The sequence below is a fragment of the Gobio gobio genome (assembly GCF_949357685.1).
Source record: "Gobio gobio genome assembly, chromosome: 13".
In the NCBI taxonomy this organism is placed as follows: Eukaryota; Metazoa; Chordata; class Actinopteri; order Cypriniformes; family Gobionidae; genus Gobio; species Gobio gobio.
This window is the reverse complement of record NC_137106.1, coordinates 47015969-47079341: the sequence shown is the minus strand read 5'-3', so window position 1 is coordinate 47079341 and position 63373 is coordinate 47015969. Positions and strand designations below refer to the sequence as shown.

Sequence of the window (63373 nt, the reverse complement as noted above, 5' to 3'; positions counted from 1 at the left end):
TTACAAGTTCATCCTGTAATATGAATGTGCAAATCGTCATTCACGTGTGAATTGCCTTGGATTTGTGTGTGTTTTTGAGACTTTCCTGGCAGCGCTCTCCTCCCACCCGGATCAGTCGTACGCTTTAGCCAATCAGATTTAATCTTATCAATCGGCCAATCATAACCGAGTGAGGGCGGTCCCACCTGGGTGTTACGTCATCAGCATTCGACCACAGTTAGAGATCATGGCTAAGCAGCAGAGCTATATGCAGGTTGATTGGTTAATTTCTGTGTTTACTGAAACTAAGATGTTAGAGATCAGTTGAAGTGATAGTTTATTAAATATTAATAGATGTAAGCAACTGCTGTGGTAATCAGATGTCCGATATGAAGAGGAAATGATGCTTGTTTTGTTGTATTTTAGCTGCAGAAGCCCCTCAGACAGCTCTCTCTGTTACAATCACGCAAATGACTGCAAGCAATCATCTTGGTGGCCAATAGCTCACACTTAGCACTGGCCTTATCGAGATTGCTTTTTACATAGTGAAAAAATATTTTTATGAGCACTCATTGTTTAGTGATGAAGATATTTAGCCATTTGTGCTACAGAATACAGTGTTACATTATTATTACACACTTATTGTTCCCTTGTATTTTTCAGGATTACACACATCTGGATAGCAGTCACAAACATCTAAATTCATGTTTCTTTATTCTCTTTTATACTTTGTATAGGTCTTAATCTATTCACTACACATGTACTTTCATGTTCTGTGCTGTATTATCATCTCAAGGTTTTTAATGACACGGGACAATGTTGTGAAGCATTCATTTTACTTTGCCTGGCAAAGAAAAGCTGTTTTTATGCCGATCAGACAAAGATATACTGATCATAGAGATGCAATTAACATCATGCAACTAAGATTACTCAGTAAATTATTTTCAATTATTTTACCATCATTTCATCTCCTGCTTCCTGCTCTTCCTCTGTCTGTACCTCTTGTACTACGTGAGGACTGCTTTAAATATCAAACCAAAATCTGATGGGTTCTGACAGAAAGGTCTAGTGATGATGACTAGATTGAACACATTTCATTTGTTACCTTTCATCTGATGTATTGCACTTAAATGTATCATTTGGCCATAAACATCTATCTAATTTAGAAGAAAAGAAAACACTGACTGGAACACTACCAACATCCCTGACCTGCCATGCAATGACATTGTGCTTCCAGTGCCCCGTGACTGAAGAAGTTGTATCCCAGCTTCAAACTGTTAGTCAGCCAATCTCACAACTACAGAAGATGCACCACTGTCCAGTGCTACCAGCCCCAGAAGAAATGAACATAGTCTGAATGGGACTCGCTTTCTGAAAAAGAGATAAACAGCCACGAAGCGACCTGATGCGTTTCTTCAACAGAATCGCGTGATACAGATATGAGATCAGTGTGAAACCTTGGTAGATTATCTCTTGTGTGGGCACCAAGCATCTTATTTTGAAGCCTAGGTTCTCTAAATGAGACGTTATATTCATATCTATCTCTGCCTGCTTCTGTAACTGAGTACAGTGGAGCAGATCGTCCAGATAAGCTGACACTCTGAGACACAGTGATGACCCAGAATGACTATTGTGCATCTAACATCATACAAAATATGATACATGTGGTATTCTAATTATAAATAAAACTATTTTGTGCAATTTTCTAGAAATTACCACCACAAAAGCAGTTTGATCGCAAAAGAATCACCAAAAATTTGCAAAAAACCCTGTGGGACTGGTATATGTACCGGTGTCTCAACAACAGTTGCTAGCTCCAGGCCATGCACAGGTCTTACTAGTTTGCCTCTGTTACACACACCCATACACACACACCAATAATCAGCATACTAAACTCTTTAGGGATAACATGGGAGCTTGCAGTTGGTTGAAGGTTCCTTAAAGGGTTAGTTCACCCAAAAATGAAAATTCTGTCATTAATTACTTACCCTCATGTCGTTCGACACCCGTAAGACCTCCGTTCATCTTCAGAACACAAATGAAGATATTTTAGTTGAAATCTGATGGCTCTGAAAGGCCTCCATTGGCTCAATGGCACGTTACACTCTCAAGTCAAGTCAACTTTATTTATATAGCGCTTTTAACAATGTAGATTGTTTCAAAGCAGCTTTACAGTGTTAAACAGGAAAATAATGCAGCATAATTTCATTGAGCTGTATAGCCATTCTGGAAAAAACGCTGATGTCATCAGTTCATTTCAATTATCATACAGTGACAGTGTGGGCTTTAGATCAATAATTCGATCAGTAATTTAGTTTAAATGGTTAATTTAGTTTATTAATTAGATTTATTTCGATGTTCAGTTGAAAAATTTAGTGTCTCAAGACCCTTAAAATGTACTAAAGACGTCGTTACAAAGTCCATCTCACTACAGTGGTTCTAAAATAACTTTATGAATCGGCGACAATAGACAATAGTGCGCAAAAAAACCCTAAATAACGACTTACATAGTGATGACGATTTCAAAACACGGCCTCATGAAGCTTCGAAGCGTTATGAATCAGCGAGTCGATTCAGCGGTTTGAATCGCCAAATTTCAGCAGTTTGGCGGTTTGACACGCGATCCGAATCATGATTCGACTCATTGATCGTCATCACTATGTAAGTCGTTATTTAGGGTTTTTTTGCGCACAAAAACTATTGTCGCCGATTCATAAAGTTATTTTAGAACCACTGTAGTGAGATGGACTTTGTAACGACGTCTTTAGTACCTTTTAAGGGTCTTGAGAGTGTAACGTGCCATTGAGCCAATGGAGGCCTTTCAGAGCCATCAGATTTCAACTAAAATATCTTCATTTCTGTTCCGAAGAAGAACGGAGGTCTGACGGGTGTCGAACGACATGAGGGTGAGTAATTAATGACAGAATTTTCATTTTTGGGTGAACTAACCCTTTAAATTAATTTCACATAGTCCTAACATAAAAAGTACACACTCAGTAACCATGTATTTAATCTGTTTGTAAAGGTTTATTTGAATATGCAAGATGCAAAACAGAAACATGAGTGCCAGATAACTTCAAAAATCCCTGAGTTCATTCCATGATTTAGCACTAACTCGGATCCACCAAATGAATTTTGATAGGATAACAAATGTAGGTGTAATATTCCTGCTGTCCGGCGCTTCCGTCTGGGATTTCAAGCCCCACCTAAGAAGAGTGACAGCAAAACCATCACAACAAGAGCTGAACATGATTCATCTTTAAAGTCCTTGTTTGATTACACACTAGCTATGTTTCCATCCGAAGTTGTGAATGAAACCGCAATAACACATTTGCGATTAAAAGCAGTTTCCATCTCATGAGTTCTAGAGAAGAAAATCTTCACTTCCTGGGTAACTAACTGGCACGTTATCTTGCATTTGGACGCCTGATGTTTGGGAACACAATTACGTGAGAGTTCTGGGAGGTAATTAGTTCTGGGAGGTAATTATAGCAAAGAATTTAAAAGGATAGTTCACCCAAAAATGAAAATTAGGGTTACTTCAGCGATTAGCATTAAGCTTTATATCAGTAGAAACCCGGTAGGCTAATATATTCGAATGATCATGCTTTGAGTGCCTAGAAAAGCGCTATATAAATGTAACAAATTATTAATTATTAATATAATTATTATTACCACCATGATTGTCTTCAGCTGGTTCTCATTACCTTGTCAGTCCCTTCATATGTAAGCCTGGTTTATTCTGTCATTCTTTGAGAAGTCTTGTATGTGTCTGTACTGTACTTCTGAGCCTTGTATCCTTGTTGCTTGTGTCTTGGTTTTGATCTTTTGCCTGTTGCCCTGGATTTCTCAGTTTGCCTGCATCTTAGACTCTGTCATTGTTTGGACTTGTCTACGAGTTGGGATTATCCTTTCAATTAACTACTGCGTTTGGATCCTCAACCTGTTTTTCTCAGAATGGTACTTGACACTTGGCTGGAAACATAGTTAACAGTTCAATAAATGTTTCACACCAAAACAACTTAAATTTCAGTCTGTTCTTCACACAAATATAATGCATGGATTTAGAAGGCTTGGAATAAATCTCCATGTGTAGTTATGTTATTGAGTAGGGTGTCATTTTTGAAGCATTCATTGTAAAAGAGCAAGAAGAAGGTCTAAATTTCTCTTTTAGTGTTCCACAAAAGAAATAAAGTCACATGGGTAACTACGCCATATGGCTATAAAGATCATCTTTTTCCTTTGATGGTCGTTCAAAAGTATGTGTGTATTATTTTTCCCAAGTAACAATCACAATTATTGCAAATATTGCCTTATATTAATTTTTGGGTGAACTAGCTAATCTTTTAATTGTGCGTGGCTGTGGAAATGGGAATTCGTGTACAGAACGAGAGAGAAAAATAACCCTTACATCTGGTTTACCGGTCAGAGCCGCTGGGTCGAGGTGTTTGAATAAAGAGTTGAGTTGCTGCCTAAGCTGCTTCATACTCTTCTTACTGGGCTGTAGCAAAACAGCCTGGAAACTGACCGGCAGACCGTACCTGACCAACAGCAGAGCAACTGTAATGTGTCTGTTGATCTGTTTATATTTTTGATTTATTGCTTATTCAAGAGGTCCTTTTACCTGAGAACTGACTCAACAAATGTCCGAAGGACCTTGACATGAATCCAGGCCACAAAGATCTCACTGAAGTTCACCTTCAGCCAACACAAAAATGTTCTCTGTTGGGACAAATAAGCACCGTGTTATTGTTGCATTGATTCTTCAGACATGGGATACAACTTTCTACCTGCTATTAGTTAAAAAAAAAAATTTCATTAGATTTTTTGCTTCTTTATGTGTTTTGTCAAATGAAATCTCTCACTTTCCCAAAACCACCCATCCTCATATCAATATCTCATGTAGATTAAAAATATATATATTAAATTTCAGATAAGAAAAAAAAAAAAAAAAAAAAAAAAAAAAAAAAAAAAAAATATATATATATATATATATATATATATATATATATATATATATATATATATATATATATATATATATATATATATATATATATATATATATATATATATATATATATATATATATATATATATATATATATATATATATATATATTGTACTGCTATTTTACTATGTCCCTGCTTTTTGCCAGCACTGTCAGATATGGAAATACTTTAAAACAATAAAAATCAAGAAATATCAAATTCAGTCTTCACCCTGAAGGTCCTTTTTCTATATTTCACCTGCTATTAGTTCAACTGTAAAGCCTATTAATAACGCCAGAAAAAACTGCTTAAAAATTGCTTGCATAAAATGTGTAAAATGGAAAATATGGTAATTTTGTCAACAATGTAAGATTTTGTGTAGTGTCACTAGTGCTGTGCAAAATACTTATAGCATATAATTATTCTATATGGCAGTACATATGTTTCTTATATGGTGACACACATTATTTATTTAATTCATGTGCAGCGTAATCTTGAATCAAAATAACTTGTTTACTGGTGTTTACAGGCAACCTGTCACTCTCGTGGGATCAGCCAATAGCAAACCCCTGTCATCCAACCATCCGATCAATTCCCATGGACAAAATCAAGCCCTTCCCTACATTTGTTCTTGTTCCAGAAGCCGTTTCACTCAGAAATAAAGGTCACAATAGGGAAGAAAAGACTATCGCAACTTCCGAATCATTCCGACTTTAATAAAGAACTATTAAATACAGATTGTTTTGTGTTTATACTATGAAAATGAGTAGGCTCTCAGTTATTAAGATTTACTTACATACAGTTCCTTCTTATCCACAGCGAGACGGCCCATCTCCAGCTTTTGCTTCTCGGCCTCATCCGGGTTGTATTCCCGCACTGTAAACCTGTTGGCCAACACGGGAACAATAAGGGCCAGATTTACTAAACACGGCAAATTAGAGTAAATGCGCTATTCCAAAAAAGTGCAGATGGGAGTGAAAAGTTCTGTGTGGTCTATGTAACAACATCTACTGACAGGGGTGCAAATTACGGCGTTTTCACACCTACCTTGTTTGGTCCGGATTTTCTGACTTTTCAGTTTGGTCCGAATCAAAATTACAGGTGTGAAACCTCCCCCGTACCACGGTCCGAACCAAACAGACAAAATTTGGTCCGACGAAAAGAGGTAGTCTCGGTCCGGATCAAACTGAACAAAGGTTCGGGTCGTTTCTAGTGTGAGAGCATTTTCTGGATGGTTCAGACTTTAGACCATTTACAGGAAGTTCCTGTTTATGTTTAAATATTATAATGTTATTTTTAAATTCAATCTAGACTACATTGATTATGAAAAGTGAAAAGATGCGCAATATAACAGAAGACAGAAGGACAGAAATGATTTTGAAAGAAATTTTGTATGATTTTGCTTAGAAAGCCTTTCTTTAATGTGAATTTCGATTTGTATAAATTGTATCTTAATTTTAATCAACGTTTAATCAGATAATTGCTTGGATTTAATAAATAAGAAGCAAATAGTCTATAGCAGACAATAATCGCGGGAGCGATCACATGCTTTGCACATGAACATGAACGCGTCTCAAATAAACCAGGCTACTTGTCTCACAAAAATGAGAAATATGTGTATAAAGCTTGAAACGTCCACTTTTAAACGTAACGAAAAGAAAATAGTCAAGCAATGCGCACTGTTCAATAGTGGCAACGATATGCGTCCGTTCATTCATTCTTGTCAAAGACGCTGATGTCAGACGCACGTCCGTTTACAAACCAATCAATGTCCAGATGCAGCCCACATAGATGATGACGAGTGGACACAAGTGTGTCATGTAAAGTTCTTTAGTGCGCTTGCATAATTGCAATGTGAAACCAAACCAAAACTAACTAAAATGTATTAAAACATGAACTTCGGTTCAGACCTTGGTGCAGACTTTCAGGTGTGAAAACGCCCTTAAAGAACACAGCCGGATCATTTCCATAATGACCAACACAATCGACCAATAGCAGCACAAATTAGCATCTGGTTTAAGACATGCTTTTGGGGCGGTAAATAATGGGTCAAATAGCAGGAAATTTGACGAGCGTAAACCTTCTGAAAGGGAAAATCCAACAAATGCATATGCAAAAAGGTCAGCCGCAAAAATAACCCTGTCCACGCCTTTTCAGAGCTAATTTTCACTTTGTGTCTTTAGTAAATCTTGACATTAATCTGTTAGTAAATCTGGCCCTAAGGACACTGAAAAATAAAGTGTTACCTTTAAACTATAATACATTTTCATTAAATTAAGTGCCCAAAAATATTGCATTCAATTAGCTTTTTTTTGGGCTTTTTTTGTGCTTTTTTTAAGGTATGTTATTTCTGTAATAAGCACTCTTTTTTAAATTATGCTATCTTGTGCTTCTTTTTCACAGGGGAGTTTAGTAATGCTTTGTCAGTATGCTTACTTGTGATTTTTGGCATTGGCTTTGAATTCACTGATGACACACTTAAACAGTGTTACTGTGAAAATCCCTGCATCTGCATCCTCAACCAACTTCCTGTCAAAACAACAGGGTTACCCGTTTTGAACAATGAATTTCCATGACATTTCAACAACCTTTTCTATCATTCATGATCGCTAGATAAAGACTTCTAAAAAAAATCTTATAGAGATTACTGGGGCAGATCTCAATATGTCATCAACCAATCATTGAAATTAATATATTTAAACAATTAAAAAATTTCCATGACCCTGAAATACAAAATTCTTTAAAACATGCATGGGGACCAACCGGCTGGAACGAGGAACCACAAACTTTGACATCGACTCATATGTCTTCTCCCAAAGTGCATATGCCATCCTATAGAGATAGATATACAAATACATTCAGAAAAACTCTTGATGTGTAGTATGTGAGCTATTTTTTTTCTCAGAGTTCACACTGACCTGGGCACCACAACTAGCAGTGTTGTGAGGTACTCTGAATTCAAAACCAAGTCCTCCTTCTTCACAATATTGATCAATGCACGGGTCTGCAAGCTTCCCCTGATTAGGTACAGCAGTAGTGATGGTTATAAAACTTCCGTTGAATATCACACAAACATGTCTAGGTCACATTTAAAAAATAAAAAACGTATTTTATATTTAGGGGGGAATTGTACAGAACCCCAAAAAGGACATAGCAGAGGAAATAAATAGGAGAATAGGAAAAATGATAAGTCAATGTCCTTGCATTATGTGTTTTGCAGAGAAACGTTAAGTTTTGTGAGTGAGTGCGGCATCTGTGGCTCAACCATTTGGGAAGCTGGGAGCTGGCAGCTTCCACTAGCTGTGCTCAACCAGGGCCCAGCTCCAGGAGGGAGTTTGGCTTCTCGAGCTCCCCCTCGCAAAGAAAGGGGGGTCCGCTCAATTTCTGCTGCCCAAAGGGGAGATCAGATCTGAGAGACGCGATGCCTCAGTTTGTCCTATAATTTCTACGCTGATGACTTTTCATTTCAACCAGATGACCCAACAGTAGCAGCACGGATCTCAGACTGCCTGGAGGACATCATGGCATGGATGAAAGAACATCACCTAAAGGTCAACCTAGCAAAGACAGAGTTTCTCATCTTGCCTGCCGCTCCAACTGTACTGCACAATTTACCATCCAGCTAAGTTCATCAACAATAATGAGGTAATCTTTAATGACAAGCTGACCTTTAAAACCACATTGCAAGGACAACATCATGTGCCAGATTTTCTTCAGGCTTTCAAGGGGCGCCTCTAAATTTCATGCCACCTTTGGTGATTCAGGAGATGGAGGCATCTGATGGGCCATTTGTCCAATCTTCTTCAAGAGCGAATTCTCCATTTGGTTAATTCAGGCAGTCACTGCCAGTTCGCTGCTTCAGGGCCCAACGTCTATCAGTGGGTCCTGAACACTGTAAGAAAATGTTACAGGATTCATTTTGCTTAACGTCTACCCCATTTCTGGGGAGTGATATCTAAGGAGACTGAACCATACTCTTCAGAACATACAGGTTCAAGATGCTTACCCTCAAACTCATATTGTCACAGATCCAATTCGATGATTGGTTTGTGACGATAGATATAAAGGGATGCTTACTTCCACATTAAGATTCTGTCAGAATACAGGACGTTTTTCAGATTTGCTTTCAGGGGTGAAGCATACCAATATAGAGTTCTTCCTTTTGACCTATCCTTGTCCCCACACCAAGTGCATGGATGCTGCTCTGGCTCCTCTGTGAATCATCTACAGTATATAGATGATTGGCTGATACTAGCTCAATCTGAGGAGTCTGCGACACTCCGAATAAACCCCAAGAAGAGTGTACTTTCAAACAGAGAACTACCTTTCTGGGAGGTAGTGTGGGACTCAATAACAATGCAGGCACATCTGTCTCCTGCATGTGTGGTTTCAAATCTAAACACTGTAAGAGACATCAAGCTGGGTCAGGAGCTTTGAGAGACTGTTAGGTCTCAGGATGGCAGCAGGAAACATTATTCCTTTAGCTCTGCTTCACATGGGACCTTTCCAGTTCTGGGTCAAGAGCAGAGGTTTTCATCCTCTGAATTATCCTTCCATAGTCTTAAGAGTCATGTGCCATGGGCTATGTCCTCTTCAACTTTGGAAGAAGCCAGGGTGCCTCAACAGGGGCATGACACTAGAAGCATGTTGCCAATGGGGGCTGGGGTGCGGTTCTCAATGGTCAATGGTCTGTGGTCCCCTGGTCAATGAGGGAACCCTCATCTCTCCTGGCACATAAACAGCCTCGAGATGAGAGTAGTGTTCCTAGCTCTAAAACGCTTCCTTCTACAGCTGAGGGGTTACCATATTTTGGTCCATACAGACAACACTACATCAATCATTAAGGCGGGCTGCGTTCGCCTCTGCGTTTCTCAGAGAAAGTTCCTTTCTCTGAGAGTAGTTTACATTCAGGGGCATATAATGGGTAGGGTTCACCTCCTGCTAGTGGCTCTGTTCTGGCCGGTTTGTGGAACTAGTGTCTCTCTTGGACATCATCCCCTGGGAGAACCCGATCCAAAGAGATCGTTTCTCTCTCAAGTGCAAGGGGACAATATTCCATCCCCGGCCGGAGATCTGGAAGCTTTGACTCTGGTCCCTGAGGGGTACCAGCTAATAGGTTATGGTCTTTCGGCTAAGGTCACTGAGACAATCCTCAAATCTAGAGCTCCTTTAACTAGGAAGATGTATGCCCTGAAATGGCAACTATTTGTAACATTGTGTGAACAACATGAAGTTAATCTAGTTAACTGCTTGGTTGGTTCAGTGCTGGAGTTTCATGAATGTCTCTCAGCAGGGTTTCTCCGACTACCTTAAATTTTTATGTGGCCACTATTTCTGCTAGCCACAGGACTTTGGTTGGGAGGGACCCTTTGGTGTCTCTGTTCTTGCGCATTGCCAGACAGTTGAGGCCTATCACCCTATCGCAATTTCCCTCCTGGGACCTAGCATTGGTCGTAGGAGCCTTGACAGAAGCCCCATTTGGACCCTTGGAGTCCATCACTCAAGAGAGTAGGAGACCTTCAGGCCCTGTCAGTAGTCTCCTCCTGCTTATACTTTGCACCTGAAAGCCAAATGGAACCTATGTCCACTACTCAGGCCAGTGGCATAGATCCTCTATGCTTCTGGTATGCTTTGGTGGTTGCAATAGATGTAATGCGATCATTGACAACGTATCTCGCATTGGATTACAGATGCTGTCACCCTCTCCTATGAGGCATGCGGAACAGCTTAGCCTCTTGGGGTTAGGGCCCACTCCATTAGGAGTGTAGTTCCTGGGGTGCACCTTTACAGGATGTTTGTGCTACGGCAGGCTGGTCCTCTCCGCACACATTCATCAGGTTCTACAGTTTGCATGCAGATTCAACCCAGGATCATTAGTCCTTAAGGGTTGACCCAAGTCCAGTCTGTGCTTAACAGTCTGTGCTTAAAGGGCTGTCTCTGTTGGGCATGGCAACGTTGGTATTGAAGTTCCCATAGCGTCAACGCCATGACGCAGTGTTGAAGTTCCACTTCGAAGGGGAATGTCTCAGGTTACGTATGTAACTGGGTTCCCCGAGAAGGGAACGAGATGCTGCATTGCGTTGCCATGCCTCAGTTAGACAATTAGTATTAGTAGACGACACACATTTTGCCATCTATTTATGTACTTATTGACTCTCTATGCTGTCATGACCATTGTTGGGAAAGTTACTTTTAAAAGTAATGCATTACAATATTGCGTTACTCCCTAAAAACAAACTAATTGAATTACTTGGTTACTTTTTATGGATTTTTTTTAATGTTACATTGCTTTTGCATTGCTTTTCCTCATCTGGGCTGGGCTTGCTTTGTTTGTTTTTAATTAAAAAATTATAATAATAAAATTTGGCAAATGTAAAGGTCCTTTCAAGACCAAAAGTGAAATGAATGAACCTTTCGGCTCACACATAAGCAGTCATAGTGTCAACATCATTTGGCAAATGTAAAGGCCCTTTCATATAAAAAAAAAGTGAAATTAATAAGTAGGGATGCACCAAATCCAGGGTTCGGGTTCGGATTCGGCCGAATATTGGGCTTTTTGACTGGGTTCGGTTTCTGCCGAACCTCAGAATTTATTTCCACCGAACCCGAACCCTAGGCTTGCACTATGCGTGCCCCGCTGGTCGAACTTAATGACGCCGCTGTTGAAAGTGAAAATGGAACTCATGAACAGAAAACGTGGCAGTATAGCCTACTTTAAGTCAAAAGAAGGCGAATCAAGTTGAGCTACGCGTTCAATTTGCAATGCCGATTTGTCTCGTGATGACAAGGACCCTAAACAAGAGCCGCTGTTAAAACATTTGCATATGAAACATCCGAGAGAATACGATTTGTGCATGAAGGAATCTACAGACAGCAGCCAAAAAGTATTTTATTTTACCGTGCAAACAGCCTATAGATCTATAGATCAGATAAAATATAAATAAAATTAATAAAATATATATACTTAAATAATTACCAAATTAAGATGACAAAACGAAAATACACTGAATCCGTTAGCTTTGAAGAACCGGAATTAGGTAGGCTAAATAGGTAGATAATATACTATATATCTTTACATATATAGCATAGGCCTACTATTCTCTTAAAACCATAATTTCGTTATTTTTATTAACCCAAATAATGATTCATCCGCTAGGTTGCACGTGAGGGGGGAAAAATAGGTTCCTTCCACTTAAGAGTTGAGCTCTTTTTATTTTAATAGGCTATATCTCTTTACATAAATACTATTTTCTACTTTAAAAAAAAAAATAACTTAGTTATTTTACTAACCCAGTGTTTTGTATTTCACGTGAATATAACCACAGGAGTGAAGCACAAAGCTTTGTTTAGCCTAGAAAGGAAATAATGGTCAGAGAGCACTTTTTCATTCTGTTTTGCTATCTGGATATGGTCACTCTATTTTCCGTGAATTTTAACAATAGGCCTAGTCCATTTTATCCCAATGGACATGGACATCTCGTTTCTTTTCCCAAATCTTCACTCACGTCGCGCCCATGTTCGCAGGGGATTATAAACGTTTCTTCCTTTCGTTTGCTTATAATTAAGTCTATTAACTATTCACATCCTTTACTGTGGGAAAGTATAAAAAACACTGTAGGACGAATACCTTTTTACTTCAAATTTTATTTAACACCGTTTGTTCTTGTTATTAAACTTGTTAAGGCGCGTCAAGTTTGGTTCATTTGAATAGCGCATTTCACACACACGCCGGTGATTTTAGTTTCGTTTTCTCTGTCAGTGAATAATCACATTGCCTAAATGTCTTGACCCTGTGGAAGATAAAATCCGCTCTTCAGACCTTTTACAGCAAGTGTTGCTTTGCAACATCAGTAGAACATATGAAGACGAAGATATTCGAGAAGGTGTAGGCTATATTCAGTGTCCCATTCCTCTCAAAGCGCAGAGCGGTAGGCTATATGACGCATCTTTGCGGGGAAATAGTATGAATCAAATATTTTTCTAACTAATATTTAATTTTCATATATTCTTGAGGTTACCATTATTTACTGAAAATCGTTTTTGTTTTATAGGCTGTGTTGTTTCACTGACGGAAGTGCTAAAATAAACACGAATGCTTATGGATGTTTCAGCCTCAAATGCATGGGCGTCGGAAGCAAAAAAAATTTGGGTGGGTCCTCAGAATTTTTTTACTGGAGTAGATGCCAATTACATTAAGTACAAATATACCGCTTTACTTGGTAAACGTATAGGTCGGAAAGAAAAAAATACGTAAATCAATCGCCATTTCATTGAGAGCGTCAGTAGTGTAGGGGTAAGGCGCACGGCATCAAGTTTTGACACAAATCGACCCGCGGTTCGAGTCCGGCTTTCGCCGAAATCAATCTTCTCCGTTTTCCCATCACATATCAAATCGGAAAGGCATTTATTTTCAATACAAATTAAGAAAATATTAGAAAAGTGGAAATAAAGCGTCTAATATGTGTTTAATAATAAGTGTTTATCGATTAGGGTTAGGTAAACAGACATGTGCTGAATGTTAAGAGACGATAAAAGTGAGTGGGTCCAATATCATTGATCGTAAAAAGTGGGTGGGTCTTGTCCCACCTACATACAATGGTTCCGACGCCCATGCTCAAATGATTTCAAAATGTAGGCTATATAGGCTATCTGGCATAGACTACAGTATTTAAAATCGCATATGCATTAGTTACATTCTCAATTTAATTTACAGAGCAATCCCTGCTAAGTTTTTAGTTTAACTAATACTATAGAAGTGGATTAGTGTGTGTCGCAGACTCGCAACGGGGGCGTGGCATCACGATGGTGGCGCTCCATCTTGATGTCGGCACAACCCTAGCGCGCGCCTCCTGCGCTCTCCGTTGGGTTGTTCTTTGAAACGACAGAGGACGACTCGGGGTAATTTTTCTATAAACCATCATGAAATAGCGGCGAGAAGAACATACACGACAATGTTTCCTTTAGTAAACTTGACCAAAACTGGTCAATAGCATCCCTACACTGCTGTGGACGTTGTTAACTTCATTAATGTGTTTACTGTGATAATGGACTGAGGATGGCAGTAGGATTCGGTATTCGGTTTCGGATTCGGCCGAATCTTAACCAGTGGATTCGGTATTCGGCCGAACCCCAAAAATCTGGATTCGGTGCATCCCTATTAATAAGCGTGTGAAGTGTTACCACTATGTCAACGCAACATATGTAATCTGAGATATTTTCCTCCAATCTCAGTTTGTAATTTTTCACCACCCCCTATCACCATGTCCTTTTAGGAGCTTAGTTCAAATTAACTTAATGAAGACTTTATAATGGAAGTTATGAATATAAAATGCCATATTTCTAGATATGAAAACTCACTCAGTTTTCCGCTCAAAGCTTTGAATACTGGCTTTCAGGTGACTGTAAGCAGCCCTGCGGGATTTCAACTCAGTGTCCACCTGAGAAACTTGCTAACACACACACACACACACACACACACACACACACACACACACACACACACACACACACACACACCCACACAGACAAACATTTATATGATAGGACATAAATATAGAAACAGTTGTTGTTGTTTAAAAATGCTTTATATAAGGTGTATACTTTGGAGATGATTTCAGTGAGGGTCTTTAGAGGCTGTGCAGTGGAGTATTTGGCTCTGTCCCACTGAAATCTGGTCACATATGTTGCCAAGTCCACTGAAACACCAGGAAACACTGAATCAGAGAGCAGTAAACCACAAAACATATTAAAGGAATATTCTTGGTTAAATGCATCTGAAACAAATGCCTGTTTCACACTACACTCTCAAGCAAATCAGCAGCATAATTACAACAGCAGGCAGACAAAGTTATTTTTGACTTACTATACCGATTATGTCCTTTATTAATTTTTGTGGAAAAACATTTACACACAACTGGTCATTAATCTACCCAGTGTAGCTATAATTCACGAATCCTGTTTAAATCATCAGGATTCAGTCAGATTTACTGAACAGAAACTACCCGTTAATAATAAATATGCACTGCTTTCGCATGTGAAAAATAAGTGCAATTGTAGTGTACCTCTCAAATCTTAAAAGTATGTTTTGCTGCAGACAATATAATATTAATTAAGTGGACTTAAAGAGAACGCACTTTCATGTTTCTAAACACACTTAATTACAGTTTTAATAGTGCATTATGTAATAATGACAAATTAAAAGTTTACATCAAAGTAGATTTTAAATCATATTGTTTTAATAATACTTTGTCATACTTTAAAGAAGTTCACTTATTTTGATGTGTTGACTAACATACTAAAACAAATTAAAAATTTAAAGCTGCAATATGTAACATTTTTGCAGTAAAATATCCCAAAACCACTAGGCCAGTGTTAAATATTTTGTTCAGTTGAGTATTTATAATATCCCAAATGTTTCCAACAATTTGTAAATCGTGAGAAATTGCTATTTTAACCAAGGAACCGGGACGTGTTAGGGAGTCGCCTGTCGATTGCTTCATATCTGCGTTACCCTCGGTTTTATTTTGCAGAAACACTTTACTCTCACTGCAGTGTGAACAAGTGTCATAGCAGCTGCCGAGCGAACGCATAGAGTAACGTCATAACATCATTTTCAACACACTCAGATTTATCTAATATGATAAACAGAGCTGTTTTACCTCGTACTCATGACGGAAAAGCGGAAATGGCGCCGGCGGCTGTGTCATAATAAAAATCACGCCATTTTGAATAGGCGACTTCTAGCTGACAGAAAAGTTACATAGTGCACCTTTAACTGTAATGTTATTAGATATTTAATTTCAATGGTGACTGTCGACTGTCTTGTGCTCTGGTGAGAATATTAACAAACACTGTAAAAATATATATTTTTTATTTTAGTTTAATCAATTGATTTATCCAATGTTTTTCAATTGACAAAATAGATAAAAAATATCTCAACTTTTGGAAAGTAAGTAAAACTCCAAAATAAAAAAAAAAATAAAAAAATATAATTGTAGTAAGAGTACTTATTCTGTAAATAATTAGTAAAACTTTTCATTTGACATTATTACAGAGGGCACTTTTTAAAAGTGTACATAAGTGTGTTAAGAAACAGTCATGAAAGCATACTCTCTTTAAGTACACTTAAGTAATATTATATTATCTGCAAGGACTACAAGTGCACATTTAATATAATTAAGCAAACTTATTTTTCACAAGGGTTTAAAGATATGCTTATAACTTAACACAGACAAGGTTAGTATTTACTATATTAAGTATATAATATTAGCTCAAGGTTAACTCGCAAATGTTAGTATACCTTGTACGGTCTGGAAGTACGATTTCAATGGTGGCTGTCGACCTTTCTGGTTAGTCTTGTGCTCTGGTGAGAATATAAAAAAAAACACTGTAAAAATTTGTATTTTAGTAAACTAACCTTAGTTTAGTTTGTGTATCTGATTGATTTGTCCAAAGTTTTTCAATTGACAAAATAAATAAAAATTATCTCAATTTAAAAAAGTAAACAAAATATAATAATTTTTTTTTTTTTTTTTTACAGTGAAGTGTTACAGATAAATTGATTAACAGTCAATTATAACATTGCAAGGCAGATAGAAACACTTCCACCAGGCCATGTTTATGTAATATGTAACTTGAGCTACAGGTGACCATGGCCTGACTCAGAGGGGGTGGCCTTGTGCTAATGAGCTCTTCTCTGCTTTCCTATGGAACAGGTTTAGCCATTACAGAGCCTGTGTTCACCACATTCACTCACCTCCATTGGTCAGCATGCTCTCCAGGAGTTTTCCACTGAACTCTTCCATCACCTCACCCAAACACTGAGACGTCTGACGCATCACACTGTGTATCACAAGAGACATTAAGAGTGAATTGTTGGTTACACTTAGGGGTCTATTAGTTTAGGCACAAGGTATCATGAATTAACAAGTTTTACAGCATTTATCAATTTTTTAATTTATAAACCGTTGTGAAAAATAAGTGTGCTTAATTGTATTGAAAGTGCACATAGTGTACTTCAGATCTTAAAAGTATATTTTTCAACAAAACTTTCTGAAAATATAAATAAAATAAAAGGCCCCTTAAGTGTCTGTTCTTAACTGAGTTTGCTTTTGTCATGTTTATTTTTTGTATTTCTGTTGGATGTCAGTATGTTCGTGGTTGTGTTTCCTCTGTGTTATTCCCCAGTGTATGGTTTTGATTCTTGGATTAAAGACCTATTTCAGTATCTTCATCATCGTGCGCTTTCATTACGGCCACCGACCATGACAGAATTCAAGACCCAAATAAGACGATTTCAGCAGGAGTTTTTCTTGGACCTGAAGATATCCTGTGCATCAGAATGGCTGCAGTATTGAGATGTATGTGGAGGAATTTATACAATACTACCATTTAGTAACCTGGGATGACCATTCTCTGATGGATTTGTTTTGGAGTGGTCTGGACAGATACTTCGCCTCCTGGTTACCAGTATAGGCAGTCAGAACATTTCCCTGCAGCAATATTTGGATATGGTACTTTGGATGTGTGACTCCCCCTACATGGTTGGTGACATCTCATCTGCTCTAGAGTCCGCTCCAGCCCCTGTGTCCACTCCAGAGTCCGCTCCAGCCCCTGTGTCCACTCCAGAGTCCGCTCCAGCCCCTGTGTCCACTCCAGAGTCCGCTCCAGCCCCTGTGTCCACTCCAGAGTCCGCTCCAGCCCCTGTGTCCACTCCAGAGTCCGCTCCTAAGTCCGTTCCAGAGTGTGAAATCACAGAGTCTATTCAAAAGATTAAAAATTCTCAAGTCCTTTCCAAAGACTGAAATTCCGAGTCGTTCCAGTGACTGAAATCTTCGAGTCTGTTCCAGTGAGTGTAATCCCAGAGTTTGTTCCAGTGAATGTAATCCCCAAGTCTGCTCCAGTGAGTGAAATGCCCAAGTCTGCTCCAGTGAGTGAAATCTCCAGTAACTGAAATCTTCAAGTCCGTTTCAGTGAGTGTAATCCCCAAATCCGCTCCAGTGAGTGAAATCCCTGAGTGCGTTCCAGTGACTGAAATCTTCGAGTCCATTCCAGTGAGTGTAATCCCCAAATCTGCTCCAGTGAGTGAAATCCCTGAGTCCGTTCCAGTAAGTGAAATCCTGAGTCCGTTCCAGTGAGTGTAATCACCAAGACGGCTCCAGTGACTAAAATCTTCGAGTCCATTCCAGTGAGTGTAATCCCCAAATCTGCTCCAGTAAGTGAAATCCTGAGTCCAATCCAGTGAGTGTAATCCCCAAGACGGCTCCAGTGACTGAAATCTTCGAGTCCATTCCAGTAAGTGTAATCCCCAAATCTGCTCCAGTAAGTGAAATCCTGAGTCCGTTCCAGTGAGTGTAATCCCCAAGACGGCTCCAGTGACTGAAATCTTCGAGTCCATTCCAGTGAGTGTAATCCCCAAATCTGCTCCAGTAAGTGAAATCCTGAGTCGGTTTCAGTGAGTGTAATCCCCAAGACGGCTCCAGTGACTGAAATCTTCGAGTCCATTCCAGTAAGTGTAATCCCCAAATCTGCTCCAGTGAGTGAAATCCCTGAGTTCGTTCCAGTAAGTGAAATCCTGAGTCCGTTCCAGTGAGTGTAATCCCCAAGTCTGCTCCAGTGAGTGAAATGCCCAAGTCTGCTCCAGTGAGTGAAATCTCCAGTAACTGAAATCTTCAAGTCCGTTTCAGTGAGTGTAATCCCCAAATCCGCTCCAGTGAGTGAAATCCCTGAGTCCGTTCCAGTGACTGAAATCTTCGAGTCCATTCCAGTGAATGTAATCCCCAAATCTGCTCCAGTGAGTGAAATCCCTGAGTCCGTTCCAGTAAGTGAAATCCTGAGTCCGTTCCAGTGAGTGTAATCACCAAGACGGCTCCAGTGACTGAAATCTTCGAGTCCATTCCAGTGAGTGTAATCCCCAAATCTGCTCCAGTAAGTGAAATCCTGAGTCCGTTCCAGTGAGTGTAATCCCCAAGACGGCTCCAGTGACTGAAATCTTCGAGTCCATTCCAGTGAGTGTAATCCCCAAATCTGCTCCAGTAAGTGAAATCCTGAGTCCGTTCCAGTGAGTGTAATCCCCAAGACGGCTCCAGTGACTGAAATCTTCGAGTCCATTCCAGTAAGTGTAATCCCCAAATCTGCTCCAGTGAGTGAAATCCCTGAGTTCGTTCCAGTAAGTGAAATCCTGAGTCCGTTCCAGTGAGTGTAATCCCCAAGTCCACTCCAGTGAGTGAATTTCCCCAAATCCATTCCAGTGACTGAAATCTTCGAGTCCTTTCCAGTAAGTGAAATCCTGAGTCCATTCCAGTGAGTGTAATCCCCAAATCTGCTCCAGTGAGTGAAATCCCTGAGTTCGTTCCAGTAAGTGAAATCCTGAGTCCACTCCAGTGAGTGAAATCCCTGAGTCCATTCCATTGAGTGAATTTCCCCAAATCCATTCCAGTGACTGAAATCTTTGAGTCCTTTCCAGTAAGTGAAATCCTGAGTCCATTCCGGTGAGTGTAATCCCCAAGTCTGTTCCAGTGAGTGTAATCCCCAAAACAGCCACCGACCGTGACATTAACGCACGAATGCACAAATCAAAATGTCAAAATAAAGATTTTACTTTAAAGTACATTTTAAATCGTTGTTTTAGTAATCTTTTGTCATGCTTTAAAGGGGACATATCATGAAAATCTGGCCTTTTCTGTTTTTAAGTGCTATAATTGGGTCCCCAGTGCATCTACCAACCATGAAAAAGTAACTTTGTTCCCCTAGTGACGTAGGAAGGTTATCTATTATAATATTAATGGCCCTTAATCTGCACGTTTCCACCCACGGCACCAGCATTTTGTGTCCGCAAGTGACAACAGTGTACCAGTTCTAACGCCATGGCAAAATTAGACTAGAGCAGCTAGTCATAAAATGTCTCATCTCTTTAAACATAACTGTTCTGTTTTTGGCTGTAATAATAAACTCCCGGCCTCTGAGCCACTGAGGATGCAGTGGACTCATCTCATTTGTGAAGAGAATGTGCCCAAGAAATGAGCTAACTTCATATATGTTTGTGTGAATCATTGTACACTGGACTGCTTTGCAGACAAGGTCAGTAAATGCAGGATTTGCACAAAAGTTGCTTCTCAAAGATGGATGAAATCCAACTCTTTGTGATCCAACTTCATATCCAGAACACGTAAGTACTGCACTTTATAATGTGTGTGTTTGCAAATCGCCTTTCTGAAAGCGCTAATGTGGCTAAAGCTACCATTGTCTTTTATTCACAGAGACAAGAAATTATTATTTTTTACCCGAAAATGCTCGCCACCATAATTAAGAAGCGCACTATTATTACTTCTTAAAAATAAAACGAATGACATAGTTCTCATCCCTGCGAATACAGAGACAATGGTAACTTTAGCCACCGTTTAGCGTCCTAACCAGCACATTCACAAAATATAAAGTGCGCGACTTACATGTTCTGAAAATGAAGTTAGTGAGTAGAATTCGTAAAGAAGGATAAAAACCAACTGTTTGACTGTGTGAGGTTCTCCACCATAGACTGTAAAAAAAATATGGACGTAGTGTATGTGACGTCACCCATAGGATTCTGATGAGCCGTTCTGAAGCGCAAAGTATGGACAAGATGGCCGTTGCCATCTTGGCAGCCCGGATAACAGAAAATGGCCAAAAAGGCGGGACGTGGGCGGGGCTTAACTGTTGATTAACAGACAGCAGATAAATGGCTATCCACCTGTCACTCGAAGTGGCCACGCCCTTAATTATGCAGAACTTTAATGCTTTATATAATGTCAACGAATGAGTAATAAAAAAATTCACCCCCCTCACAGTTGTCATGAAGGGCAAAATTAGCCGTATAGACCAAAACCACAATTTGTACCAGGCTGTAAATATGTTTTATTCTGCTGTAAAATTTGCCATTTTAACATGGGGCTCAATGAGATTCTGCTCCCTTCTGGAGCCTGTCCCTAGCGGCCAGTCAATGAATTGCAGTTTAAGGCACTTCCGTATTGGCTTCAAGAGAAACTGCGGGAGGTTGCCGCTTGTTCTCCACACCTCTGGGCTGGGAGAAGCAGCTCATTTGCATTTAAAGAGACACACATGAAAACAGCTGCCATCCAAATAGGGGCTTTTAAAACATCCTATAATAATAATACATGGTGTATTTTTTTGTGGAAATTTCACAGACACATTCTGTGGACATCTTAGACTCACGGGTAGAAGGTTGGAAAAACACGGGTTACGGGTTGCCTGGAACACGGCATTAGTGCCATTCACATTGAAAGTTACCTAGCTGGGCTACTTTCAGGCGCTGCGTAATATCATTGGACTGCTGCAGCCATGGTACAGCCGCGAAGATCCGCGACTATTACGCAGGAATGAGAAAGTAGTTCCTAGCCATATAGGTGTAGAAAATCGCAACTTTTAATTTTCAGTTGGTCTTAGCACACGATGTAACTGTAGAAGAGTCAAGTTTTAAATAGGAAAAATATTGAAAGTGTCTTTGGTCATTTTTTGAATGAGATGCTAATGGACTGATCAGAATCAATGATGTATGCTAAGCTATGCTAAAAGTGCTACCGCCAGATACAAAGATCGGCTGAATGGATTCAAAAACGGTAAAACTCAACTATTTAACTCTAGGGGACTTGTAAAATGAGCCTATTTTCAAAAAAAGTGGAATGTTCCTTTAATGTACTAAATTGTAACTTCATTATTACAAATGTGTAATTACAAATATATTTCAAAACAGAAATTTATTTTAGTTTACCATAAATGCTTTCATCACTTGAACCGTATTTCACGGAAAAGTATGAAATTACATATGAATATGTGTGCTTAGGTCCTACTTAAAATCACTTTAATGTTCATCAATATTGTATTTAATATTAAATGTAACTATATATAATAACAATTAATATGAAATTAACTGAATGTAAAGAAGTATATTCTTAGAATTATTCTTAGTCTTATTTTTAGAAGTATATGAATAAGTACTATGTTTTGAAAGGATAATAAAGTGTACTTCTTTTTTCAAAAAATCTGATTAAAAATATAGCATTAATATATCAAGATAATGATGACAGGTAACAAACTGTTTGAAACCTTTAGCATTAAATTTCCATTCATCTTGCAGTGGCAAAAATATCTGATAATGATAATGATAATGAAGCATTGCCACCATTCACACTTAGAGCTGTGACCCCAAAGTTCAACTCAGCACCTGAACCCAGTGTAACCTTGTCTGGAAGTCATATGAATGGATATCGTAGACTGAAAGAGAGAAAGGAGAAAAAGAGAGGGCAGTTTCCACAACACATAAACATTGCAGCTGAGACAGGAAGATTCATGTCAGCTGGCACCTGAAACTGGACTCGGCTGGATTGAGTGACTCAGTGATAATTGTGTTACAGCAGCTTGAGAGTTTCTCCACAAACACTCAGAAGTACACGTGCTACAGAATACTTCAGTCCGATCTAGTAAGTTCCTTATTGGTTTTGTAGAAACAAGTTATGATAATGTGACAAAGGACCCACAAACTAACTGTTTTGTATTAACAGTTTTGTGTAAGCTTGTTTGTAAGCAAATTATATATTTAAGTAGTGTTAACTTTGTTTGAAAAAAGACTTTGGTACCTCTACAGTGTTTAATCTAAAAGGTTGAAATCATTTTAAGGTCTCAACTTTAAATTAGAATATTAAATGGCTCTGAAAGAAAGAAATTTCAGATACATTTTGAAGTAACACCACAGACATATAACACCATACAATTACACCAAGGTCTACATCTCTATAAAGACACTGCTGTTCAGCAGCAGGTCATTTTACCATACCTGACAAAAGTAATAACATTAGATGATTATGAATGTCTTAAAGCCAATTCCATGATTTTTAATCATAGAATTTTATCTATGATTTTAATCTTTCTCCTCCTTCCATATGTTGGTGTCATCTGTTTCCATCACTGAATCTTTAAATAAATAGGCCACTATTTGAGGGGACAGCCATTTGTAGTGGTGTCCAAAATTATAGTGGTTATTGAGTGCACTCATTCAATCCCATTATGCACCGCAATGACGAGTGTACAACCAATGTACGCCCAGTGGCTAGAGAAAATACCCATAATGCACTGTGAGAGTCACAAGTCGAATGATTTTCGGCGTCTCACCAGAAGATGGCGCTGCAGCTGAATCATCCATCCATCCACTTTCCAAACTGCTGGTCCAATGTGGCTACAGCGTAATATCATACAGGTATACATTCCTTTTTATTATTAAATGTATTATAAAATGGTTTAAAGTTTAAACATGTATTTTCAATGGCAGAGTTCAAGATAAATCTTTTCATTGCTATTGGAACTGCCAGTTTACCACATTTCAAATAATTATTATCCAGCAAGCACAAACTATGCAAAAGCGGCAGCCCTTCCGGCGCACTCAGTGTCCGAATTCACTCACTTGTTTTCATTCACTCTTTCAAGTGGACTATATTAGTGGAGTAATGTAGGGAATAGTGCATGAGGGTATAGGGGGCGATTTCCGACACAGCATGCCTGTATTGTATAAAGCGCTATCAAAATAAAGTTGACTTGATTTGACTTTGCCTGCCTCCCCGGCTCCACCTTGGGGTGCCTGATCCCAATCTCCACTGTGGTGTGAAGATCTTCCAGCTACACCTCGGGCCTCAGAGTCCATGGCTTCACACTCTCTCTGCTTCAGCGTGGTCCATTATCCCCCAGGCTCCGCTGGGCTCCCTTGTCCTTCTGGTTCTGCCTTGGTCAGGCATCACCCTGGTTTGTGCCACGGACGTCTGGGGCACTGGTTAAACCTCGTTCCTCCACCCCTTTGGCTCCACCGGGCTACCCTTCCCTCCGGCCTACTCTTCTATCCGCACTCCCACCGGCTCCGCCCTGGTCTGCTGAGCCACCGGCTCCATCTCGGACCTGCGAGCCTGCGGTTCTGCCTTGGCCCTCCAGTCTAGAGGTGTCACCCTGGATCTTTGTCTCCACTGCTTTGCCATGGTCTCCACCTCTTCCGGCTTCACCTTAGTTGGTCAGGCTCCTGACTCCACCCTTGCTCCTCTCTCCATTGGTTCCACCTTGGCCTTCGTCCTAATGGTTCTGCTCTGGGTTGCTACCTGGCTCCTCATTCTCCCCTGGCTCTTCCCATCTGCCAGCTCCTCCAGGGCCTTGTTTGTCTCCAACTCCTCGTCCACTGCTTAAACCCTCAACTTTCCTTCACTGTTGGAGTAGTTACCGCACAAGGATGCACCTTCCGGGAGAGGGGCGTGCTGTAATGGCTGTAAAGTGACTCTTATTTTGTGTTTCCTTTGGCACCCGTGTTTCCTTACTGTGTTTAGCTGTCAGTGCTGAAACCACCGCCACTCACAAGAAACTTGCACTTGGTGGGCATGTACTACCTATGATGGCACCAGATGTTGGCGGGACAGGAGGATGAAGGTTGAAAGATTGTCGGTCCGGCCCCATCACTAGTTGTTGGTGGGATGGGAGGATAAAGGCATGGACGGGAGATAGTCGGTCCGGCCCATCACCAGTTGTCGGCAGGATGCGAGGTTGAAGGCCAGGGCGGGATATAGTCAGTCTGGCCCATCACCAGTTGTCGGCGGGACGGGAGGATGAAGGCCAGGGCGGGAGATAGTCAGTACGGCCCATCACCAGTTGTCGGCGGGGCGGGAGGATGAATGCAGGGGTGGGAGTCAGTCGGTCCGGCTCATTACCAGTTGTCGGCAGGATGGGAGATTGAAGGCCAGGGTGGGAGATAGTCGGTCCGACCCATCACCAGTTGTCGGCAGGACGGGAGGTTGAAGGCCAGGGTGGGAGATAGTCGGTCCGACTCATCACCAGTTGTCGGCAGGACGGGAGATTGAAGGCCAGGGTGGGAGATAGTCGGTCCGACCCATCACCAGTTGTCGGCAGGATGGGAGGATGAAGGCAGGGGTGGGAGATAGTCGGTCCAGCCCATCACCAGTTGTCGGCGGGACGGGAGAATGAAGGCCAGGGTGGGAGATAGTCGGTTCGACCCATCACCAGTTGTCGGCAGGATGGGAGGATGAAGGCAGGGGTGGGTGATAGTCGGTCCAGCCCATCACCAGTTGTCGGCGCGACGGGAGAATGAAGGCCAGGGTGGGAGATAGTCGGTCCGACCCATCACCAGTTGTTGGCAGGACGGGAGGTTGAAGGTCAGGGTGGGAGATAGTCGGTCCGACTCATCACCAGTTGTCGGCAGGACGGGAGATTGAGGGCCAGGGTGGGAGATAGTCGGTCCGACCCATCACCAGTTGTCGGCAGGACGGGAGGATGAAGGCCGGGGCAGGAGATAGTCGGTTCGGCCCATTCTGCAGCAGATTATCAGTGAATCTCAGTTGTCTCTGTTGAAAGTTTGTAAAACTATCCGGTGTAAAGTCACTACAGAGGCAGGTGTTGGTGGTAATCCTCAGCTCTCCATCAAGGTGGCTCTTCACAAAATGAATCCACTTCTTCTTGATATCATAATTTTTAGGTAATTTAAATAAGGAGACCAAGCTGTTTTGTAAATTATCACAACCAGGTAATATGGATTTACGTTACATAACTGGAGATTGAGCGGGCCAACCACAGATGCTAATGCGCTCTAGTTATGATAATGTTAGGGGAGAGGTCAGGCTCAGTGGCTCCAGTGCGTCATAATTTCAGGCCCGCCCAAAAAACCCTGAACACAAAAATGGTGAAATACTATTTAACAGTGTAACTCCACAATTCAGTCCTACATAATTAACAGTCTTTGTAACGTGTTTTCAGCAATACATTTCTAACATTTAAAATGTGTTTTGAAACAAATCTCTGAATTGTCTTTTCAAAGACTTTAAGAGTGCTGCAACTGGATCCACCTCTCACTTCTTCCTTGCCTTGGCTGCACCATAACAGATATAGAGTGACAACTGATATTTATATGCATTTTATGCAAATAGTATGCTATACTGGTATAAAGATATAATTGTTTTGTATCTTGCTTTTTGGCCATATAAATATCCTGAGTCAAAGGTAGGCTTATTATTATTATTGGAATGCATTATGATATATTATAATATTAGAAGGATGTGATAGTTAGGTAAAGAACACATGATGCATTTATATTGAAATCTATATAAATATATTTTAAAGTGTCATTGCTTACCCCTCTGTATAGGAGTCCAGTCGGGACAGGTCATCAGAAACCCCCAGCAACACATCCAGTGTTCCTACCTTCATAATCATCAGAACAAAGAGTTACACAACCTACAACAACTGCATTATAGACAAATCTGCATGTGGAGGTTTTTCCAGTAGTTTAGAACATGAGGGCGCATTTTACTGCATGGCCCCCCAGAAATGTATATGACTTAAAACTTTGAGAGGTAAAACATTTAGCCCATATAAGGTTTTACCATCTGAAGCTGAAATTACCATTCCTGAAAGAGACATTTTACTGAAGCAGGCAATCTAACACCTGTAATGATTCATAGACTGACCAATAGCACCTGACTCACCGGTAAGCTCTTTTTGTTTCCAATAATTCATATGGAACAAAGTGGTCACTAACTAGAGTCATGTTGCAATCACATCGTTGGTAGAACTCATGCCTAACTTCTGTTAAAGGATTAATTCACCCAAGAAATTAATTGTCCTGATTATTTACTCACTCCCAGGCCATCCAATGACTTGTTTTTCTTTAGCTGTAGTACATTTTCGATGGTCCAAAATCCTTATTTTACGAAAATGAACCATGGTTTTATAATATTTTTGGGCTAATTGATTACCATTTATATAACCACAGTTTTACCACAAATACAATCATTATTTAACTAAAATAACCATAGTTTTTTGGTTTTATTTGTAGTAAAACCAGGGTTCATTTTCGTAAGGGTAGGCAGCTTCAAAGGGCTCCACATGACCCCAACCAAACACATTAGGGTCTTCTCAAGCAAAAAAAATTTTTTTTCATTAAATTGTCACTACAGCCCCATTCACTTGCATTAAATGGAGAAAAACCCTGGAACGTTTTCCTCAAAAACCTTAATTTATCTTTGGCTGAAGAAAGAAAGTCATATACATCTTGTATATACTTCTTTAATAAGAGTTAAAGGTGAAGTGTGTATTTTTATTACGATAAGCTTCTTTCTCCTGTCTCACTTCCTAAAAAGTGTAACACTTGGTGCCTTGAAAACATGTTTGAGCTGCCCAACATGTAAAATTCTGGCTCATCAGGCATTGGTTTGAGGAGGTACTGCCTTTTGAAATCCTAACAATGGGAGACACTGTTATACAGTGTAAGAGTTTGGGAAACCTGCTTGGAAATAATCCATATTTTCGAAATTCCTTGTTCCAGTGAAGCAGAAATTACAAACTTCAGTTCAACCAAAACATTTAAATTCTGTAATTGTTTACTCACCCTCATGTTGTTCCAAAACTCTACTTCATTTCTTCTGTAGAACATAAAAGAAGATATTCTGAGAAATGTCTAAGTCAGTGCTTTCTGTTCATACAATAGAAGTCACTGGGCACCAAAACTGTTAACTTTTGTGTTCCACAGAAGAAATTAAGTCATACAGGTCTGAAACAACATGAGGGTAAGTAAACCATGACAGAGTTTTAACTTCGGGGTGAAATTTTGGGATGAAATAATACTTTTCACTCTAATTACAGTGACAGAACTGACACTGATAGAAGATAGAATATCCTTTTTTTAGTGGTCGCGAAGGAATTATGTATTCAAAACACGTACCCTGCTCAGAGAGTATGCAATTTGGGACACAGCCTAAGTTTCAGTTTCTTTAAAAACGCACCTTCTGAAAAGTGCAGTCTGCACTGATTGGTCAGCTGGCCCCAGTCTGTTGTGATTGGTCTACCCATAGACTGTAAAAAAAGATGGACGACGCGCCTTCAATCTCTTCCACCACCAGTGTCCAAATATGGCACTAACATCTTGGAGCCCGAGTCTGCACAGTAGTGAGCACGAAGTGGAGCCGCGATATCAAGGTCCTGCCCACACTCCCGCCTAATCAACAACTTTTTGAAAAATAAACAGTTATGGAAATGTAGAAATTAAAGTTAAAGCTCCAATCTCCTCCCGAAGTTCACGGAAAAAAACAGTTGGTGCTTCAGTGACTACTTCACCTTGAAGCTGTCAATCACAACGTCACACCCCTGTTTTTATAACATCAAATAACTAACTAAAACCAAACTTATTTATAGAACAAACACTTGAACTAACTTCAGTGTGATAAAAAAAACTGCAGATACCATCTTTGGAAAAAATGTATTTGAAGTGTAATTTGATTGTTTAGTTTGTAAATGTCCCCTTACATTTCATTGAGAGGGCAGGGTTTATGACCTATACTGCATCCAGCCTCCTGGAGGTGATCGAGGCATTTTGGCTTTACTTTTCAGGACTTGTGTGGCACACTTGGGTCTACCGCTTAGAGCATCTGTCGGAAGTGTACCATATATAATGCATATGATACTGAGGCGCTGTAAATACTATTACTTGGGTGGGAATTATTTAAATGAGGAATATTGTGACATGTTCGTTCCTGAAAGAAAACTCAAGACTACAATCGACATGTAAAAAAGCATAATAACAAGACCCCTTTAAAATCATTTAAAGGGCATCTTGCAGGTACATTTTTTTCTAAATGAATATATAACCTTGTATGAAAATACCATATGAAAAGGTAATGCAGGATTTAAAATGTTTTAAAAAGACATAAGAGCACAAATTTTGTAGATAAAGAGGCCGTTTCGTTGGCCGCTAGTAAAAAACGCTTTTTTTTCAACATGGCGTCATATTACGTCACGAGAGGGAGTCGCTTGCCGAGCTCTGCGTTGGCTCAGTGCAGAATAGGTTGGTATTCAGTACGAGTCTGTGTATTTTCGGTAGTTTTTCTATTCCAAAGTATCATTGTTATGGTAAATTATTGTGTCCAGCCTGTCAGGACATCGAGTCCACAGGTTTCCTATAAAAAAATGTTGAGGAAACCTGGAAACCTGCATGGTGGCATTTTGTGCAGGTGAACAGACGGGACTTCACTTCAGCATCTGCTTCAAAGCACGCGGTGGTGTGTGTAGGTGTAGCGTTCACTTTAGACCGGAGGATTATCATCGCAGCGATATGATGCGTTTAACATGGTAAGAATGACATGATTAAGTTAAGCAGTTTAAGGAGGAGCTGGGGAGGAGGTAGGTTGCAAAGCAGCGTGCAGCAGAAGCAGGCAGATTGAAGTGAAGCTATGCTTAAGTAAGGCGCCCTGTTTGAGAGAAGCCAATTGAGTGCATAGGATCAGCTGAAAGGGGCGGAGTTAGAATTTCCCAATCAGCTGATAGCGGAGCTTGACTATGTGGCCTGCCAGAACTAACGCTGTATGCTTGATTTGTACATAAGCAAATGATCTCATTCCATTTTCTCAATTTTACAAAAATCATAGTTTTGACTGCATCCATCAAGCTCAGCTTTAGTTTATAAAGTATTTGTAATGATATAAAATTCATAACGGTATACATTCATCTTGAACTATATTCAGACATGATATAATACATTTTAGGAGCAGCGTTAAAATAATGACAAACCTCATGAAAATAACAGCTCCATTCATGTTTATTTTGAACATATTCTGAAGCTTAAGCACCTCCTTTACTGAATCTTGATTGTGAAAGAAATAAATAACAAACATTTTTTTTGATGTTCAAGCCCTATATTGTACTCATGGAAAGTGTCTAAGAATGAGACAACAAACGTTCTTCCAGTAACATCCAGAACATGCGTTCAAAGTCTATATATATTCCCAAAACGTTATCATAAAAACATTATTTAATACATCAATCATGGACCATTTTTTCTTAAACCTAATTGTTTTTTAAATGTTTCTTGTTTCAGAATGATTATAAAACTTCCAAAAGTAGCGGTCCCATAATATTTGCAAAATTCTAAAATAGAAAGTTTCCTTAATGTTTCCTAAACGTTTTTAAAACATTGTTTTGAATGTTCAGCGAACAATCTGAAATAACATTTAAAGGGAACGTTATCAAATCGTTCTTAGAGCATATTTTTGTTAGCTGAGATGATAACTATGAGCCTCAAACTGGCAGTGAATCATCTGAGAGACTTTGAAGTTGAAGAAGAAGAAGAGTGTTTTCTTACCTTCAGCTCTGGGACAGGGAATCTGGAGCTGGTGGCCAGACCTGATTTAGCTGTGACCCGTTTGAGTTTCTCTAAAGACTGACAGCTGATTTTATCCAGAGGAACCGAAATCAGCCAGAACTCCATCATGCTCGTCCTTCTCACCTGTGACAGGAGTCTGTGGCTTACAACCAGGCGAATTATGAACTCTAGTGGAAGCACCTTGAGCGCTGGCTGACTGTATCATTGGTTTGCTGACTACAGTGTCTGAGAAGATCAGGTTTCTCAGACAGACGAGCACAATTCTCATGTTCTGAATACACTTAAGTTTTAATACCTCCTCATCAAGCACGAAAGTAGGGAGATCCATCTTCAGTTTTACAAAACTCAGTTGTGTTCAACACAAATGTCATAAGTATTTAATATCATCAGTTACAGTCATTTGTGAAGAATGTTGCATACATTAATAAAGAAATCCCATCACTTATAATACAGCACATTCAGCACGCCAGTTGCCAAAATTATTTGTGTTTATATTCAATTAATAATATTTAATTCAATTGTTAAACAAGGCCTACAAGTTAACTGCTTTTTAGAACAAATAAGCAATCCATGATTCTCACTTACCGAGTTTGTAATGTTTCCTGTGTATTTTGCACAAGCAGGTGTCAGATAAAACAATGAATGAAGTATGAATTAAATTAAATGAATAAATGCAGTATATTTACTTCACGTGATGCATGTGAGGTAAGGCAGACAGTGAGTTACTGTTATGTAAACCGATCATTGTGAGAGAACAGGTGTTGTGTGCAAACACTACCATACAAAGAGACACACGCTCTTCTCACATTGCATACAATACAATTTGATTCCCATCACGTCATTTAAAGGGGCAAAATTCACTGCATAAGGTGTTTGAACACAGATGTGTGTCCACAGTGTGTGTAAACAGCTTGCCTATAATGGTAAAAATCCACCCAATACTTTTTTTTATAATCCCCATCAATCATTATCAATCTCTCATAATGCGCTGTTGCAGATTTCCCCCAATACTCTGTAAGAGTAGGTAAACCACGCCCATGACTGATGATGATCTGCCCTTTTAGCATAGACACACCCCTGAGTGAGAAGCACAGAGACGGCATTTCTGTTTACTTTCTCTATCAGTGCTAGAGTATTACAATGTCTGCGCCAAAAAAAACATTACAAACGTTCTGTTGTTGGATGTACCAACAAACATATGAATCTCATAGACTCCCGGCATCAGAGCCCCTGAGGACACTTCTTTTTCGAAGGAAATGTGCCGAAGAATGTTATATATTTGCTCAAATCATTTTACGCATGATTGCTTCACAGCGGTGACGCATTGCTGCCACATACATATAATTTTTTCCACTCATTTATGCCGTAATAACGAGATCTTATGTCGTTAAAACTACGTATTTTTCTCGTTAAAACAACATATATTTTCTCCTAATAAGGACATGTGTTGTATAGTGATGTGTACAAAAATATGCCTGTATCCATATTAGAGAATGTGCCTTTGTCACACTTCCATGTTTGAAAAGCAGAAGCAAGCTCAGAGTAAAATAGGCTCTTCCGCTGCCTGTATCAGTGGCGTAACTTTAACCTAGTAATGACAGACCCCGGTGCAGGACAAATATCATAACTATCTACAATAGGCCTACTGTAATTAAGACATATATTCAAGAAATGTATTAAAAACAGAAATGCGCTAGTTTCAGTCTTACTTAAAGTTCGCGGAAACATGTCCAGTGGGTTCGTTACGCACGCCAATCCATTCCAGACGATCTTGGTTTGCTTCTTATTTATTAAATATACAGGCAAGTAGTTGATGAAACCTTGATCAAAATTAAAATACAATTTATAGAAAACGAAATTCACTTTAAATAAAGACTTTCTACAAAACAAACCTCAATAAAAATCATTAAAAAAAATCATAAAAAATAAATATGAAGTGAGTTTTTGCTTAAAACAAGCTAAATTATCTGCCACAACAAGATTTCAATAAGAAATGTTTTTGAAATAAGTCTAAAAAAAACAGTAATATTGTGACACTGAACCCAATTCAGTATTCAGTAAATACAAATAACTGAATAATTGGTAATGATGAATGTAATAAGTAAAGTATTTGGGATTTAAAACAGCATAATGCAATACAATTATGATTTCAAATAGTATAAGGTGTCTTCAGGTTGATTGGGACACTTTTTCCCAGTCATTTCTAGGGGTGCTCCGATCGATCGGCAACCGATCTCGATCGGCAACCGATCTCGATCGGTCGATAATCGCTTTGGGATGATTGATCGGCGGTCTCCAAAAAGGCCGATCTCATGAACCGATCGCATGCTGACGACACATAAAACCCGCACCTGCCGTGAGAGCTAGGGCATGATATGCAGCGACACCGTCTCATTCTCTTTCCAGCGCGGGTAAAATAATTATAATGCTGAAGGTGAGTTACAATTCATATTTCTATATTAAATAACTTACGCAGTCATTTGAAAACGTTCTGTGGGACGTAACTTAAGTTCACAAACAGCGCGCGTGAATCACCGCGTGCGCGCGCTCTCTCTCTCCCTTTCAAAATGCTCAAATGGCTTCACATCAGCGCATTGCATGTGCTCTAAAATCCAGCTGCACAGTTGACACAGGATTTGCCCCTTTGCACAATCGAGGCAGTGTCGCATCGTCACTAAAGTTTATCATTTGCATCTATTTTTAAGTCTTGCCAGTGTTCAAACCGCTCAGCACTCGCGTGCACGGTCTGGAGAGACAAACACACACACACAGGCCATCTCACAAAAAGCTTGCGAGTACAAATTGCGCTGAAATGGTCAGATACACACAAATGTATGTACTAAATTACCGTCTTGACGAGTATGCACGTAAACCCCATCGTGACTCGCGAGTGAACATTTTGTGCAACTGTAACCGTATTCGTGTTCGCTCTTAAAGTGACAGCTGTCGAATAAACTGCTGCTGTCTCTGAGTTTCTCTTTGTCTTGTGTTGTTTGATGAACCTTTATGACACTCACTGCTCTTGAATGACTAACTTTTGCAACCTTAAGTGTAAGGATTAATCTAATTTAATTTATTCAGGGAAGACCAATATTAATTTACATTTGATTTCTTATTAAATGTCTTTAGTATTTATTACCTCAATACTAATGTTAGACCTACCTGGAAAATTGTTTTTAAAAACAAAAATGCACTGCATGATCAAATATTTAGGTGAGATAATTATATACATTTATTATATACATTTATTTGGGAAAGATGGCCTACAGTAGCCTTAAGTTATCTCATTTTCTAAAATAAACACTTGGTGGTTCTTCAAGATCTTGACTCAGTTAATTTAGAGTTAGTTTCATTTCTACAAAAGGTGCAAACTCTGCAAGATTGTAGATAAAAGATTCCCATTCCCCTGCCATTCTGTGATCGGCAATCGGCACATCATGATCTTGGTGATCGGTAATCGGTGATTGGCCCCAAAAATGCTGATCGGAGCATCTCTAGTCATTTCAATGGCAAACATTTTCTTAATCTATTATGAATACACCCAACATGGTATAAAGAACACAGATAAACCATACATCTTTGCGATTGTGTGTTTATTGTCTTAGAACATGTCTATCTGCATGTTATAGCGATCTCAGAAAGCTTTATGTCAGGTAGTTCCTGATGTCACATCGTATAACTCTTCTTCGTCTGTATCATTTATGGACTACATGTGCACGGAGCGCCCTCTGGCTGCCAGTATGAACTGAAAACACAGCACATTAGAGTATCCAGCGCTCATAATGATTACATCTGCACATTTTGGGTAAAGATTGAATAAATAATACTTCTCTGTATAGAAATTTGACACCGACATATGAGAAATCAAGATGTTGGGTCTGGAAACTCACCATTGACAGGGCTCAATTCGAGGGGCAGGATAAACGGTTGTCTTTCAGATTCCCTCAGCACGCAATTGGATAGCGCCATGAGCGCCACAACCAACCAGAGCAAAGAAGAAGGTGCTAAAGCCGAGCTAACGTTAGTTGACAGACTTTCGCCGTATCCGTTAGGCAAAACTTTGAACATATCTTCTTTTCTTAAGAATGACTTCAGTGCCGTTCTTTGTTCTTTTCTCAAAGAAAAGCTTAACTCCAAATCTTCCAGAGTCGCGGCCAAAGCCGATTCAAAAGACTGCTGTTTGTCAGCTTCTTTATTTACAAGTAGCACGCATAACCCCCGCAACTCTGCCGTGACGTGCCGTCAGAGGTGGACAGTAACTAAGTACATTTACTTGAGTACTGTACTTAAGTACACTTTTTTCAGCAGTGCCGCGATCGTTTCGGCGCCGAGTCTATTTTTGCCGCGCTGCTCACGCTGATTTAAAGCCACAGTGGATTGTTCTTGATCAAAACTGACCAGATTAACATGGAAAATAACAGTAGTGTAATGCCCCGTGTGTTTCACAATCACCATATGACATCCAGAGCTGTAAAAATGTTTTAAAACACAACACTGCCAGACGTTTTTGCCCAAACTTCAAAAGCCTGTTTAAATGATTAAAACTAGAAGCAAATATTCACTTTAATGTTAACTTACATTTATCATAAGAACTACTTCTATAGGCTACAACAAGTTATATGCATGTGTGTTTGGGACTGAGGGGAACACGGTCGCATTTGCAGCATATGCTGCCCATCATAAATCAAAGCACGAGACAGACGGGGCTCGTAGGAGAAGACCGGAAAATGTGACATAATGTACAATATTTGTCTGTATTTGCAATATCTGCGCGAGACAAACGCTGCCAGTGTGAATCCACAACGGGGGCGCGGGCTCCGGCTCTCCATACCCACCGCTCCGCGTGCGGTGTGAAGCCGGCGTCAGAATCCTAAATGTGCCCAGATGTCCGCTTTCCAAGCTTTGGGTGCATTTTTAATTACCCGTCTATCGCGGTCATCTCCCTCCGCCTCTGCCATCTTGATTGTTGTTGTTATGACCCTGGAAGTAATTGAAACTTCACAACTTTATTGTCCAACTCAAGGCCAGAAAATAAACGGTGACATAATCGATTATGGCACTTTGCCGCATCGATGCTGAATCGTGCATGCCCCGCATTGCAATGCATCGCTGAATCGATTATTGTTGACACCACTAGTTATATATATAAAAAAGTTCAACAACTGCTTCAAATAGGTTAAGTAACATTACCCACTGTCTACTTTAATTAGTTTTGTTAATATTTATGCCTCAGTGATTATGGTATCTTTCCTTAATCATCTGAAATATGTATGCGTGTAGTAGGCAATGTATCTAACGTTACTAGTAATGATGCAGAGAACGTCTTGAATGCTTTCATTCATGTTTAACTGTATATCCTGTTTTTATTAATAATTTGGGTTTATTAACGTTATCGGCGTTAACGTGCTGCGTTAACGTGAGACTCTTATCGGCGATAAAATAAAATAAAAATCGCTGTTAATCTATTCTCAAAGTTGGGTTGGGAGCTGGGTCTATACTACGCAAGCTATGATGACTTTCACCTTGATATTTTAGCCCACCTCCTCTCATTCAGTCCGTTTAATCCTCTGAACATTTTTTCCTCATGACAGCGTGTTAGTATTGGTGTGACCGGTCTGATTTTCGCGCAGGTTTAACATAACGTTAATTCTACTAATTCACGCAGATTTCGCGCTCGCATCTGAAGCGCGGACACACATACCATAATAAAGCCGCCTCTGACATACAAGTGCAAAAATTAGCTCCTTTTTCCAGCTTATTAATGGTCAAATACACTCAAAATGTCTCAATGCCCATCTTGGTGAGTTTTAACGTAAACACAGTCGTAACCAGCTCACAGGAACAGTGTTTGGGATCCATGCGTGCGTCAGGTCTTAAAGGGACATAAGTTATTTATTATTCAAACTACAAAAAGACAATCACTTACGAGTACACATATTCTGAATGCCATCGGCATAATTCAAATGAGCCATTTTAATCTAGATTAATTCCAAGATTACAGTGAGATTAATCTAGATTAAAAAAATGTATCTATGCCCACCTCTAATTAATTTTGATTCCGCATTCGTCATTCACAGCTTTTGAAATAGCCATTGTATAGGATATGAATTAGGTTAAACTACTGCATGTCCGCCCACAGACAAAATAAATAAATAGAAAAATGACCAACACAGAACTATTGATCCACGAACGTTGCAGTTACTATAACTGGCAACGTGTGCGCATGTCACAAAATGATTACGATTGAAAGTCAGCACATGTAAACACCAGATCGGTTTAGATAAAGTCTCATGTAAACAGTCCACCGAATCTTTCAATCGGAATGATTTTAATCGGAATGACAAAAAAGTGCGCATGTAAACGTGGCTAATGTCTCCCATTCCAGATAGGGGCACCTCGAATTTAGTAATTCAGGCCGCTAGGGATCTAGATATTAGTTAAATAAGACAAAACTGTCAAAGAGCAGTTACCAGTGTGCGTGAGGTGATTTCTCAATGACGGGTAAGATCCTCTTTGGCCCGACAGTGGGCAACCTAAGGGCGTTTTCACACCTACCTTGTTTGGTCCGGATTTTCGGACTTTTCAGTTTGGTCCGAAACAAAATTGCAGGTGTGAAACCTCCCCCGTACCACGGTCCGGACCAAACAGACGAAATTTGGTCAGACGAAAAGAGGTAGTCTCGGTCCGGATCAAACTGAACAAAGGTTCGGTTCGTTTCTAGTGTGAAAGCATTTTCTGTATGGTTCGGACTTTCAGACCCTTTACAGGAAGTTCCTGTTTATGTTTAAATATTATAACGTTATTTTTAAATTCAATCTAGGCTACATTGATTATGAAAAGTGAAAATATGCGCAATATGTCAGTAGACAGAAAGTCAGAAATAATTTTGAACGAAATTTTGTATGATTTTGCTTAGAAAACATTTCTTTAATGGGAATTTCGTTTTGTATAAATTGTATCTTAATTTTAATCAACGTTTAATCAGATAATTGCCTGGATTTAATAAATAAGAAGCAAATAGTCTATAGCAGACAATAATCACGGGAGCGATCACATGCTTTACACATGAACTGGAGCGTGTCTCAAATAAACGGAAACTCAGCAGGCTACTTGCCTCACAAACATGAGAAATATGTGTATATAAAGCTTGAAATGTCCACTTTTAAACGTAACGAATAAAAAAATAGTCAAGCAATGCGCACTGTTCAATAGTGGCAACGATGATATGCGTCCGTTCATTCAACAAAGACGCTGATGTCAGACGCACGTCCGTTTACAAACCCATCAATGTCCAGATGCCGCCCACATAGATGATGACGAGTGGACGCAAGTGTGTCATGTAAAGTTCTTTAGTCCGCTCACATAATTGCAATGTGAAACCAAACCAAACCTAACCGAATATATAAAAAATATCAAAACATGAACTTCGGTTCGGACCTTGGTTCGGACTTTCAGGTGTGAAAACGCCCTAAGACAGGGAGTTACCGCCGCAAAGTGGGCATCTACCCTGAAGGGAGGTGTGATAAGTGAGATGTGTATGAGAGTTGAGCGGATGCTTGTGAGGCCAGCAGCATCAGAAAACGGGGGATGATCTGTGAAAAGTTACAGCAGTCTGCCCCAAAAATGTTGAGTTCCTCAATCACTGATCATACCATACTGGTTGCTGAATTATACACATGAAGAACCAATAATAATGTAGAAAATTATGTAATGAATCATGTCACATTTGCTATGCTCCTATTCTATAAAAACTGTTGTACTATTTTTGCTGGTGGGATTCTTTATGAAATTGGTCTGAGGTCCTCCGGCCGTGATTAAAGCATATTCGAAGGCATTGTCTGGAGTCTGTCTGGTTAGTGCTGCACATCAGGTTAGTGGAACACTAGAGATCTTATTCCCAAGTGATTAGTGTTCAAAAATGTTGAGACATCGGCCGAGTCGAAGAAATAATCTACCACAGCCTTTAACTGTAAATTCCCCTACACCAGTCTGGTAAAACTTCCCTTTGTTGGTGAAATGATGGGGCTGTGTGACATTGTTTTAAAAGTGATGTGTTAAGAATGGGTTTTAGTAAAACGCTGCAGAGCTTCTGGCCCGATGTTGGGACGTATTGGACTTTTAAGGTTACAAGTCCGACTCTAACCATAAGGCCACACTCACTGAAAGCCCTGGCTAAAGCTGGGCATACACTGTGCGATTTTCGTCCGATTTCGAGCCGAATTCTGACTCGTGCGACTCTTTTTTGGGTCGGGCCGATTTTCAGCTTTATCGTGCGTCGTTTGTCTTGAGGTGTTCGTGCAATGTACAGGGGGAAACGAGACGCGATAAACCGCTTCCAATCCGCAATCGGATGATTTTCTGGCATGTCAGAAATTCTGGTCGCTCCTCGTGAGGGTATTGCACAGCTGAAGCAGAGCTACGAACTGATTGCTCTATTTCTCATCACTGCGCCTGCGCGAAAGCAGAAGTTGAACCATTTCATCTTTAATGCAACGAGAAAGAAAACGAAAAGAGGGAGATCTTTAAGTCTTGTAGGCAGTTATCAAATAGGGGAAATTTAGCAAACTGTTGCTTGCCTCCAGTTTGTGTTGTAAAATGGATAATCTAAGATGTTTAAACCACCGTGTTTAGCCTATCAGTGCCTCTTTTATTAATTTAACTTTGAATATTAATTTACTTGTTTTACTTTCACAAATTATTTTATTTACTATTATTTAATATTTACTTAATTGTATTATCATGGGAAAAATGTGAACCGTTGTCCATCATTTGACAAAAGAAAAGAATGACAAAATGTCACGGCGCAATATAGATTTTTTTTCTTATCGTTTTAAATCATGAAGGCGAGACAGTGGATATCACGCAAAAACGCAATGTGTGCGAAAGTCGGTGAAAGTGAAAGTAAAATCTGACGAGCTTTCGGCGCATATTCTCACAGAGACAAGATTCATCTTCTTTAAAATATGCTTATAGGCCTATAACTGTCTTAATTTATATTCTTAATATTTCTCTTGTGGCCCATATTGTGAAACAAATTAGAAGAGAAGTATAGGCCCATTTCGTGTTAAACAAGTTGTTTTTTAAATAAAGCTGCTCTTACTTTCTGATAATATTATTGCAGTGTTATGACATATTATAGACTGATAATCATTTTAATTCTAGGCCTATAATTCCTTGTTTAATTGTGCAAAATGTATTTAAATAATGAGGAGTAATTAAGCTAATCTATCTATTCTTTTATTGTGCAGAGTATCGGTTATGCATTGATGCGTTATAAAATTAGTGCGGGGGCAATAAATGTAATATCAATTTAATAATAAAAGTAGGCCTACCCTAATAATAATGTTCATTTATATAGGCTACATTTTGTAAATGCTAAATGCTCTTGATATCGATAGCTGATGCATTTGATAGGCTATCTCTCTATTCTAGGTTTATACGCATATTATACGCATATTACACTCGTACAGTGTGAGCAGACAAGTCGCGCTCGATGATCGGGCCGCACAGTGTGAGCACATAAACCGTGAGCTTTGGCTTTACATTGCATGCGATCTACTCGTACAGTGTGAGTAGGTAACCTTGCTGAAATTGCACAGAAATCGCACAGTGTATGCCCAGCTTTAGGCCGAATCCCAAATCCCATTTGCAGATCCGAGCGCAGAAATCATCTTAAAACAGGGAACATGTGTGATTCATGAAACATTCACATGCTGCCAATTCCATCCTATGAATAATAATACATTGATAAATGTGGCAGCTGAAAACAATCGTCATTTAAATATCACACCCCTAAAAATTCACGTTTTAGAAGCCTCACCCCTAGAGTTTACGACACGGAGTAACGTCACCCGGCCAAGAAAATGAAGTAATCTCATGAAAAGAGAAATTGATCTTACTCCAAAAACACCCGTTAACCTTGTAATTGCAAACAATTACATTACTTTATATGTATATTAAATACTGGTAAATAAAACTAAACATTTACAAACATTAAACACTACAGCGCTATTTAATTTCCCCTCACTCCACAACAAATCCTTTAAATTAAACAGTTTTCAGAACAGTAGGCTACAATAAAAAAAAAATTAAAATATAAAATAAAATACTAAATAAATAAGTTAGTCATTCATTATAAACAATGACACGTCAAGCCAAAATTAATTTAAACGTTATTGGACTTGTCTCTCTTTTGGCAGTAATCCAATTTGGCAGTTTGCTATTGGATTCGAATATTTGGGCTCATAAAAAACGAATATTCGTTTATTGAATGACATTATTTTGAGAAAATGAGAGAGATTTTTTTTATTCATCAAGTTGTCGTCACCATTTCTGAACAAACTTATGATTAGGTAATATACACAACAAGCTTACGTTATATCTTAAGGTTTTCATTCAGTTCAAAACATTGAACAATATGTGTAAACAAAAAATATAGGCGTAAAGAACAAAAGCATTATAAGCTCAAGCAGCACAAGCAGAAAAAAAAAACACTAATAAAGCAGAGCGGGCCAGTTATCGTGCAGAACGTACATATACACTCGAGTCAGAATATGGTTATCATGTTTATATTGTTTCACATTATAATGTTGAGGAAAAACAATAATATCGTGTGGATGACGATATTCTCGGGTGAGAAAACAAGCCCCGCTGACAGACGTTGCAGAGACACAGATAACGGTGTTAAGTGAAGTTTCTTTTTCTTTCTTTAAGTTTTCTTTTCTTAAACCCTCGACAAAACGTAAAGGAAGCATTGGTCTCGAGATCATTTTGCTATCATATAAGTTATCTCGCTTTCACTCTGTGAACATCTGTGCTTACCTGCACTCATGAATGCAGGGATGGAGAGCAGTCCTCATTCGACTGGTGTTTGGATTTGATGTGATTTCTCAGACTCAGTTTCATTAATTCATCTTATCAAAAGTAACTCCATTTTGTAAGATCATTTTCAATGTTCATCCAAGTAATTCCAAACATCGTGAGGCAGACGACATTATGTGATCAAATACACTTAACTTATTAACACTCCACAGCGCCACCCAGTGGATTTAGTTACAACTGCAAGTTTTAGTGGGATTCATCATGGACTTAGTGCATATACAGCCAGCAAAGCAATTTAGTAAAATTCGAATAGTATTTTTATTTTTCGAATATTAATTACAGATTGAATATTCGAATAATCGAATATTCGTGCACACCCCTAATTGGTACATGCCACGTTTTGCGTGGAAAGGGCCGTACGCAGTTTTTTTTGTTGTACATTCATTTCATAAATGAGTTCCAAGGCGTTTCCAGTCTATGAAATTAATTCCACACTGATGATATACAAAACAGTTCTCATGCGTGAATACTCATGTGGTACTTAAGGGCTATTTTATACCCAAAACTTTCCCCACAGTGTCCACATGTAAACAGCTTCTCTACAGTGTGAACTCTCATGTGCCGGTTAAGGGTTCCTTTTCGGTGGAAACTTTTTCCACACTGTTGGCAGATGTAAGGTTTTTCTCCGGTGTGAACCCTTATGTGGTCTACAAAGTGCCGTTTTTCATTGAAACCCTTTCCACACTGAGGGCACATGTAGGGTTTCTCTCCAGAGTGAAGTCCCATGTGGACTTTAAGGTTTCCAATTTGAGTGAAACACTTTCCACACTGAGGGCAGGTGTAAGGCTTCTCTCCGGTGTGAATTTTTGTGTGTCGGTTAAGGCTTCCTTTCAGAGTGAAACTTATTCCACACTGTTGGCAGGTGTAAGGCTTCTCTCCAGTATGAATTCTCATGTGTCTGTTAAGATTTTCTTTTTCAGCAAAAGTCTTTCCACAGTGGGAGCAGGTGAAAGGCTTCTCTCCAGTGTGAACTCTCATGTGTCTGTTAAGTTTTTCTTTTTCAGCAAAAGACTTTCCGCAGTGAGAGCAGGTGTAAGGTTTCTCTCCAGTGTGAACTCTCATGTGTCTGGCAAGACTTTCTTTCAGAGTGAAACTTATTTCACACTGAGGGCAGGTGTAGTTCTCTCCATTGTGAGTTCTCATGTGCTTTTTAAAGCTTCCTTTTAGGTTGTATCTTTTTCCACACTGTTGGCAGGCGTAAGGCTTCTCTCCAGTGTGAATTCTCGTGTGTCTTTTAAGGCTTTCTTTCAGAGTGAAACTCTTTCCACATTGTTGGCAGGTGAAAGGCTTCTCTCCAGTGTGAATTCTCATGTGTCTTTTAAGGTATACTTTATAAGAGAAACTCTTTCCACACTGTTGGCAGGTGAAATCACTCCTAGTCCCCTTCTTTTTAGCCCTTTTTTGTGAGGAAGTCTTTCCAGTCTGTGAGCAACTAAAAGTTTTTCCTCCAGTTATGAAATCCTGAGGATTATTATATTGAATTTTCTTTTCCATTTCATTCAGTATTTTACTCTCCTCTTTCAGCACCGTCAGGTCTAAGGCGAAAAGAGACAAATGCAAATGAACAGCAGTTTAATGGCACAAAGCAACAGACAACAAAACATCAAGACATGTAAAGTATCAAAACCAACATACAACTAGAACCTATACATGGGGCGTCGGGGAGGGGGTTGCTCAAAAAGTTCAATCTGGATAAGAATTATCTGGATATGGAAATCCCACATTTTGTTTTCCAGGATCAGGTAATCCATTTTACTTTTGTGCTGGTTGTTTAAAGCAAAATTGGGATCACCTTGATCGAGATCTGATTTTTCAGATTTCCAAATCCGAATTACTAGTGCTCTAAATCGAATCACATTTCACTGTGTAGATTAGCCATGTAAAAAAAACCCTAAAAAAACAAGTAGAAGAGTCAATACAGAGCGCCTAAAGCAGGGGTGTCAAACCCAGTTCCTGGAGGGCCAACCCTGCAGAGTTTAGCTTCAACCCTAATTAAACACACCTGATTCAGTTTATCAAGTCTTCAAAATCATTAATGTAATTTTTCCAACACTGTGTCTACACTGGACATAAACGGTGTAGGTCGGCAAAAGATAATAGATCCCATTATAATCAGTGATGTTTTCTACTCTGGATACGGCACAACATGACAAATCCCCAACAGTAAACTGATGCTTCGTTCTATTTAAGACGTACTGACAAGAAGGCCAAATGCTTTGTCGCGTCCAGTGTAGACAGCCTTTAGCTGTTGTGGTGCGATGCAACGCATCAGTAGTCCCACAACGCATCATCTGACCCACAACAAATAAATAAAAACAAATATACATGCAACAAATAGTTAAAATAAGATGCAATTGTTAGAAACTACTCTTGACTGGTTCACCTCTGATGATTGCATCACTGTAATAAGGACTGAATGATAAAAAACAAACAAACAAACAAACAACAGTTGAATCAAATATATAATAGTTCAGGGCTCCAGACCATTTTTCCTGCCAATGCAACCAAAATTTTGTTAGCGGTTGCGCTAGTGCAACCACAAAGTTGCCCGACATCAAATGGAAAACTAAATGAAAGTGGAACAAAACTGCGCCACACATTTTTGGTTCATGGACCCTTTATCAGTTCGGATCAATAATAGACAGCGCAATGCCATGAGCCACTACCATAAGTCACAGGCCGATCTCGATCAAACAGCGCTGATGTGGAAACAAGGAGAAACATTGTGCGATAAACAAATAAGTTATAAAAGTTATAAGTTAGTGTTACTACATTCAATCCATGGTGAATGTTGCTGAAAGGCTTAAATTTCAGCAACATTCACCATGGATTGAATGTATTAACACTAACTGTAACCATGGTATTGTGGCAAAAGTAGTCAAACGCTTAAAAGTACTACACATCTGATGATTCCATGAGTCGAATGGTGTTGAAGTTGCAATCAATTTCTTCATGATGAGGAAGAAATGATGAGGAACTTGTGTGGCTAGGTAAGCACATCACCCGGGTGTTGATAGGACGCGAACACAGGTGAGACCAGGGGCCCGCACCAAATTATGGGTTACAGGATTAATTTAAAGTTGACAAAAACAAACCAACAAACCCAGGGCGTATTGTTTTTCTTTTGTGCATTATGTTTGGGGATGTGTTTAAGGTTATTGCTGTGTATTACTGTTTTTGCTATTTCCCTCCGTTTTCCAGGTGCTGATTGTAAACACTTGCACCCCATTTGCTGATTGTCATCTGGATTCCATTCATTGGTTCCTGCAAGAAGAGAGCCAGCAATAAAAGCAGCCAAAAGCCACACAGCAAGCAGAGAGACTTGGAGGTTTCCTCTCTTCTGCCCCAGACAATTTGATAACTGGTTTTCTTTTGGTGTAAATCAGTGGATATTGACTGTTAATTCAGTTGAAAGTATTCAAATCTTTCCACCAAGAAAGTGCTCTGGTATACCTTTGTGCTAACAGTTAAATTTGATAAATCTTTACTAATTTGAGTAATTTGGAAACCATGTTCAAGTTTACCTTTTCCTCCTGTTTCTCTGCACTGTAAACCGTAACACTAAAAATGTAAACAAATTAGTTTAAATCAACTTTTATGAGTATTTAACACTTTCTTTTTCTTTTGAGTTCACAATTGTTTTGAGTTTTATTAACGTTTTTATTTTTTTTATTTAGACAAACTTAAATTAAACTCAAACTGGGCTGGGATTTCTATTTCTTAGCATGCTTTGCCATGCCACTCAAAAGGGAGAGTAAATGCTAAAATTAAGTGTTATATAATTTTTTACGTCATTGCTGCACTCGCTGTCTAGCGCATAATGGTGCCGTAAATGGCGGCGGCCAAGCCATCCACCTTTTTTCACTCTCGATCACTTATCCCAGTTCCCTCTTTTCAGGCGACTGTAAAAGGTTCAGTGTAGTAAACGAGACGGTTATGAAGCACACACGCCTGCACACCAAAACACAGTCGAGAGCGCGACTTGCGTCATAGCCATGCTCTCTGTTTAACACATATCGGCGTCGTAAACGACGGCCAAGCCCTGCGCCTTTTTCACTCTCTACCACTTCTCTCAGTCCCCTATTCAGGCGACTGGAGAGGTTCACCATTACAGTAAACAAGCCTGTTATGAAGTATGCACGCCTGTACACAAAAAGCTGTATTAACGGCGATCCTAATAAACAAGTAAGAGTTCTTTCCTCTGTTATGACTGCAGCCAGTGTGTCCCCTACATAGGGTGTACCCCTGCATATAAGCACTGTGAATTCAGAGCTACAGAACCACTCAAAAGTCCCGCCGCTGACGGATTACCACCAAAGACTTCCTTTACATTCTCTCAATCCCCTCGGTTCAGTCGACTGGAGATGTAAATATTGCAATCAACTAGCCTATTGTCAAACAAGCTCGCCGGCACACCAACGCTGCTTTAACAACGACCTTACTAAAATACGTGCAGGCAGTGTGCCCACCATACAGTATGCACCCTTGCACAGAAGCACTGTTCTCACAGATTATCGCTCATGATAAACTTTTACAACTGTGCAATCCAAAGTGTACTGACTTATGGGCTGTTAGTTTGGTTCTCCAGCTGCACTACAGCTGAACAGCAAAGGATTCAGAGGGTGGTAAAAACTGCTGGCAAAATCATTGTGATTGTCCTCCCGGAGATTTCAACAGTGTACACCTCCCGCTGTCTACGTAGGACACACAACATCATGAGAGACAGGTTCCATCCAGCAAACAGCTTGTTCCGTCTGCTACCATCAGGGAGGAGGTACAGGTCTCTTCAAGCCCGCACCACCAGAATGGCTAATAGCCTTTATCCCCAGGTAGTCAGACTGCTGAATGAACACTGTTCCCCTCTAATTTAATCCATTTAGTATGCACACTATCCACCAATTGCAATACCTGAGAACTGGACTTTGCATCGCTGCAGTATACATATCCACACACACTTTTTCTTCATATTCCCCACTCTCGGTCTCCTGTATGTCAATTGCCCTGTTATGTTATGACATGTGTTACTGTTGATCTCTGGCACTTTATGAAAATGCACTATCGATTGATGCACTTATGTAAACTCATTGTACTAACAATGACAATAAATTATAGTATTATTATTATTATTATTATGTTGGTCCGCCCCCAAAAGACTTTTGTTCTCTCCCCACTGCCCGTTCTGGTTCCGGCCAGGGAGAAAAATGTTGTTCTGAATGTTTCATATGTAATGAATGTAAACAACGAGCCCCCTTTAATGCGCGCCCCCCCTGCATTCTGCTGCCATAAAGGCGAGTTCAATAAAAAACATGAACGTTCAACAAATGAGTTTTCTTTCTCTTCCGTACCACATAGAAGTCAGCGCCCTGCACAGTGTGCTGCCTTCCGACACTATAAAACCCCTGTGCGACCGGGCAGAGGCTTGGGAAGCCATCCCCGGTGTGTCACAGTGGGTTGTAAAAACAATTAAACGAGGCTACTCGCTCCAATTCTGGGCTCATCCTCAAAACCGAAGTAGAGAGCCTGTTGATGACAAAAGCGATAGAGGCAGTGCCTCCAGCTCAGAGCGAGTCAGGGTTTCACAGCCACTACTTCCTCGTTCCCAAAAAAAGATTGCGGCCTCAGGCCCATCTTAGATCTCAGACACCTGAACAAGGCCCTTGTCAAAAGGCCTTTCAGAATGCTGACATTAAAACAGATCATTGCGCAAATTCGCCCGATGAATTGGTTTTTCTCAGTGGATCTGAAAGATGCTTACTTCCATATCCAAATTACCCCTCGTCACAGACCGTTTTTGAGATTCGCATTCGACGGGAAGGCCTATCAGTACACAGTCCTGCCATTCGGCGTATATTTGGCCCCCGCACTTTCACGAAGTGTATGGATGCAGCTCTCTCCCCTCTGAGACAAATGGGAATGCGCATTCTGAACTACCTACGACTGGCTCATCCTGGCCCAGTCAGAGGAAGAACTGGAATCTCACAAATCTGTGCTACTCAGCCATCTAGAATGCCTGGGTCTCAGAATAAACACAGCCAAGAGCTCGTTGCTCCCCAAGCAGAGAATCTCCTTCCTGGGGACAATTTTAGACTCGGCCCAAATGACGGCGTGGCTATCGAACGAGCGCGCTCTGATTACACAGCAGCTCGCATACTCGTTCAAGACGGGAATCAACAAACCCCTGAGAATTTTTCAGAGAATGCTAGGCCTTATGGCATCAGCTTCTCCAGTACATCCGCTGGGTATGATGCACATGCGCCCCCTGTGGTACTGGCTGAAATAACGGGTCCCTCCCCAAGCATGGCATTCAGGCCAGCTGTGGATCAAAGTGGGCCGCGGCTGTATCAAAGCCCTGGGCCCATGGTTGATACGTGTTGAACTTGGGGACAGTTTCCAGACGAATGGTAGTCAGCACAGATGCCTCCAACACGGGTTCGGGCGCTCTGTGCGAGGGCTAACCAGCCTTCGGCTCATGGTCAAGCACAGAGTCACGGTTGCACATCAACTGCCTAGAAATGCTGGCAGTAGTGCTAGCCCTAGAGACTTTTCTCAGGCCAACATGTCCTAGTCCGTACGGACAGAAGTAATAGGGTTTTCCAGAAATAATAAAATATCATCAGCGAAAAGTGATAATTTATGTTGAATATTGGATTAATCTCTTATTCCCCGTATAAGAGGATTGGATCTAATCAGTTCAGCTAACGGTTCTATACTCAAAGCAAATAGAGAGGGTGAAAGAACCTCACCCTGCCTAGTACCGCGTCCCAGTGGGAAAAATGAAAGCTAGAGCTCCGTCTAATAGACGTCTCCATGCCCTTAAATGGTCAGTGTTCTGACTGGTGTTCAGCCAGGAACTATAACCCAGTGTCATGCGAGATGTCACAGATTCTCGTTTTTCTACAAGAGATGTTGGACTTCAACATCTCTTGTTGAGGATTGTAAGAGGATTGGATCTAATCAGTTCAGCTAACGGTTCTATACTCAAAGCAAATAGAGAGGGTGAAAGAACCTCACCATGCCTAGTACCGCGTCCCAGTGGGAAAAATTTTGAACAGTGCCCATTGACCCTTACTCGTGACTTTGGATTCTTCTAGAAAGTTTGGACCCACTTTATAAACGTCTCATCAAAGCCCATGTGCATCAATGCCGGTTGTAGGAAGCCCCAATCCAGCATCCAAGCTGAGAAACATTGATGGGGTTTTCCTTTTCTGTGCCACTATTTGGAGGTTCAAAGCTCTTCGAACATTGTCGGTCCCCTGTCTACTGGCGATAAAGCCAGTCTGATCGGGTTTCACAAGTTTTCTCATATATTTTTGCATTCTGTTTGCAATGATGGCAGTCAGTATCTTTAAATCCACGCAGAGGAGACTGATGGGGCGTTAAGACGAGCACAAAGTAGGATCTTTACCATCTTTATAAATGACGCTAATAATCGCTTCAGACCATGACTGAGGAGGATTCCCCTCTGAGAGTGCATAATTATAAACTTTATCCAGAAGAGGCGTAAGCTCTCCTTCAAACATTTTATAGTATTATCCTGGGAGGCCATCCACTCCTGGAGATTTATTATTTTTAAGTTTTAAAATACTGTTTTTTTATTTCCTCTCTTGTAATTGGGCGTGTCAATATATCAGCTTCCTCCTCAGTCAATTTAATAAGACATATTGAGTTAAAAAAAATTATCTGTTTTTTTTCTTCCTTATTATGACAGCTCTCTTCCTTGTACAAATCATGGTAATAGGTGGCTAATGCCTTTGCCACATCCTTGGGTTGCGATAGCATTTCCCCAGAATTTGGGCACCTAATTCTATGGACAACTCTGCCTGATTGTGCTTTTCGCAACTGAAATGCTAACAATCTTCTTGCCCTGTTACCAAATTCATAATACTTTTAATTTTGTAAATCGAAGCTGCCCCTCTGCTTTATAGGTTAATAAATCATTTAATTTCTGCCTACTTTCTTTCAACCTATTAAAAGTGTCATTATCTTGTACTGTATGGTAATCTTTCTCTAACTGTTTAATTTTATTTTCCAATCCTAATTGTTCTGCAAGCCTCTCTCGCTTTAATCTTGATGATATTGCCATAATGTTTCCTCTCAGGACACATTTGGCTCCCTCCCATAACACTGATGGTTACGGTCTCATTGTCATTAAATTGAATATACTCTAATATCCCTTTCCTAATTTGTTGTTGAATCGCTTGGTTATTTAGAATAGATACATTTTCTCTCCAGTATTTAAAATTATTATTTGGACTCAACTTTAACATCAAAAAGACTGGCGCATGATCTGGTGATTGCTTCAATATTACATTGGGTCACTCTATAGGAATCTACACCTGTCATCAAAAACATATCTAATCTAGAGTGACTATCGTGTACATTTGAAAAAAAAAGTGAAATCTTTTTCCTTGGGATGCAGGCGGCGCCAAACATCTGTCAAACCCAACTCATCCATCAGTGCACAGAGAGTTAAAGATTTCCTAGTCCTTGGACCAAAGTCGGCAGGGAGTCTATCTACAGATGCTCTCAAAACACAGTTGAAATCTCCCCCTATAAGAACAGTCCCTTCAGCATTGTCTGCTATCGAGGATGCAATATTTTTAAAGAAAATTGGACAATCCTCATTTGGGGCGTATAAATTCACTAAAATTTTAGTACCCCCTATACACCCAATAACCATCAAAAATCTCCCCTCCTTATCAGTAAAGGTTTTCTCATGACAAAAAATACACTGACTTGCTAAAAAGGATAGCAACTCCCCTTTTCCTCCCACTTTGATCCGAGGAACTATATTGCTGATCTACCCACTCTCTTCTCAGCTTCATGTGCTCCTTATCAGAGAGATGCGTTTCCTGTAGCATTGCTATGGCACAGTTAAACTGTTTCAGTTGATTCAGCACTTTTTTCCTTTTAATTGGACTACCCAAGCCTTTAACATTATACGTAACACATATTAAACTATCCATCTGTTATTCTGTTGTATATTCAACAACTAGTTGAATCGCCAGCAGTCATATCACCCTGTAGCCCAAGACTGGTTTCCCACTGAAGCTAAGCAGGGCTGAGCCTGGTTAGTACCTGGATGGGAGACCAACTGGGAAAACTAGGTAGCTGCTGGTAGAGGTGTTAGTGAGGCCAGCAGGGGGTGCTCACCCTGTGGTCTGTGTGGGTCCTAACACCCCAGTATAGTGATCGGGACACTATACTGTAACAAGCACTGTCCTTCGGATGAGACGTTAAACCGAGGTCCTGACTCTCTGTGGTCATTAAAAATCCCAGGATGTCCATCGATAAAGAGTAGGGGTGTAACCCCGGCATCTTGGCGAAATTTGCCCATTGGCCCCTGTCCATCATGGCCTCCCAATCCTCCCCATATATATATATATATACGATTGGTATCATCACTCTGTCTCCTCTCCACCAATTAGCTGGTGTGTGGTGGGCGTACTGGCGCAATATGGCTGCCGTCGCATCATCCAGGTGGTGCTGCACATTGTGATGTAGAACCCCCTTCTATGTAAAGCGCTTTGAGTGCCTAGAAAAGCGCTATATAAATGTAACAAATTATTATTAATTATTATTATTACTACCTTTTCTTGAATCTCACAAACATCACTATAAGAGGAGTCATTACTAAAAATTACAACGTGGCCCATCAAAAGTCTCAGGACAAAAAAAACATTTACAAATGAACACATAAATAACAAGTTGAACAATGTAGGCTTCCACATGCCCGACTGGATCAAAACGTTAATCTTTTAAGTCAAACCTGAATGACCCAGTCCCTGATGTATCTTGGACGGAGGTTGGTGACTGGTCCTCCGCAAAAAACAACAACAAAAAAAACACGCCATGTGTGGTATCGCTGTTGCTCCCAGAGCGCTTCGTTAGCGACTTGGCTGTGGATAGGTGGTTCTCCACTTAGTGGTTCTCGCGTTTCGTCCATATTGAAAATCTGCACTTTTTTTCCTCCTTACTTTACTAGATTAATTAGATAGATATACTCGGCAGAGATATAAATTAGTTATCCTTGTTGAAGAAGGCTTTGATTTCAGCGTTGGTAAGAGTCGCTGGTCCTCCGATAGGTCTCCTTCCCGCTGTATTCCACCCTTCTTGGCACAGCTCCATCTCCAGTCGCTCCCTCTCATCCACTCGGGCGTGCACCCCCAACTTCTCAAGAGCAGGCACAGCGTCTGCCAATGTCGGGTAGGTCTTCACGCCATCCTCCATAAAAACTCTCAGCTGTGCCGGAAAAACACACTTTGCCCTTGTGTTCTTCATCTTTAGCTGCTTAACTGTATCACGCACCAGCGCCCTTTTCTTATGCAGCTCGGGAGAGAAGTAATGATCAAAGTAGATATGTTTTCCTTCATACATGACTTTTTTCTGCTCCCAGGCCTGTCTCAGAAACCACCAGCGAGCGAGGAGCAGCTTCAGAGTTTTTGGGCTTAGCAGTAAGCGCCCTGTGTGCCCTTTCAATTACGATGTTAAGATCAGGGGGAAGCTGAAGAACAGAATTAAGCAAATCATGTACAAACCGCTTAACATCTCTTCCCTCGCACCCTTCAGGCACTTTATAAATTCTCAGATTATTTCGCCAAAGACGATTTTGCATGTCTTCACATCATGCATTCAAATCCATCTCTCGATGCAGTAAGTAGCGAAGGGCCCGCTCATGACGCCTGGCCATGTCTTCATTAGCACTGATACGGTCCTCCGCGGTTCTCTTTTGTAGTTCAATAAGCTCTCCTTTCAGTTCCCCAAACCAAGTCTCCAGCCGTATTAAAGATAGCTGAGTCTGAGTGTGTCCATCTTGGTTGTCTTTCCTCATCTTCTCGAGCTCTGCCAGAATTTTTGACTCTGAGTCCCGCATGTTAACATCCGATTGCACACTCTGTGCTTGCATCAGAGTTAGCTGTTTCAAGTTTTCGCCTTTTTCCTTAACTGAGTCCTGTTTAGATTGTCCTCTACCTCTAGTTGTCGACATGTCGAATTTGTTGATGGTCGCAGAGTATTATACTGGTTTTATTAGGAAATTATTAAACTTTTGGACGGAGCGATTCCCTCAAGCTGCTGTCAGCATGGTGTCACCCGGAAGTCCCAGTAGAGCACTTTTGAAGACGAATATAACAAAAAAGACTTTTTCATTTATCTCTACACATTAGTAGATATTGGGTTTACTGGAGAACCCACAGGGTCAAATTTGGCCGCTGTTAATTGCGGCTACCCAAAATGAACAATCAGATTTTTTTTGGTCAAATTTAACTTCAAAAGCCCAGAGTTCTGGCCCCTGCATAGAGACACCTCGTGGATGAATATTGAACTCACAAGTGCCAGAGTGGTAGTAACAAGATGGCTTGACCACATGCTGTTTTGTTGAGCTGGAAACCTACCCAAACAAAATCGTCTTCTCAGCAAACCAGCGGTTGGTAAAATGGTGTATTTTTTGTTAATCTATTTAGTATTAGCTTGCAGAATGCCTAGAAGTACGTTTTATATTCTTTTTGGATAAATTAGCGACTCTGAGCTAGTTCAAAAAACGATGGGCCAAAAATGACCCTTTGGTTCTTTGAGTGACTTTGATGGAGAATGGTGACAGGCCTGTATTTGGCTAAAGCCTTGAAATAAATTCATTTGTATAATATATTTTACTAAGTTACCTCAGTAGTACAGGGCCAGAGACTAATAAAGTAGTATATCTTTTCAGGCAGTATGGCCGCTCCCTTTTCAGGACAGGGAAAGCAACAGAGAAAGATCACTGTAAGACAAGTATTGGAGCAACTTGAAGCTGGTGGTGAATCTTCTGCCCAAGACAGTGACTCGTCCAGTGATGAAGATGTGCCGTTTGCCCACAGATGGAGCCAAATCGTGCCACAAAAATGTACAGTTGGCTAAAGAAAGGCTTTGAGTTGCCTGACGTTAACTTTCAAGGTGAACAGGTTGAGTCGTACCAGGATGCCACAACAAACACGCCACTAGCTTACTTTCAACGCTTTGTTTCCCTTGATATGTTGGAAAATATTGTTGAGCATACCAATCAACACAGTGTTCAAAAGCATGGGAAATGTGTAGACACTATAGTAAAGGAGATAGAACAAGTTCTAGGAAAGTATCTCAGGATGGGATTAGTTCAAATGTCTGAAGTACATCAGTACTGGGAAAGTGAAGTTCGTTATGGGCCTGTGGCAGACGAAATGAGTCGCAACCGATTCAACCTGCTACTCTCTGTCATCCACTTTAGCCGCGTTTCCACCGCAGGAACTTTCCCCAGGAACTAAGAACTTTGGGGTTGTACTGTGTTTCGACCGCAGGAACCGGGGTCTAAATGAAGTTCCAGGTAAATATTTCCCCCTCTGAACTAGGGGTGCACCGATCCGATATTAGGATCGGATATCGGCCGCGATACTGACAAAATAGCTGGATCGGGGATCGGAAAAATTAACAGATCCACAAGCCGATCCAGGTGTTTTTTTCCGTCGCAGCAGAACCGACGTCATTCGTCAGCTTCACGTGTGTCGCATGCTAGAAGAGACTCGGCTGTGTGGAGGAGATATTTCACGCTTGCCACGCGAACTAGTTCGCAATGTCTGCAAAGTAACTTAAATGTTTCGAGGGGAGGTGGTATTACTGCAAAGTCAGGGTTTTTCCTGCATTGAACATTTTTTGACGGCCGCCAAAGCCTAATTTGATGAGTTATTGTGATTTACGAGCGATGTAGAACAGATGCTGCGCTTGTGACTGAGTGACAGAGAGACCGATCAGAGAGCTCCTCCCCCGCGCACACTCTCTGGGTCTTCAAAATAATCAGCGTTAGCTCTCTCATATTTCACATATTAATCCAAATCAAAAGGTCGGAAGACCGAAACCATGTTGCACGTGACACATTCGGACAAATTTGTCCTTGAAATATCGCTGGTTGTGAATTGCGCTCAAAAAACATTGCCTCTTCTCTTACCAGCTGACATAAAGCATACTTTCAATAAACGGGAGACAAATTTTATTCAGTTATGAAGTGTTTTCTTTGTGTTGACATCTTTCGCGATGTTCTTACAGACGGGATTCACACACAACGTGTCTGCTAATGTCCGATTCGTGACCTGATGACTCATTTGAACAGAATCATTTTAACGACTGGTTAGAACAACTGATCTGTCCAACACTGAACTCATGAATCAGTTTATTAATTTACTCAGAACGCATCTGAAATGAGAACACAAGTGCTTACCCAATTAAGCAAGAGTGGGTAGTAAGAATTATTTTTAATTATCGACAGTATTTCAGCTTATTTCTGTTGACAATGTGTAGTAAAATAAATAGGCCTAGCCTACAATCATTTAGACAGGAGTGAGGTGAAACCAGAACAAAGTTGTTATTAGCTAGCTGATCATTTTTTATTAAATTGCATATGGCAGAAAATTAAGACTATTTGTTAATTTGTAATGCTACTTTTTAATATTGATATGATTATATACCAAAACAATGATCTGTAGTGTAAAAAATGTTTGGTAACTGTCAGATTACTATTGTATGTTTGACTGTTTTTTGTTTCCACTGCTACATTTTATTTATTTAAAGAAGTTTGATTACATTCTATTTTAGATTTGAAAGCACAATTGTTTTTTAAATAAATAAGAATTCAACACTTTACATTCATCTGTTATTTTGTCTTAGTTATGTTTAGTTAGTAAAGTCTGGTGCCTTTAGTCTCTTCAAGGAAGGTATAAGGTGGAAGATATACAGTTTATTATTAATTCAACAATAGTATCGGATCGGTATCGGGTATCGACAGATACACAAAGCCCAGGCATCGGTATCGGTATCGGGACTGAAAAAGTCGGATCGGTGCACCCCTACTCTGAACGGCCCATCTCCCGAGGTAGTACTTTTTCAAAGCCCAGTAACTTTCAGGGGTGGGACTTGGCCGCTGAACATGCTGATTGGTTGAGCTAACGCAGCATTTTATTTCAACCGGTAAAAGTCTGTTGCAAGGTTCGTTCTGCGTTCAGTAAATATCAGTCTTGCTCTTTCTGTCCAGTGTCGCGCGTTCGTCTCAGCAATCTCACGTTCAATGTCCGTAATATCTGATAATAACATACATTCTCTTATTTTAAATCTAGATGTACGAGCTTTCAGAATACGCTTTAGTATCAGTGCTTGTCTTTTTTCCGCCGTTTTGTTAATAACCAAGTTATTAAACCAATACATAACCAGCAGAAGCAGTTCTGCTTGCATCTCCTCCATACTTGTTATTGTGGAAGACAGTGTCGCGCAAAAATGATTACTGTCCGTCGCTGACTGGGAGGAACAGTCGTGCGCAGTGCTACATCCCCAGACAAATTTGCCTAATCTGTACGGTACTTCAGACCGCAGTGGAAACGCAGACAGTAGCAGGTCTGGGGGGAAAAAAAGTTAACCGGGTAATTTCGGTGGAAACGCGGCTTTTGTAGAAAATGGAAATGGCCAGTGAAGAAGTAAAAAAGGATCGACTTTGGAAACTGAGACCATTTTTGGATTCTTTTCGGAGACAATGTCTGACTATAGCTCCTCGCCAAAAACAGTCCATCGATGAGATGATGGTGCCGTACAAAAGGAAATTTGGGGGAAAAAAACATTGTTAAATGTAGCTGTGTGGTTGACTGATTATTTTCCTAAATTTAAAATAGTTTGCATTGACAGTGTTTGTTATTGTGATTCTTTGAAATGAGCCTAAAGCCTAAAGCCCAATGGGTCAAATTTGGCCTTAATCCTAAATTAGGGAATAATGGTTTAAAATTGAATAAGTGGATATTTTGGTGTTCAGTGAATTTATAGTAGTAATTTAATGCATAGCTCATAATTTTCCAAAGAAGAAAAGGGTTCTCCTTAACGTTACGCAAAATAATTGTTTTGTTTAGGCTACTTCTGTATTATTCTCAGTTTGATTATCTTTACAAAAATGAACCATGGTTTTACTACAAATAAAACCAAAAAACCATGGTTATTGTAGTTAAACCATGGTAACCACAAATTAACCATGGTTTTGCAACTCTAACCATAGTTTAGCCATGGTATTTGTGGTAAAACTGTGGTTATATAAATGGTAATCAATTAGCCAAAAAAAACATGGTTACTAAACTTTTACTATAATAAAACCATGATTATTTTCCGTAAGGGTATGTATATTCTCTATTTGAGATGGAGATTTTAATAAGGATCAAATGACTGAGTTCAGCTTTGAAAATGAAACCAACCTGTTTGTTCCTCTGTCTCTTCATGTTTCACTCTTAATGTTTCTTCAATCTTCACGTCTTCAATCTCCTCTTTAATAACCACCATCTTTATGTCTTCACTCTCCTCTTTAATGAACTCCATCTTTATAATAATGTCACATGGATCTGTTGCTTCACCTGGAGTTTTTCTGTGTTTGTCCTGTTTAAGATGGGAATAATAAATCCAATCTAAATCTCTGAGTGTTTCAATCAGCAGGGTGGAAAAAACATTCAAAACTAGCAAATACTCACAAATAAAAGAACACAAACTTGACATACTCTTAATATTTATGATCTACATTTAGTATTAATGAATTATATATTATTTAAATGATTACACATTAGTGAAAACATTAGCAGTTGGTTTGTTAAAATTGTCATGACACATGTTAGTGTTTGTTGTTCTGGTTATACAATGTTTGACCAGCACGAGTCGCGATTCGAATCACTGAATCATTTCGCAAAGTATTTTATTCAATTGACTCATTTTCTCCATCGCTACTCGCCAGTGACTGAACTCGTGTTTATGATTAACTGATTCACGATAAAGGGAAAGAAATGAGACGCAGCTTTTCTGTTACAAGGTGGGGATGAGATTTACTCACACAAAATAGCTTTCATTAAAGGTAGTTAAAGCATTACAGTGTTACATTCAATAATAAGTAAATAGTATGTAAATACACATTGTAAATCGACTTACTACAAATCAACAGATTACATTCTTAAAACAAACCTTATCTCCGAATCTCAACAGATGCATAAGCGCGGCGCAGCCTTATGACGTCACACCACCGCACCAAAATAAAAGTCCCGTTCACACACAGCTGTCTAAAATCACAGAAGTGCAGAAATGCATCTTTCTACTATTTTAACCAGATAATCCCCATATAAATTTTTTTTAATTGGGACAAATGTGATTTAAAAAAAAAAAACATGCTGAAAAGAGTGTATGAGTGTCGCGATTCGAATCTTTAAATTGGAAAATAGGTATAAAACGTGTATAAAATAAAATATAAAAAAATATACAGATCTTTCAAGAATCAGCATAAGTAAAAGAAGCAATAACAATTTCAAGTATAAATGTAATTCATTCAATACCAACAATGATTTCTAAAAGGTTCAGTCCAATTAAAAATGTAATATTTCACAGAATTGTAATGAAATCAAAAGTAAGTCTTCAATGTCAAGGGTCATTTGTGTTAGTTGCTGCCTATGTAGTGATTGAAATCGCACACTAATGAGTGAAAACGGACTCAATTCACACCTGCTCCAGTTTCTGATATATATATATATATATATATATATACATATATATACATATATATATATATATATATATATATATATATATATATACATATATACATATATATATATATATATACATATATATATATATATATATATACATATATATATATATATATATATATATATATATCTGCCAGTTCAATAAATGTCCTGTTTGTGTATAAATTATACACAAATAATTAATTACTTATTCATATTGTATTGTATTAATGTGTTTTCCCGATAGTAAAACACAGTGTTCGACTGGGTTTCTCTACTTTCTCATTCTGTTTATTTGCATGACTTTTTTAACGTAGGAAAATCCAAACTGAAGGGTTCTACATCACAGCACAGAAACAGCGCTCTTAAAGATAATAAATGATATTCGCCTCAATACAGATACAGGCAAATTATCAGTGCTGGTGCTACTCGACCTCAGTGCTGCATTCGACACTGTCGATCATAACATACTTCTTGACAGGCTGGAAAACTGAATCGGGCTTTCTGGGATGGTCCTTAAATGGTTCAGGTCATACTTAGAGGGGAGAGGTTATTATGTGAGAATAGGTGACCATAAGTCTGAGTGGACATCCATGGCATGCGGAGTCCCACAAGGGTCAACTCTTGCACCACTCCTATTCAACCTGTACATGCTCCCACTCAGTGGCGTAGCAAGTCAGTCCCAGGCACATATGTAAAATAAATTGTACGGGACCCCCTAACCCCGCCCCCCAAGTAGGCTACATGGAAGAGATATTTATGGACCGCTCATGATTTGCCTCAGTGGCGTAACTTTAACCTAGTAATGACGGACCCCGGTGCAGCCACAAATATCATAACTATAGGCCTACTGTAATTAAGACATTAATTACATTATTAAAAACAGAAAGACGCTATAATTTCAAGAGGCCGCACGTCAATCCATCCCCGACGATCTTGGTTTGCTTCTTATTTATTAAATATACAAGCAATTACTTGATGAAATATAGATCAAAATTAAAATACAATTTATAAAAAACGAAATTCACTTTAAAGGGTAACTTCAGTGATTTAGCATTAGGCTTTGTATCAGTAGAAACCCGGTAGTATATTTAAATTATGGTACTTTCCCCCCCTCATATCCCCTTGAGAAGAGAGAATTATGCATTTTATTTCTGGAAAAATTCCTCAGACGCAAATATCGTCATTTTGCGTCATCGGAGGATTTTTTGGCCAGAGGCTAAAGACTACAGCCAGTAAATGGAGCTGTTCCGCATGTTATCAACCCGCCCAAAGGGGAGGGATCTCACGCACAGAATGTAAGACACAGACGACCACACGGACAATCATTACGGATCATCACGGATACTCAGCGCGGTGCAGAGTAAAGTGAGTGTTTCAACTTTTCAATGAATTCCTGTGATAGTTTAGCTTCCATATGCGATCAGAAAACGTGCCAGACTGGCACTTAACGTTACCTCAGTTCTGCTCAGCTCTTCGTGGTGAATGAAATCTGACACTGCTGCGTCTGTGCCGTGACTTTCGTTCGGCTCACTCACACTTTATTTAAAAGACACGTTCAGTTTTTAACTGTAGTGTTTATTCTCTAACTGAATGAAATGATTGTATTACTATGAAGATCAAAACGACGGTGTACGGAGTGGCCTCGTAGGGCAGCGAAGCAAGTGCATTCTGGGAGTTGTTGTCTTTCATCCACATGAGACAAAAATACATTTTCTGTCTTTTCTCAGTCTAGAAGGCACCAAATTAAAAAATAATTTAACATTTCTACTACATAAATGACCCACTTTAAATAAAAAGCTTAATGCTAAATCACTGAAGTAACCCTTTAAAGAAAGACTTTCTACAAAACTCAATTGTCAAAATCATGTCTGACCATGACCATGTCTCCAGAGATATTGCGCATTGTATAATGAAGCTTACTCATGCTGCTCACTTTTCATAATAATTTTTTTTATATATATATATATATATATATATATATATATATATATATATATATATATATATATATATATATATATATATCTCATAGGCTAATATTTAAAGGTCCTGTTCTTCGTGATCCCATTTTTCAAAATTTAGTTAGTGAGTAATGTTGCTGTTAGAGCATAAATAATACCTGTAAAATTATAAAGCTCAACATTCAATGCCAAGCGAGATATTTTATTTAACAGAAGTTCCCTTTCAAAGCCTACAGCGAACGGCCGGTTTGGACTACATCCTGGTACATCCTGCTTTAATTACGTCAGTAGAACAGTTTGTTGACTAACCTCCGCCCACAAGAATATGCGAAAAAGGGGGCGTGGTCTTGTTGCTCCCTCGTGGAGAAGAGGAAGTGTTGCGTTCGGTTCGGTACGGTTCGGTTCGGTTCGGTTGCGTTTGTCGCCATGTCGTTCAGACGCTGTTATTTTCATCCCGGAGTCAAATCACCTTTGTTTGGCCTTCAGGGGCTGTAGTTTGAGCGCGTTCATCTCCCCGTTATGGTAAGAGGCGTGACCTTCCCGGGCAACGTGAGCTAAGCAGCTGTCGAATCACAACACGGGAACCGCTGACACAATCACAACTCGTTACGTATTTCTGAAGGAGGGACTTCATAGAACGAGGAAATTCTCAGGCCGTTTTGAGGACAGTGAAAACAGCAGTATACAGATCAGTAAATTGTGTGAAAAATACTGTGTTTTTTTACACATGAAACATGAACACATGTTATATTGCACACTGTAAACACAATCAAAGCTTTAAAAAAAACACGAAAAACGGGACCTTTAAACATAGCCTAACTATGAAACTAAATAGGCTACGTTTTTTTTAACCCTCTTTCCGACGAAGGCGCCAGCGCATTTTTTCCTTTATGACAGCGGAAACAACTCCCAATAGCCTCCGTCATTTTTAGCCATACAAATAAATTCAAGACATAATTATAAACTATAAACTATCTACTTTTATTTTTGTTTACACTCACAATAAGGGGACAGATTATTTTGCATTCACTCCAAACGCTGTCTTCATTTAAAAAAGGTATTTTGTTTATTAAACGTAAAATTTTACATTTCAAACGCATTTCTAAATTTAGTTCATATTTCCAACAAAGGAAATTCCAAGGAAAAATAACGAAGTGGTAAAAAAAAACGCGACAGGGGACGGTAATTAACTATGTTCTAAATAAATATGCACATAAAGGCATGTTTTGTACACATCACTATTCGACATGTCCAGGAGAAAATATCATCATCAATAACATTTCGTTATTACGAGAGATGTCGTTAAAACGACATAATTCAGTGGAAAAATATAATATATGTGGCAGCAATAGCCTACGTCACCGTAGTTTTGCCTCGTGGTGCTCCGCGAATAATGTTTTATTAGCTTCAGTTTTGAAAATGAGCGCTCCACCAATGCAACAGTAACAGGGATGGTAAGAAAAAGAGAATAAAATAGGTGCACATCACTGAAGCTATGTGTTGTTCTCAACAATCAAAAAAACTGGTCAGATCTTGAACTGTTGTCTCCCAGAGATTTGTCTTTGAAAGGCTGCACGGAATGCGATCAATTGGTGTGGAAGGGCTGCAGACAAGTCTTTGTTATATCTCTCCACCAGAGATGTATAAAGTACTAGAGACACATACTTGAGTAAAAGTACATGTTCCTTATCAAAAAAGTGACTTGAGTAGAAGTTGAAGTGCTCTTTAAGAACCACACTTAAGTAGAAGTACTAAAGTATTCAACATTTTTTGTACTTAAGTATTGCAAGTAGTTTATTTTAAAATGTACTACTCAAGTACTGAAAGTAAAAGTACAAGTATTGTGTTATGTAGTTATTAAAGAAAGTAGTCAAAAGTTTGAACATCATATTGTTTTTATTATTTCAAATGATTAAGCTAAAGGACAATCACAATGTTGGTAGGTAATTTTTCTACATATTGTCATATAAATAACCTGAAAATACTGTAGTTCATTAAGATTAAATCTTACTATAACCACTATTACTTAAAAAAAAATGGGGTAAGCACACTTATATTCTCATTTCAAGAGGTGTTCTGAGTAAATTATTTGTTTGTAACACTTTACAATATGGTTTGATTTGTTAACATTTCATTAGTTATTGTATTAGACTAATAACTAACATGAACTAACCATACATTTGTTACTGTATTTATTAATTTTTCTTAATCTTAGTTAATAAAAATACAGCTGTTCATTGTTTGTATATGTTACTTCACAGTGCACATTAACTATGTAAACAAATAGAGAGCAATTTGAGCGCAAGACGCTCGTGTTGTTTTAAAGACAGTGAATGCGCGCTCGCGGGGCTCTCTCGCGCGCTCTCTCTGTCTCTCTCTCGCGCTCTCTCTCTCTCTCGCGCGCGCTCTCTATCTCATGCGCGGTAATGTGGGTTTGGAATGGAATGATTCGTAACATTTTTATAATTGTAACGAGTAACGATGCAGCTAGGGTGACCACCTGCTAATAAGCCCATGGGGGGACAAGGGGTATGTTTCTGAGGGACAATGTGGGACACTGCCTGGCGCGGCGGTGCCCCCACCCCACGGGCAGACTCACTGATAGTGGGTTACCCATTTCTAGCACATAGCACCTTACATGGTATATTAATAATGCCCTATTCCCATAAACATGTGTAATTGCTGATGTATGCTCATGAATAGGCCAACCAATGTGTATTTTTTTAAAATAGAGATTCATAATATTTTGAACATTCAATGAATTGACAGATGCACTTCGACTTACGATTTACTTTAGCCATTTAATTTTATTTATTTTTCATTACAATTTATTCACTTAAAAAAATTATGATATAAAATTATAGGATTAACAGGAATTGTAGTTGCTCAACACCACAGAAACAGTTAAAAAAAAAAAGTCTTAACTCACAACTTCAGAGGTTCACGGAACGAGAAAGGGGAGGAAGGATGGTGAACTTGCATGTTAGTAAAGGCAGGTGCAGCGGAAAAAAAATTGTTCAGTGTTCTGGGGACACCTTTAGGACTCAAACCTTTTCACCAGCATCTGAATCGAATAAGGAAGAAAGATAAGAGACAGAATTAAAGCAACATTCGTTTTTATGATAAGCTCCCAAATGGTTTTCCAGTATAGACAGAGGAGTGCAAACCCATCACCATCACAAGGTGACAACAATACAAAAAGGTGCCAAGATACAATCCTATGCAAAACAATGTCATATTTTGAACTAAAAGGCTACTGTTTCCTAAAAGTGAAACATTTGCACCCCTGTAGACAGTCCACCAATGTTCAAAATCAATCAAACTTCATCTTAGACAAATGGGGTCTTACATAACTAGGTTTCTTACCTTCAGGTTTCTTCTTGAACTTGTATTTCTTGTTGGAGCGTACAGCATTGAGGAGAACCTTCTCTTTCACTACATAAGTGTAAAAGTCCTTGCAACTGAATGTAAAGTTGCTCTTCACCTGGATTTCTGACTTGATGAGGTTTACCGAACATCTGTTCCTTGTGTCCGTCCAGCATCCTGTCATCAGTGAAAAGACCCTCTCCACTGAAGCATTGGTGATTGGTACACTCAAGAGGAAAGAAGCTAATGCTGTCATGTTTGGTGTGTGTGTGTGCTTGAGTAAGGTGGCCCACTTCTCCCCGACTGGAGCTCCAGACTGCACGATGGCCTGTTGGTGTGGCAGAACGACACAATACTCATCATATAGCGCATCCATGTCCAACTTCTTGCTTAGCTGCAGGACCTCTACAGCTTCACAGAGATGGGAGAAGTTGAATGGGCTCTTCTTTAGTGCCAGGCTAGCCACTTTC

General features: G+C 39.6%; 2 protein-coding genes across 2 annotated transcripts; both read right to left on the bottom strand.

The window, feature by feature from the left end:
• Nucleotides 1-3089: 3089 nt before the first annotated feature.
• On the bottom strand, nt 3090-30262 carry atp6v1c2 (ATPase H+ transporting V1 subunit C2; the record flags this gene model as incomplete). The annotated part of the gene is made up of 13 exons (XM_079832440.1): nt 3090-3185; nt 4391-4520; nt 4604-4701; nt 5768-5855; nt 7408-7500; nt 7735-7803; nt 7884-7988; nt 14329-14420; nt 14572-14666; nt 16271-16333; nt 16727-16812; nt 26135-26202; nt 30134-30262. 13 exons carry the CDS (start codon nt 30260-30262, stop codon nt 3090-3092), a joined length of 1212 nt encoding a protein of 403 aa, XP_079688566.1.
• A 10175-nt stretch (nt 30263-40437) lies between these two features.
• Nucleotides 40438-57081, bottom strand: LOC307135927 (uncharacterized protein). Its single transcript, XM_079832647.1, has 3 exons — nt 57017-57081; nt 56266-56443; nt 40438-42570 (listed from the first exon to the last, which is right to left on the bottom strand). The coding sequence occupies exons 1-3, from the start codon at nt 57041-57043 to the stop codon at nt 41492-41494; spliced, it is 1284 nt and encodes a 427-aa protein (XP_079688773.1). The 5' UTR covers nt 57044-57081; the 3' UTR covers nt 40438-41491.
• Nucleotides 57082-63373: the final 6292 nt, after the last annotated feature.

What these genes read in the sequence shown, in the direction of transcription:
- LOC307135927 (XM_079832647.1), bottom strand. Translation starts at nt 57,043, where the DNA reads ATGCATCTGTTGAGATTCGGAGATAAG. An exon ending in TGTTGAGATTCGGAGATAAG is followed by an intron (nt 56,444 to 57,016) that starts GTTTGTTTTAAG and finishes CATCTTAAACAG; the next exon opens with GACAAACACAGAAAAACTCC. An exon ending in AGAGACAGAGGAACAAACAG is followed by an intron (nt 42,571 to 56,265) that starts GTTGGTTTCATT and finishes TTTTCGCCTTAG; the next exon opens with ACCTGACGGTGCTGAAAGAG.